The sequence below is a fragment of the Equus asinus genome, chromosome 8 (assembly GCF_041296235.1).
Source record: "Equus asinus isolate D_3611 breed Donkey chromosome 8, EquAss-T2T_v2, whole genome shotgun sequence".
Taxonomy (NCBI): domain Eukaryota; kingdom Metazoa; phylum Chordata; class Mammalia; order Perissodactyla; family Equidae; genus Equus; species Equus asinus.
Genome location: NC_091797.1, coordinates 30,789,099 through 30,850,046, shown reverse-complemented (window position 1 = coordinate 30,850,046; position 60,948 = coordinate 30,789,099). Strand labels below are relative to the sequence as shown.

Below are 60,948 nucleotides of genomic sequence, written 5' to 3'. Positions count from 1 at the left end.
ACTCCCTCCTCCAAAGCAACTCCCAGACCCTAAGGAAAGCAAGAAATAAAACATATGCAAAGTAATTTATCACCAGCGGTCATGTGCTCCCTGCCCCCACTGTCAGCCCAGGACAGCACTGTCACAGCTCTCCTTGGATGATCCAGTCAGGCCAAAGAACAGGTTGTTAGGAAGGGCCCATGAATTCTGAGTCCTTCCACGCTGCTCATACTTGACTTCAGGAGCTTGATGCTGTTCTCACAGAACCGATACGACGGAGTTAGAATAGCATCTGAACGCTGATTTTTCCCACTCCTGAGCTCCTGATTTCCCAGCTGTGGTGCAGGCTAAAGAAAGTTACATATTTCTCAAGACAGCCTATACTAGGCATAAACATTTTCACACACAGTAAAGTGCAAAAAAATCACAAGCAGGTTCCTCCACCATTTTGTGAGCAGATTATCAGAAAGTAGCTCTGCCTTCATTTGTCACATATTTTGCACAAACTGGGAGGAGTAAAAGCCATTGTGCTGAGACCAGGATACAGGAGTTGGCTGAGGAGTTAGGGGTTTTCCCATTTCCCTCCCAACTGAGGGCAAGCCTTGTTCAGGTTAAGGCATGTTGAATTTGAAATGAAAACCCACTCAAGTTGCAATATCCAGAAACAAAATATGAGTTAAAAAAAGAAGCCACACCAATATTAACAAATGAGATTTATTGCCTTGAAGTAGAAAGGGATGTGGTCATGATAGAAAGGCCACTCTGGGTTCTCCCGAATGTAAGCCCAGGGACAGCAGAGCCCCCAGCTGAGAAACCTATAGACACACACACACACACACACACACACACACTGGGGGAGTCCCAGGGACTTCTGCTCTGAGAGATCCTGGGCTGGATGCGGGAAACCTGAGCACCCTCTGCTTGGATGGTTGAAGCTGTTGGCATCAGACTCCGGTCAGGAAGAATCAGCCTGAGGAGAGAGAAGGATGGAGGAAGGCCATCAGAGGGATCCCCAAATGCCCCTACCTGCCTCCAGCACACCCTACAGAAGCTGATCTCTCCTTGTCCCCAAATAAATCATCTCCAAGCACCCTTCCTACAGCTCTGCATAGCACTCCTCTCCCACTCAAACCATTCTTGTGACCTGTAACTATGTGTGTGTCATCAGGACCCCAACTAGGAGGATGTCCCATGGAGCCCAATACAACCCTCCCCACTCACGGGCCTGAGGATCACTATATGTGCTCCCCATGCCACAGGATAATCCTGGCACGTCCACACAGGCACCACTGTATCTGGCTCCCATGGCTTGCCCACCCCTTCCAGATGCCCTGACGTACCACCTGAGCAAGGCCTTCGGAAGTAGATGATGAGGACTAAGCCAACAATGATGCCCAGCACACCCAGGCCAAAGGCCACGCCACACAGCACATTCTCCAGAAGATCTGAGGGCAGGGCATTCTGGGGCACTGCAGAAAAAGGGGAGCAGGTCAGACTGTAGACCCAGTTGGGAAGCCCCCCCCACCCCCCCCCCCCCCCCCCGCCGACTCAGGGGAATGACATGAGTGTCTGGGATGACAAGGGAGAAACTGAGGCATTGAAGATTGAGGTTGGCTCAGAGTGAGAATGGAATACACAAGATCAAGTAGAGAAAGAAGCCCCTCCCATGGGTCCACCCCCCTTTGCTCTGAAAAGGAACCAGGCTTCCAGGAAGAGGGTTCTCACCCCAATAGGCAATTGCCGTGTAGCCATCAATTTCATGAGTCACGATGCAGGAGTAAACGTCATTGGGTGCCGGTGTGAAGTTTAAGTAAGAAAAGGCCTGGAAGCTGAGTCCATCAACGGCTGAGACAAACGTGGGCCCTGCTCCTTCCACAGGGGAGAACTGATGCTGCCAGTTCACCGTCAACGTGGGTGGGAAGAGATTACTGACAGAACAGACCAGCGTGTTGGGCTTGCCAAACTCCAGGGGCTTCAGCGTGTACACCTCAGTGATAGGGATCCCTGGTGGGGGGATTGAGGTGTGAGGGAAAGAAGTGACTAGTTTAGATGGTATCCCTGTGTTTGGAGGGAACATGGCATACAGAAGGGAGGGCAGAGAGAGAGTCAAGGAGGGTGGGCTTTGGGAGGAGAGATGAGGGAGGAGCTGGGCCTCTGAGGACGGTCTTCTTCCAGGCGAGAACCAGACCGGACCTACAGGCAGAGCCAGATCCAGGCCACTGTAGACCCCTCCACCCTGACTTCTTGAAGCACTTCCTATCTAGACCTCACATGGGCACGCTGGCTCCTCATTAAAACACAGGCTTATCATCAGATACTCCCATTCTCCCCTTCCATCTTACTGAGCATAGTGACACAAGCTGTAATATTCAGCAGGCATCACTGGGTCCCTGTTGAATTCATCAAGTTCAATAAATAGTTTTGAATGCCTGCTACGTCCTAGGCACTTGTCTTCTGCCCCACAACAAGAACAGAGTGCAGATGAGGGGTGGCAGAAAAATAAAGGTCGTAGGGGAGAATGAGAAGGCGTTAGAGATGGGGCACTAGTGTGAGGGGGAATAATTTAGTGTATAGATTAATGAGGTTAAGAATGCAGCCCTCTCTCCCCATTCCCCAAAAAACTCCTGACCTCTAGACACTGGGATTTGTCCTTCAAGATTTGGGCCTATTTCCTGGATCATCTCCTGGCAGAAGGTTTTGTCAAAGAAAATGTTGGAACTATCTCCAGCCTTCTGAGCCCAGTCAGTGAATTCCGGCAGGCGAGGCACGCGAACGTTTTGGGAAAAGTCGAAGGAGAAAAGCTGGTCCTCGTCGTAGGTCTCAGAGAGTCCCACGCTGGGACTCCAGTCCTGGCAGTATATTGTGTGTAGGAATGTGTGGTTTTGCAGATCATCCCGCCACACTGGAGTAGGAGCTGCAAAGGAGACAGGGCGGGTTCAGGGAGGTGCAAGCCTCCTCCTCTCTCTTAGCTTAGAAAACAGTGAGACCTGCTTCTGGGAGAAGGGTTAGGGGCGGGGCATAACCCCTCTTGTGTCTGTTATTTAGGCTCTCCCTCCCAATGTGGGTGAAGAGGAAATTACAGGATCTCTCCAAACTTCCCCTGCCCAGAAAAGGCCAACTGTCCAAAGTGGTAAAAAGTAAAAATAGTCTACTGTCTAAAGTGACAGATTCAGAGTCACAATCTTGGTTGTGTGCTTGTGCACTGCACAAAGGCACTCAGCCGTGGAGGTAACTGGAGGCTGAAATCTAGCCTGCACCCTGCTCACCAAGCCATGCATCCTGGCACAAGGCTGCATTCTCCCGGAGGGTATAGTTTAGTCCAATTCACAGAAGGCCACCAGACTGACTTGTGAACGGCCTGGATGGGTTCCCCAGTCTCAGACAGGAGGGTGAAGGAATGGTCATGGTCTCCCCAAGCCATAGATGACACTGCCCCCTCCTATCCCCAGACAACCTGGTAAACTGAAAAAACAGTCTCCAGGCTTCTCTTCAGCCACTTCATCAGCACCAGGCCTCTCTGAAATTGTCTTCCCCTCCCTCAACCCTCTGGCCTTGCAATGACAGGATTGGGGGAGGTGACCTCATAGCTGCAGGAAATAATCCCTATTCTTTGAAACTCCTGGAGGAATCCCCCCGGCCAGCTGGAACCTTCTACCCAACACCCAATACCCAGAACAATAGACCTTTAGAGTAAGAGGGATCTTCCAGATTATTCTTCCATTCTGCCTCGCCCTTTACAGAGAAGGAAACTAAGGACCAATAAAGCTAAGAGACTTTTCAAGAATCACAAGCTGAGTCGATGACAGAGTGCAGAGTAGTCTCCTAGGTAAAAGAGTGGAAATAACATTTGCTTTGTTCAAATCCCAGCTCTACCACTTTCCAACCACATGAACTTGCACAAGTTACTTAAGCCCCCTGTCTCATTTTCTTCCTCTGTAAAATGGATATAATAATCTCTGCTTCAAGAGATGGTCTTAAATGGAATATATAAAGCACTCTGACATTGTTTGCCAACCATCCATAGTTCATCTCTTTCCCAATCCTGCTATTGTTTCCACTATCCCATAATACTTCCCACCACTTGCAAAGCACAGGGCTCTTCTTCAGTGTCCTGGGTTGGCTCCCTAGGCTCTAATCCATCAGGATTGAAGTAAAGGGGAGGAGGTATTGTCATACCTCTAGGGGCCGTCCAGGACTGGGGCAGCAGCCACAGAAAGGGTAACAGTCTTAGCAGCGCAGCTCCCTGGCTCTGATCATGATCCATAGCTTCACGCCACACAGTGGGCTAGGAGCTACCCACCAGCTGACCTAGGTCCCCAAACTCCCTCCCCAGACGGTGTTGTGTCAGCTCACTTCCAATAGTCGCCCTTGTCATTTTGGCTAAACCAATCACAGAAGTGTAGGGTTTAACGTCATCAGTCGCTGGGAAGACACCTGGGGCCAGCAACCTCCTGAAGACCTTGCTCTTTTACCAGGCCAGAGTAGGCTGTGTAAGTGGCTTGGTAGGCAAGGGAGGAGTCTGCCTCCTGCTGGGGATCCCTCTTTAGTATCAGGCTGTCAGCCTCAGCCTGTAACCGGACCAGCGGGCTCTTCGGCGCAGCACCACCCCGTGGCAGAATGCTGCAGTGGGGAAGCTCATCTTCCCACAGCAAACCCCCTGGGCTCTTCAGACCACGCCTCCTCCTCCCTCCCGACTCCCCTCCTCTTCTCAGAGAGGTATTCTCCTTCAGGCATTAGCTTCAATGCGTTTTGCAGAAATATACTGAAATTTTAGAAAGTACTAGGTATTGGGCCCACAGCTAGAAATACAAAGGTGAATAAGGCATATTCCTGCCTTCAAAGAGCTTAAAGTCCAGCAGGAGGGGAGTCAATGAATAAATAATTACATGACAATGTAATATATTCAAATAAGAATGTTTCGGAAATAGTAATTTTATGAGGATGGAGGAATAAGTGGGACATAAGGTTTCTAACAGTCTTGAAGGAAAACCATTTTGACCAGCAGAACGTGAGGGAAGAGAAAAGCATTCCAGCGCAAGGTCAGAGGCACTCAGAGCTCCTTCCTTAGGAGACCTCTGGGTAGCTGGATGTGTATGTTACACAGGCTGCTCGTGTGTCCCTGTTTGGTAATGGGGAGGAGTGAGGGAGGGTCAAGATGAGCTGGAAATTTAGGCAAGAGCCAAATCACGTAGGTCCTGTTATGCCCCAAGGAGGATCTGGCTTTTACTTAGCAGATGACAGAGATATTAAAACTGAGGAGTGACACAATCATTTTAACATTTTAGAAAAACTGTTTTGATATTTCAAACAATGGGAGCTTGGAAATAATTCAGGCAAAACTGCTGGTCAAGAGTCTATAGTATATTACATCAAAATAAAAAATTGCGCCCACACACCTCACACCACCCTCTTACAGCAATATAGCAATAATTTGGGTGAGAAATAAGAGCCTGAATTAAGTCTTCAACGGAAGATATGGAGGAAATCAAATACTGAGATCATTAGGAAGCAGAATCTAAAGGGCTTGGCTACTGATCAGATGCGGGAAGGCGAGATAGAGGGATCGAGGATAACATCAAGGTCTCTATATTGGGTAGTTGGGTGGGTGGTGAGTGATGGACTGAAATGAAATAGAAAAGAATGCCATAGAAGCCAGTTTGATGAAGAAGAGAGCGAGTTCAGTTTTGTGCGTGTTGAATTTGAGATGCCAGTGGAACAACCATGCAGGGAGGTGTGAAGTGCATGGGTATGGGTCTCAGGTATGGGCCGAAAACCTTAATGGACTCATCAGCCCAAATGTTGAAGCAGAGGCAGTGGCTAAGATCACCAAAGCAGACTGTGCAGAGAGAGCAGGAAGAAACACAAGGAGATAAGTCTACATGGATTCAAACCCCAAACCTCATATCAGTTATCATCCAGGATCCAGCCAGGAACATATAGCCACTCTAGATATTTCAGACTGAGAGAATTTACTACAAAGAATCAGTTACAAAGAGGTTCAAAGGGCAATAAGTGCAAAAGGGAAAAAGAGTGGCTGAAGGAGCAGATAGGAAAGAGGAATATCTGGAAATCAGAAGCTGCTATTGCACCTGAACTGGAATCCAGGTCTACAGCTGCTGTTGCCATGGGGGAGACACTGTCATCGCTGGTTCTGGATCTACTGAAAAGGTGTCATCTCCATCAAGGCTGGATCACTGAGAAGGTACTTCCTCTGCCCAGGAGGCAGGAGTCCAGAATCACCCATTCTTGCTGCTGCTACATCTACCAGCAACTGCCACTCTCCTAGAAACTAAAGCTGGAAGCTTCTCGGTTTCTCCTGCTTTCTGATCTCCTGCCAGAGCCTCCTATTGAGAGAATCTAACAGGAAGCCAACTAGTCAGGAAGGCTGGGAAGTACACACCTTGCAGACTCCTAGGCTGAGCAGTCCAGAACACAGTATAGGAGGGTGGACCTGGCACTGGCACTAGATAATAACCAGTACACTGAAATGCACTAATTTGTAAGAAGCGGGTGCCACCAGGAACATTCGGCTAGGAGAAGAACAAGGAAGAAGTAGAATCAGAGAAATAAAGGTGTTCCACGGACAAGGGCAAGATCAACACTATCAAATGCTACTCAGAAGTCAAGGAAGAACTGGAAGTGTCCTTATATTTGGTAATTATAAGATGGTTGACAAATTTATTGAGAGCAGTTTCAGTGTTGCAGTGGGAGTCAACTCCAGATTGTGGTGGGCTGAGGAGTAAGTGGGAGGTGAGGAAGAAACTGTCAGTGTATATGCTGCAAGTTTGATAGAGAAGAAGAAAGAAAGACAGAAGGGGTGGGGGAAGAGGCAGTGAGAAACATCTAATGTGGCAATTAAGTAATCTTAGAAATTAATCTATGTGAATATGGTCCAACAGTGTTTCTGAGTTTCAAAATCCACACTCCCTTCTCAAAATCCAGTAACAGCAGCAATAACAACCCCAAACAAAAAAAAAAACACCCACAACCTCCTGGATATTCTGAAACCCTAGTATGTGTGTGTGTGTGTGTGTGGTGAGGGCAGGAGGAGTGCCAGGGTCGGTGTAGGTTTTGGAAATCACTGTGTTACACTTCAAAAAACAGAACATTTTCCCAGTGTCCCACTCTTTATGGACTAACTCATCAGTAGTTCCTGCGGTGGAAAGATTTGGGCTGTTAGGAAAATAGAAGGCAAGTTTGTGACATCACCAGGACTGTACGGGGAGATACATGACACACAGCCACCTAGGGTGTCGGTAAACTTTTTCCATGAAGCACCAGATAGTAAATGTTGTACGCTTTGTGGGTCACTCAGTCTCTGTCATGAGTACTCAGCTGCAGCATGCAAACAACCACAGGAAACATGTAAATGAAAGCACATGGCTGTGCTCCTAGTTTCCTCCTGGCTTTCCCTCCCACTTCTCAGACATCTCCTTCTCAGTCTCCTTCGTGGACTACTTTCTTTCAGCAAGTCTTTAAATTTGGCGTTCCCTGGAATTTGGTTCTTAACCTTTTTTTATGGACACTGAAATCTAAATTTCATGAGTCACAAAATACAATTCTCCTTTCACTTTTTTCCAACCATTCAAAAATGTAAAAACCACTCTTATTTCTCAGGCCATATGAAAAGACAATGGACTGGATTTTGCTCACAGGCCATAGTTTGCTGAACACTGTCCTACGCGTGTGGTCAGAATTGGGATGGGGGACCCAAAATAAACCCGCCCTCCAAAGCGAGGCCTCATTCCCCCTTGGGGGTGGCAACTGGCTATGAATACATTGTGCCCCAGATACAAGAGATCGTTTGTAAGGAGCTTTGGGGTGAGGGGAACAGGAGGAAGAGGACTGGGTGGGAGGGCTGGGCACAGGTGTAGCAGACACTGCAACTACTCTGGGTGGGAGGAACAAGGCAAAGGGGCCCAAGTTCTCCATAGAGAGTAGGGTGTGGACAAGACCGGCAAGAGGAGAAATGTAGCCACTCAACATCAAGGCCAGGGCAGGTGTGGTTAACTCCTCTCTGGGTATAAATGGTAACAAGTTCAAACACTTGTAACTACCCTTCCCTCTATGTATTCCTTCCTGTCAGGACCCTCTAACAACCTCCATAATAGATTTCTCAATAATAGTCTCTAATCAGTTTGGGGAAGTGATAAACGTGGGCAAGAGAGGAGCAATGCAGCCTGTTCTGCATCCCAGTAACTCACTGTCTATTTTGGTCATTAGATATGAATGTCTATGAAAACAATGGCATAACACCTGAAAATACAGTAGGCCAGGGCTTTCTAACACTCAGCTCTCCAGCCCCTTTCTAAATACTGCCCCATTGTTTTTCCTGGAAGAAGCAAATTTCCTGAAAAAATTGTGGCAACCATCTCTACATTTTCATACTTATCATTTAATCCTTAAAGTGTTCACCCACACTTTTGTGTTGCTAACTCAAATGGACTCTTCGCAGTCTCTGCAACATTTGACACTGTTGGCCATGCCCTCCTTCCTAAAACCGTCTATTTTTTTTGGCATCCTTGATGCCACTCTCTCCTAGTTTTCCCTCCCACTTTTCTGGCATCCTGTTTCCTTTGTGGTCTCCTTTCTTTCAGCTACCCTTTAAGTGTCGGTGTTCCCTGGAGTTTTACCCTTAACCTTGTCTTTTCTTACACTATACACTTGCCCTGGATGGCATTTACTCCCACATGCCTTCAGTTACCACCTATTTGCTGACATCTTCCAAATTTGCCCCTTCAGCTCAGATCTTGCTCTGAGTTCACACCATCCATATACCCAAATGCCTTTAGGCATCTCCACTTGGATGTCATGCAACAGCATTTCTCAAACTGTATTCTACACAAAAGCATCCCTCAAGAAATTTTTAAAAATGCAAACTTGATAGCAGCAATTTTTAATTTTTTAATTTATTTTCAACACAGATATAATAAAACACCAAATGCATTTGCATAATAATTTTTATTATGCAACAATTTATTATATTTAATAAAGCTATTTTGTGTGTAAGCAATAGAAACCAATTTTGGCTGACTTAACTTTTAAAATGGTGATTTATTGGAAAGATACTGAGCTAGTGCATGAAATCAAAAGAAGAGTGGACTAAGCCAGATTCCAGAAGGGGAGCCACACGGCCTTTGGCAGCAGGGGTTGAGTTGTCATTAATATGCTTCACCTTCAAAGCCCTCCAGCCTCTATCTTTCAAGTTTCACATTGCTGGGAGAGACCATCTGACTGGCTCAGCTTGTACTAGGTGTGTACCTCTGGATCAATTAGCTGAGGCCAAGCACAATGTCACCTCTATTCCCAGAGAAGGGACAATCATCATGACCCTAACAATCACTTCAATACAGCTATCTTCAACATACGGCATCCCAGACAAGTGCATGAGAGCATGCGAGGCATAAGCATGAGGTTAAATCTGTGCATTAATGCTCAGAAGCATCACCCAACTATCTGCCATGGTGACGTGTGTCATCCACCTGAAGATCTCTGGTCTGCCACAAGTCTTGCTATAAATTCAAAATATACTTCATGATACGATTTAATGTTGATTTATTAATAAAAATACTTATATTCCACTAACTGATTTCCTTTGGACCTGTGACTTAAAAAGTTTTTTAAAAACCAAAACATTTTACTATGTAAATTTTCAAACATACACAAAAGAATGTAATAAATCCCCATGTAGTCTCATGAGTTTCAACAATTTTCAACATTCTAAAGGTCTCCCATTCTTGTTTCATCTATTCTCCTGTTCCAAACTTTTTTTTTTTTTTTTTTTGCTGGAGTGTTTTAAACAAATTCTGTCACAGTATTTCATCAGGAAATCTAAGGGTATCTATAATAGATAACTTTTAACATAAGTACAACATTATCACCACAACCACAAAAATGTAAACAATTGCTCAACTTCATTTAGCCCAATCTGTGTTCATTTCCCCTCAATTATCTCAAAATGTCTAAGAGAAAAGAAGATTTAAATGAAAAGCAGTGTCTTACAGTTTTCAAACTGTACTTCCATTTTTTAACAAATGGTGAGTTTTCTATTTTGCATTATATCCCATAAACCCATTGACGGTTCAATAAGGAATTCTAACAGGCAGATGAAGTTTAGGAATTACTACCCTGAACGCTCCTCCATCTCAAGATTTACAAAACTAAACTCATCACCTTCCCGTCCCAACATCTTCCAACTCCTGCATTCAAGACCTCAATAAATAACCTGACTGCCCACCCCATTGCCTGAGCAACAAATGTGGGAGTCAATCTTCACAACTTGATGGTCCTCAAATCTTCTCATCTCATGTTGACCAAGTCCTATCAATTCTACCTCTTTAATATCTCCCGGATCTGTCCTCACTTTTCTTCCCATTCCCACTGGTCCAGGCTTTCACTGGTTTGCTTGTTTTTTCCTGGATTACAGCAATTTTCTTATCATTGGTCTGTCTCCAATCTTATCTTCCAGTGCTGCCAAAGGATCTTTTTATAACAAACATTTGATCACATCATAATTTTTCTTTTGGTGAGGAAGATCAGCCCTGAGCTAACACCTGTTGCCGGTCTTCCTCTTTTTGCTTGAGGAAGATTGTCGCTGAGCTAACATCTGTGCCAATCTTCCTCTATTTTGCATGTGGGATGCCACCACAGCATGGCTTGATGAGCAGTGTGTAGGTCCGTGCTCAGGAACTGAACCTGCGAACCCTGGGCTGCTGAAGTGGAGCGCCCAAACTTAACCACTATGCCACGAGGCCAGCCCCACATCATACTTTTATATGAAAAGCTTCAAACAGTTATCTGTAATCTGCTCTCCTTGGCATGATCCTTAATGATCTGGAATCACTTACCCTACCACCATGTGTCTTTTGAGATGAAATCTCACCTCCTTCAGGAAGCCTTGGAACCCAGAGTGGAGGTTAACAGCCTCTTCGGTATGTTCCACAGCACCCTGTGCCTGCCACTACCATCATTTTTACTGTATTATTCTGTGATTTATATATCTGCTTCACAGTCACCTCACCCCACTGCAAGGTCCTTAGGGGATCATGTCCCATTCTTTTACATTCTCAGCATCTACCAAGAAGGCCTACCAAATGACTGCTCATGGGATGCATAAATGGGCTGTTAGTTACTAAGGATGTTGAAACTGAGCCTGGAAGAGCCTCCAAGCATTTGATGAATGATCGACTGTCCTTTCTAACAGATATTTCAACAGTAAATCTTACCAGGCATGGCTATGGTCTACCCTACAAACACCTTCACCCCTACTGCCTCCCCTGTGCACCCCATCACTCTTCACATTCCATTCTGGGCCCTACTCAAGATCCCACCTGTCACTTTCTTCCTACTCTCTGCCACATCCTACTTCAGTGAGCAAACCTAGCCATCCAGCTCCCACATTTACCCTCATTCCCAGCTCAGTATATCCCTTCATATCCATATTCATCGGCCCTTTTAGCTATGTTATCAGGATATAGCAATCCTCTCAACTACTCTACAAGCTCAGAATTTATTATTCCCATTAGGTAACAAGAAAACTGTGGTTCAAAGAGGTTCATTCACTATTTATTTAGCAAATATTTATTGACCACCCTCTATGTGCCTGGCCACATGCTGGGCACCAGACACCTACCATCATCAAACACATAATCTAATGAAAATAGGGAGACATTAAACAAGTAAACATACAAACCTGCAAAAGCAAATTTTCAGGTCCCTCCTACTCTGCATTCTATTCCCAGACTACAGAAACTGCTCTCCAATATCAGTAATGACCCCAATTACCAACCCAATGAGTTTTTCCCTCTTCTTCACTCTCTCACACCTATCTGTAGGATCTCAATTCCTCATTCAGTCAGAACAAGGATTTTTAAACTGCAGTCCACAAGCCATACAATTCAGGGGTCCATGAACTTGGATGGAACAAAAAAGTGTCACTTTTATTTTCAATAACATCTAACTATCTGAAATTTAATTTTATAAATGTAGAAAATAAGTCTTTGTAGTACTAGCAGTACCTGTAATGTCATCAATAGAAAGCATCATCAATTAATATTTTCATATCACGTACAGAGACATCTCAAAATATCTCTCCTTTACAATTATAAGAGTTGTTAGACCTGCCAATAAATTACTTTATTTAATGTATTAGTTAAGAAACACATATTGTATTAATAAGGGAACACAGATTACTAGGTCATCACACATTTCTTTAAATATTTCGATAATTGTATATTTTATTTATGCATTTACAAATATTATTGTCAGTCAAGGTCCAAAGGCTCCACTAAACTGCCAAAGAAGTCCACGGCACAAAAAAGCTTAAAAACTCTTGATTAGTCATTCATTCAACAAACATGAAGTCCTCACCGGAGCCTTCTCTTGTTCTGGCTTCCTCATATTATGTTGTTCTGCTTTTCCTTCTTGTTTGATGCTCTTCCATTGGTTCTGCTTCCTGTTACTACTCCCTGCATGAGCATCTAACCCAAGCTCAATCCCTAACCCACGAGTAAACTGTTTTATACTTCCTCCTTTATAAATCTCACCTACCTACATGACTGATTCAAACATCACCTCAAAGATGACTCCCAAATTTACCTCTCCAATCTTTTATTGTGGTTGCAAACCAACCAGAATAACATACCATCCAGAGGCCGACTGCCTGGCTTCAAATCCCAGCTCTGATCACTTGCGAAAAGTATGACATGGGTAATTTATTTAACATCTCTTGTTTCAGCTGCTTCATTTGAAAAATGGGGGTGATAACAATAGTATCTACTTCTCAGGGTTATAAGGACTAGAAGAGTTAATACATGTTAAACACTTATAACAGGGCCTGACACATTTCAAGAGCTCAATAAATGTTAGCTATCACCAGTCTCATCTCCTTCCAGCCCAACGTTTGTATCTGGCACTTATTAACAGGTATAGTGCTAGCCACTGGGAGTATGAAGATCGAGTTCCTATCTAATGACATAATTCCAATCAAGTCATTGCTCAAAAACTTTCAGTGGCTCCCCATTGGGTCCAAACTTAACAGTATTGAAAATTCCCCATAATATTGCCTCAAATAAATTTACCTTCCAGCCTTTTCTCCTCCTGCTCTACTTGTAGTCTATTCTGGGCAGACTGGACTGCACCGCTCCCTGTGAAAATGACCTGTGCTCTTCTGCTTCTGTCTTTCCTCACACCATTCCAATATCTGAAACATATAATTGATGGCAATAATTTTGTCTTACTATGATTATTTCCCCAATACTATGCATGACGACCCATAATACATATACATTACAATCTTACCTAGTCGCATATTTACTTAAGCATCAATTTCCTTCAACACTTGTTCACTTTGTGGGCACCCCATAGTGGCCAGGTGCTGTGCCAGGAGCTGGGGATATTTTTTTAAAAAATAAAAAGAATACAACACGGTTCTGTTCCCAAGATCGAAGTCCAGTAAAGGAGACAAACACGTAATCACATAAATGCTATTCACTGTGAAAGGTGCAATCGTAAGAGGAAGGGACATCAAGGAATGAGCAGTTAGCTCAATTTGGGAGGCAAGAGAAGGCTTTTCAGATGGCGGTATTTGGGCTTAGATGGATTGCAGGAAAACCTATTCTGTGTAGAGAAAGTCGTAGAGTCATGTGCCATATTAACAACACTACAGTCAAGGATGAACTACATATATAATAGTGGTCCCATAAGATCAGTACCATAAAGCCTAGATGTGTAGTAGGCTACACCACCTTGCTTTGTGTAAGTACACTTCATGACGTTCACACAAGGAAGAAATTACCTAACACCACATTTCGTAGAATGTATCGCTGTCATTAAGTGACACATGACTGTATACGTAAAATACAGGGGCACAAAACAAAATGGTGTGCCTGGGGAACAGTTCAATATGGCTGGAGTATAGCTCCCAAGAAGTGGCTAGACATGAGGCTGGAAAGGTAAGCCAACCTTTCTGTCAAGCACAGGAATTTGGACTTTATCACACAGACAATGAGGAATTTATAAAGGGGTTTAAACAGCAGCATACGCCCAGAGTTGTATTTTAGGAAGCTCACTCCTGGGAGTACTGTGGCAGAGGCAGAGAGGGCAAGTGGAGCAGCACTTTTCAACAGAATTTTCTGAAATGAATTTGTGATGTCTAATATCACAGCCACTAGCCACACGTGCATAATGAGAACTTGAAATGTGGCTTGTGCATCTGAGAAACTAAATTTAAAACTGTATTTAATATGAATTGAAATAGCCACATATGGCTAGTGGCTACTGTACGGGACAGTGCAGCTTTAGAGAGAGGGAAATCAGTTAGGAGGCTGTTGCTATAGCTCAGGTGACAGGACTAGAACCGAGTATGACTTCATGGCCATTTTAGGGCCAAAATAATAAGTCTAGTGGATATAAAGTCGTGAGAAAAAGAAATCAAGAATGGGCTCCCAGAGTGCAGACTTCGTGATTTAATAGTTGCCATTAGCCAGGATAATATAGAGAAAGGTCTAGCGTGCATACAAACTGCATCAATTTTGAACATGTTGAAGTGTCTGAGGACTACCCAAGTGGTAATATTTAGTAGCAAGTTTAGCTCAGGAGAGTTGTCTGAACTAAAGATACAGATTTGAGAGGCTTTGAGCCATGGAGTGAGATTGCCTAGAGAGGATGAACAAAACTAGAAGCAAAATCCTGGTAAACATCAACATGTAAGAAGGGGTTGAAGAAGAGCCGACAAAGGAGACTGGAGAGGAACAGTTGGACAAGTAGGAAAAGAAACAAATGAGCTGGTCACAGAAACCAAGGGCGTAGGGAATTTCAAGAAGGAAGCATGATCAAATGCTCCAGAGGTCAAATAAGGTGAGAACTGAAAAGTGCTTCCTGACTTTGCCAATTAGGAGGTTCTTGGTGACATCTGCCAAACAGTTTCAGTAGTGGAAGAAATGGGCTGAAAAGTGGGATGGGGCAGAGAGAGGAAAATTTAGATGACAATTTCAGGTCTTGACTATGCAAGGGAGCTGAGAGGTAGAGGAGAGTCTACAAGGGGATACAATACCGACAAGGTTATTTTCTGTCTTTCCTTTTTTTTGAGGGCTGGGAAACGCATAGGAGAGAGAATCTTAAAATGTCAATTGATAGAAAATGGAGGATAGCTTCAGAGTAATAGATAAGGTTGACCAGGTCAACAGAAAAGGAAATTTCCTTAAAGTGAAGGGAGGACTTCTCGTACAATGGTAAAGGATACACACATAGCCCAGTTTACAGGAGGGAGATGGAAAGCCAAGAGTTCTCCCGCAAGTTGGCCTTTCTGTTCTGTTGGTGGGAAGTGGGGTTTATCGACTGGGGTGAAAATTTGAACCATACTCTGAGGGTCAGGGGAGAGATTACGGGCTATGAACAAGTAAAAGATCTGCTTTAGGTGGCAACTGAATCACCATACACATCCCTAGATTAGACTTTTATGGGACTGATTCAAGACTGAGAGTAGAGGGCAAACCCTTAGGGAAAAGCAGAAGAGTTTTAACTTAAATGGTCGAGCACGAGATCGGTAAAGAAATAAAAGTGATCAGAAGGCTGGTAAGTTTTGTAGAAGGCAGAGGAGTCCAGGGACTGCCAGGTCTCAATGAAGTCTTGGTAGGGTCACGGAAAATGACAGGTTGAAAAGCCGCCTAAGACAAAGAAGACGAACAAAACGCCCACATCTAACGCCCACATCTACCGTCCGCACCTCATCTCCCGGAGGCAGGCACCGCGAGGGTGATAAACTCCCTCTCCGTCGTCGAACCACACTACACCGGGGGAGGGCCCCCCCGCAAACCCTCACATCTCCAGGTCCAGGCCCCATTCTCCTTAGCTGACAACAGCTCGGTGGCGCGCGTTTCCGCTGGACTCCCGCCAGGACGTCCCAAGCTGCATCTTATACCTGCGGACAACGACCGGAGGCAGGCCTCCCCCGCCGCCCCGCCAGGCCCTGGACAGTGGAGGAAGGGCCGCTGAGGCGGGAGGTCAGCGCGCCGCGCCCGCTTCCGCCCCACCCACAGCGCGCGCTCCCAGGCTCGCCACCGGAGCCGCGGGACAGACCCAGACGCCTGCGCACTGCTGCTGTGCTCGCGGCCTCCGGCGCTCCTTCCCCCTCCCCCAATCCGGTCGCACCCTTGCGCCTGCGCTGTGCACGTTCCCGGGCTGCGGCAGCCATGCTGAACCCGTACGGAGAGGCGAGTGGGGGGGACAGGGTCGACGACAGCGGGATAGGAAGCCGGGCATGTGAAGAAGCAGCGGCATTAGAGCGCGCTGGGTCTCTGGAGATAGGCCTCGGCCACGCGGCCCCCTTGGCCCATGAGCGACCCCCGGGAACCTTTGGAAAAAGGGCCCCCGTGGCGGGGGGGGGGGGGGGGGGGGGGGGGAACGGGACGGTAAAGGGGAGCGGCTGGCACGTGATCTGGGTCAGCCAATCTGAGTGTTGCTGACGTGGCCGCGCGGCCCCGATGTTCTCCCCACCCCCCGATCGGTCAGGAAGGGAGGGGCTGGGGGCTACGCCCCCTCCCCCAACACAGCTTCGGCTTCCGGGGGGGTGACACCCCGGATTACATCCTCCCCCCGCACCAAGCCGAGGGGAAGATTGGAGCCCCCCTGGAAGGTTCCAGGATCCAGGTGAGAAGGGGCCCTTGGGGGCCGGGGGTGTTGTCATTCATTTAAGTGCTTAACCAATGGTGGGGAGTCCGTGAAGGAGATTCTTGGGGTTCATAGAAGAATCCTGAGGGTGGGAGGATTTGTCCTTCAAATAGTTTACAGCCAATGGGAGCTTGGGAGGGGGCGAGCGGGAGAGGGCCCCTGTGATGGGGGAGGGGAATGGCCAACCTCATGCTTCCGTACCAATTGGAGGGCAAAGGGGCGTGGGGGCGGTGTGTTCCCCCACCTCGTTCCATTCGTTCCCTGGGGGTACAGGAGCCCGGAGCCAGGTGAGAAGGGATCCTTCTGGCGGCTGGAGGGAGGGGTGACCTAGTGGGCCGAGGAGTGAGTGTGGCGACTGGAGTTTCTACTCATGGCTGTAAATGCTTAGAGTTGGCAACCTGGGCTATGAACAGAGGTTGTTCCCGGCGCCCACTCCCTTTCTCTCCAGAGATTGGACGGAGCATTGCTGTACTTCCTTTGTGTCCGCGGTAGGAAGCTGGCAGTCATCACATGGCGTGGTGGAGGTTACGCTTCGAGTCGCTCATTGAATTTCTGTGCATTCACGTGGACACGGCCTATGGAGCCTTCTGCACAAACCTTCTTTGCCCCGGTGGGGTCTTAGCTGAGCGTGTGTCCACCCCAGGCTAGGGAGGGCTCACAGGCTGAACGCTTGGGAGCAGAAACCAGGCCCGAGGAGGGTTTTGGGAGGGAGTAGAAATCGTGGTCTGAGACAGGAGGGAGTGAGGCTTCGGACCTGGAGTGATTTCACAGCTCCCAAGGTTTCGGGTTTCTCCAGGGTGGCGTTTTTCGCCTCTTTCATCCCCTCCCCCATTCCTGAACAGTCGTCTCCTTGTGTACTGCGGGGGAGGCAACGGAAAGGGGGGAAGAGTTACTTTTCCAAATTCCTGAGTAGCAGTGGCCTCCCCGGTGACTCATGTGGGGGAAGGGAAGATTGGGAGAGAGCGGGGAGCAGTGATTTTCCGGAACGCAGGGAAATAAGCCAGAATAATGTTTGGCTGCCCTTTCGCTTTCTAAGGCCCAGTATTCTCTCGGCGGCCTGATGTTTCTTCCCTGGCCGACCTCCCCCCGCGATGGGCTTCTGTACAAACTTGCAAGGCCCGGGGTGGAGAAAAGCAGATTGGGGAGGCTGGGCCGCTAGGGGGGAGGGCGATGGGGGGGAGGGGAGAAGGCAAAGTTGCTGTGTCATTGCGCTCCCTGCAGCAGCCACTCGGGCGGGCCCGCATGTACTTTTGGGGCCGAGGCCTGATCCCTAGTGGGGGCTTGGTGGGGGAGAGACTCTGCTTTCCCGCTGCGCAGTTTCCCCCGCAGGGTTTGCCCGACTCGGGTGATTGAGAAGACGGGAGATTGACGGCCATTTTAGACGCAGTAACCGAGGTTAGGGCTCAAAGGCTACCGCGAAGGAGGGAGGGTGACATGGTTGGAGCTCAAGGATCTAGGCCCTCACGAGCCCCTGGCAGGGGGCCTCATATTCGTTGAGTTACATTAATTTCCTTTTTCAGATACGCATAACTACTACTTCCTTGGTAGCCAGAAAAGGGGAAATGGAGGGGGGGAGACTCCCCCCCGCCTAAAGCCCAGGTAGGGGAAATTCTTTCACTCTCCCAGAAGGGGACGGGGGCGGGGGAGCCCCAGAGATGGCTTTAGAGATCCTGATCTTGTTGTGCTCTGGCTCTTTCTTCATACGTAGTTTGTTTCTCTAGTCCAGATAACTAGATTGTGGGGAAGACTTAGTTGACTAGGTTGGGGGAGGGGGCGAAACTGAGCTCCCAAAATGGCTCCTGCCCCTCCTCGGAGGCGGACGGCCCGGGGGGAGGGGAGGAGGGGAGAGTAGGAGGGGGAGGGCTAGTCTGAGCCGCAGCCGCCGCCTCCTCCGCTCGCCCTCCTCCCTGGCGCTGACCGATGGACCAGCCGCTCCGTGGGGAGGACTCCGGACCCTGGTGGGGGGATGGGGGCAGCCTTCCGCCCCCGCGGCGGAGGGACCCTAAGGCGGGGTGCGGGCCTGCCCTCGGGGTGGGGGAGGGCGGTGGGGATAGGTCTGAGCTCGCCAGGAGCGGGGAGGGTGTTCACCCTGCTTCGCCCCTGGCGCGACTTGTTTTTTCCGCTCCGAGCCAGACACCGGAATGAAGTTTGGGGAGGAGGTGGGTTTCATCGTATAGGGTACGTGGGTGCGTTTGGAAATTTTGAGCTGCGGAGCTTTTGTCAAGCAGGCAGATGTTTATATTGCTAACTGGACGTATGAGTGGGAGGGATTGGAGAGGTGCTTGGGGTGCAGGTGTTTGGAATGTGTTCTAGTTTGGTTATCTTGTTGATAGGAAGCCTTTGGGAGTTAACAGATAATAGATTCTGAGAAGTGTTTTGCCTTTGTCTTTCGATTGTTTGACCTGGGGAAGGACGGGGAGGATTTTAAGACTCTGGGAAGCCTGTATTTTTATATTGTGGAGCATAGGAACGTTAGGTTCCTTCTTTGCTACGTTCGGGAGCCTTTAGCTGTTTGCCAGAGTAGCAGGCCGCGGCTTCTAAGATGGCGTCTTCTTCCTCATTTCAGATTCTCGGCTGCAGCGGCCTCACTGCCGAGAACACCAACTCGCCGGGCATCCTGCAGCCACACCCTGGCGGGCCGAGGCTGGCTACGCCCACGCGGCCGCTCCAGTCCTCCTGCCGTTCTGCCCAATGGAGGAGCTACGAATGGCACGACCTGCCCGAGCTTGGCAGTCGCCAGTCGCACCGGGTTTGGACGCCTGGGAAGATTTTGTTGGAAGGGGAGGCGGGGAGAGGGTGCTGCATCCATGCCAACCTCCCTGTTTCCCTGGAGTCGCCGAACCACAGCGCAGCCAATTGGCTCAGAGATGTGGCGGGTTGCCGCTTCCCTATGGGTCTATGCGGCACTCTTCTGCCTAGTGACTGACACCTTGGAAATGAAGCCTATGACGTCATCGCTTCAGCCGGCCAATAGGAAACGCTCCCGCGGAGAGGTGTTCCTCCCCCTTCGACTCTGCTTCTTCACGCGCGTGAGCGAGCGTGCGCGCGCGAAGGGGGTGGAGGAAATCTCGAGCACGGTGGCGCGCATGAGCGGCGAGGCTCCTCCCTCCTGCCTATATATAAAGGGCTGGCGCGGGGCTCGGCGGCGCCATTTCGCGCTGGAGTGGAGTAGCCTCTAGAACGAGCTGGAGGATTCTGCCTACCGATACAGAGCCTTCGAGTCGTCGGGGGCCGCCATTACAATCCACGTCCATCCGCTTGGAAATGGCCTTCGTCTCGGCCTATGACCGGTCCCGGCGGACAGTACAGACCCCATAGAAGCCCCCGAAGCTCCCCTTTTTCGGGCCCCGCCCAATCCTCGGAGTCTATCCACCCCCTCTACTCCGCCCTCAAGAGGATTTCAAAGATGGAGGCGGCGGCTCCATAAACCACTTTTCGTGTTCATCCGCCTCCATCCAAGATCGAAACGGGACCTCGTCCGCCCCGGACGGTCCTGGCAGGAAGAGGGGATCCTTGCAGACCAACAGCGGGCAATATTGACGACGGTGTCTGGGATCGGGGGCCGTCCTAGGGTTTGAAGAGTCCGTCCCCCTTCGCTCGTCCGCCTCAGCTGAGGCCGCCGCCATTTTCTCGCAGTTCGTCTCCCGCGGAGCGCGCCAAGCTGCCGGGAGTTCTCCGAGAGGTAGCGGAGGAGACCGCTTCCGTGCCGGCCCGGCGGGGGGGGTTGTCGCCTGGAGGACCAAGGGCAACGGCCCCCTCACTTCCCGGGTTATGCTGGCCCGGGCGGTAAGGGGAACCGAGGCCACCCGGACTTTCCGCGGCTGAGGGCAGCGCCGGGTCCCCGCGGTCAAGATGCTGCAAAACGTGACACCCCACAACAAGTACGTCCCCGCGAGGCGCGTGCGGGAAGGGGACGTTGGGAGGCTGCGGCGCGCGGGTGTGGGACGTTGGGTTCGGAGAGAGTGCGAAACCGATTCGGGCGCGTCCCTATTGGGTGGCGCGACTGTTGGCTCTCGGGGCTCGCGGGGCGGGCTGAGCAACGGTTTGGGAACGGTGGTAGCGGCGCAGATGCTGCGTATGGAGGGCCTGCAGGTTGTCAGTTCAGACGTTCTTTTTCCCGCCGTGGTCCAGCCGTAACCGAGTTGGGCAGACGGGTGGCGGCAGGAAGTAATGGGCAAGGTCGACATTGATTGAGCAGTGGGTCCTGCAGGTAGTAGTAGGTCTGGTGTCTAGCGACAGTTTGTTACAGGCTTTGAGAGGGGGGTTCGTGACCATATCTAGTGCCTTATAAGGTTGCCATGGTGATGGAGCTTCAGGGATTGGCAACCGGGATTCCCAGAGTGGGGTAGAGGGATCCCTTTCTGAGTCTGTGGGCCCCTTTAGGGTAGGTCAGTGAACAACTCGTGTTTCGGTGACTGGATCGGTTTTGTGTTGGGGCGTGTGTGTTTGGTCGGGGGGATGTGTTTTGGGTGGCATTGAGAGTTTTCGCTCAGGGAGGAGGGTGGAGTTAAGGATCCTCTAGTTTGGTTTTGCGGATGTAAACAATGAGATTTGGGTCTTTAGTCTTGAGCCCTGGGAATCGCCTGGTTCTGAGGAGCATCAGAGAGAACGTAAACTTGAACCCCTGTTGGCCTTTGATGTGCAGAGTTGATGCTACAATGGGAACTGTTACTGGAATCGTATTTTTTGGCGGAGGTTGAGAGGCGTCTATCATTCTTGGGAGGGAACTTGCTGACCTTGACTGTTTGGACGCCTCTATTTTTTTGAGTCCTTTGGAGGGAGGAGACTGAATTTGCGAATAAATTCTGGGGGCTGGCAGGTGGGGTTATTCTAGGCTGGGAAGTCTGACAAATGCTCGCTAGTGTGAATTTTTTTTTGAGTTGATGTGGTTTCCCGTTAGATTTTTGGTCCGTTTTCTGTCTTGGATTTAAGTATCCACAGCTTTGGAGGATGCTGATCTTCTGCCCAGTTGGATTCTTAGGTGTCTCTTTAGCATTGTATGGAATTTTTCTCCTGTTTTGTTCCCTTCCTCTTTTATTCGCTTCCCTCAGGCTCAACCACCATGGCAACCACCAAGCCCCTAGTGGGGAGGAAGCTTGGGCCTTGAGTTTCTTAGCTCCACCCATTTTGCTGAAGTTCCATCCCCATAAGGCTATGGTTCTCAGATGCTGTGCTCTATCAGAAACCATCTTGGGGTTTTTCTGCTTCTCCATTCTGAATGAAAAAATGTTAGAGTCCATCAGATTCCAGAAGGTGGGGGCAGATAGGTACACTAAAAATATGGAAACAAAAAAAAAGTCGGAGAAGGGAGACAAGAACAAAAGCTCCACAGATTGTTTGCATACTGGTTTTGTCTAAGATGCACTTTCGTAGCTTGAGCACCTTTCACCAGGTCCCAAGCGTGGATTTATTGAATACTTAGTGTAAACTGCAGTGCCTCTCGATTTTCGTGAGATTGCCACATCTAATTTTGTTTCCCGTTTTCACAGGCTCCCTGGGGAGGGGAATGCAGGGTTACTGGGGCTGGGCCCGGAGGCAGCAGCTCCAGGGAAAAGGATTCGGAAGCCCTCCCTGTTGTATGAGGGATTCGAGAGCCCCACAATGGCTTCAGTGCCAGCTTTGCAACTGACCCCTGCCAACCCACCACCCCCAGAGGTGTCCAATCCCAAAAAGCCAGGACGAGTTACCAACCAGCTGCAGTACCTGCACAAGGTGGTGATGAAGGCTCTGTGGAAACATCAGTTTGCATGGCCTTTCCGGCAGCCTGTGGATGCTGTCAAACTGGGTCTGCCGGTGAGTAGAGAGATTGGAGTGGGGCAGGTACCGAAATGAAGAAGAATGAGTGTGAGTGGAGGTGGGCTGTCTGGTATAGGTGCTGCGGCCCCTAGGGAGTTCCCGTCTCTCCCCTGTAGGGCAGATAGCTACCATTTTTCTGCATTCTTGGTCCCTTGTGATTGATCCAATCTCTCGCTATCTTGACATCTCTCATTGTGCCCTCCATGTGTCCTTCCTTAACTTTTGTGCCCTGGCTCCATTTTACAGATTCCCACCCCAGGTTGGGAGAGGACCACGGTGGCCAAAATTCTTAGCTTCTTCCTCTCCCTCATGCAGCCCATGGATAGCCAGCCCCAGAGGTAATGTCACAGGATGGGAAACCTTGCAGAGTGGGCGGTGGGGTGGGCGGTTAGAGAAAGGTAGTAGGTGCTTCCCTATGGGTGTTAAGAATCCTGCTCCATTTTTATCTGTCCTGTAGTTTAATTGGGGCCGCAGTTAAGGGGACTATATACTCCTTGAAGGCATAGGGGGTGTGTATGTGTGTGTGCGTGTGTTGGGGGTCAGTAGTTTGCCTGGGAGAACAGGCATTTATCTTGAAGCAGCTCTGATCTAGTTGTTCTTTCTGTAGGATTATCACAAAATTATAAAGCAGCCTATGGACATGGGTACTATTAAGAGGAGACTTGAAAATAACTATTACTGGGCTGCCTCAGAGTGTATGCAGGATTTTAATACCATGTTCACCAACTGTTACATCTACAACAAGGTGAGTTTCTCTGTTCATTAGTAGATGAGGAGAGATAGTGCTTCTATTATTGCTAGATGTTTTGTCCACGTAAAGTTTTTCTTTTTCTATGGAAAGTGTTCTCACAACAGTCAGGATCTGGAAAATCTGAGCTCCAAAGGGTACCGCTGAACACAGCGAGGTGGTTTCAGAGATGCAGAATTAAAGGTTATTTAAGTAGAACAGTTTTCATACTTGGGTGTAGTGGCCCTGTTTCTCAGAGAACTCTCCAGAGACCTGAGTAGAACAAGATCTATTTTTTCTTGTCAGTTCTCATGCTCTTTCTTCTGAACTTTTTTCCTTTGTTGTATTTTGAGGGATAGAGTTGGGAGAAAAAAGGGAAGTTAGCGGCCCAGTGTAGGTAATTATTCAATACCTGATGACACATTTGTCAACAAGGGATGGTGGTGTGATGCTTGGAGTCAGTAATTCCTCTGAGAAAAATGGTTTGTCTGTTTTTTGCTCATGTTTCAACCTGTTTGTGTTTCCTATAGCCCACTGATGATATTGTCCTGATGGCACAAACATTGGAAAAGATCTTTCTACAGAAAGTGGCATCGATGCCACAAGAGGAACAAGAGCTTGTGGTGACCATCCCTAAGAACAGCCACAAGAAGGGGGCCAAATTGGCAGGTAGGAAGAGTGGGAGTTTTGCTCATGGGGACCGAAAGACGGGAGAGATGATTAAGCTAAACTTTTTTTTCTTTTCCCCTAGCGCTCCAGGGCAGTATCACCAGTGCCCATCAGGTGCCTGCTGTCTCTTCTGTGTCTCATACAGCCCTGTATACTCCACCACCTGAGATACCTACCACTGTCCTCAACATTCCCCATCCGTCGGTCATCTCTTCTCCCCTTCTTAAGTCCTTGCACTCCGCTGGACCCCCACTACTTGCTGTCTCTGCAGCTCCCCCGGCACAGCCCCTTGCCAAGGTAGAGATTTATGGATTTCTTTTGGTTAATGGAGAGGGAATGGTCTTGAGGTGGACTCGGTAAAAGGGACCCATCTTGTTTTTCTCCGCAGAAAAAAGGGGTAAAGCGGAAAGCAGATACTACCACCCCTACACCAACAGCCATCCTGGCTCCTGGTTCCCCCGCTAGCCCTCCTGGGGGTCTTGAACCTAAGGCGGCACGGCTTCCCCCTACGCGTAGAGAGAGTGGCCGCCCCATCAAGCCCCCACGCAAAGACTTGCCTGACTCTCAGCAGCAACACCAGAGCTCCAAGAAAGGAAAGCTGTCAGAACAGTTAAAACATTGCAATGGCATTTTGAAGGAGTTACTCTCTAAGAAGCATGCTGCCTATGCCTGGCCTTTCTATAAACCAGTGGATGCTTCTGCTCTTGGCCTACATGACTACCATGACATCATTAAGCACCCCATGGACCTCAGCACTGTCAAGGTACCCACTGCATGGGGCAGATGGGATGCTCAGGCAGTGGTTGGAGCCTAGGGATCAATAAAATAATCACTTAAGGGTACACAGCAATCTTTGGTTATTGGTATTTTAGTTTCACGACAGTGTTTTACCCTATTAGGCTAAAAGTCAAGTACTTGATAAGAGTCCCCATTTTCTGGAGTTTGAAACAGTATTGTGGGTTTTGTCTTTGGGACAGCACTATTAATGTACAGTTAACTTGTGCTTATTGGGAATGTTAAGGAAGTTAGGGGGTAGAAGGATAGTCAGTGGCTATCCACTCTCCTTTTTCACTTAAGAAATGGTTTGTCTTTCTAGACATAGATACTTCTTCAACCCACCCAAATTCCTTTGTCTTCAGTCCTGAACCCCAGGGCATAGATCCTTAAGGTCATCCCCACTGTGCTCTCAAGAGGGCTACTTTTGCAGTGTCTGGGGTTGGCAGGGAAAGGTGAGTCTCCCTACCTGTGCAGCTTCTGATGCTGCCTCCTTCTGCAGCGGAAGATGGAGAATCGTGATTACCGGGATGCACAGGAGTTTGCTGCTGATGTGCGGCTTATGTTCTCCAACTGCTATAAGTACAACCCCCCAGACCACGATGTTGTAGCCATGGCACGAAAATTACAGGTGAGTGTCAGGCTTGGAGTGTGAAAAAAATAAAATGGATTTTGGGAGAGAGATTTTGTCATCTGTGCTGCGCAGCCTTGACATGAGGCTCTCTAGTCTCTCTCACAGTTGTAAATTAGAGTTGTACCATCAGGCAACTGAGTATGATCAGGGCACGATCCATCAGCATGGTTTTCACTCCCCCTCTGTTTCTAGGATGTATTTGAGTTCCGTTATGCCAAGATGCCAGATGAACCGCTGGAACCAGGGCCCTTACCAGTCTCTACTGCCTTGCCCCCTGGCTTGGCCAAATCATCTTCAGAGTCCTCCAGTGAGGAAAGCAGCAGTGAGAGCTCTTCTGAGGAAGAGGAGGATGAAGATGAGGAGGAGGAAGAGGAAGAGGAGGAGAGTGAAAGCTCTGACTCTGAAGAAGAAAGGGCTCATCGCTTGGCTGAATTACAAGAACAGGTATTATTTTATCATTGTTCAGTTTATTGGGTAAGAGATTCACACCATAACTTTTTTTTCTTTCTTGGTCTTTTTATTCTACTTTATTTTCCCATTTTGTGTGATTCTTTTCCTTTTCTAGCTTCGGGCAGTACATGAACAGCTGGCTGCCCTATCCCAAGGCCCAATATCCAAGCCCAAGCGGAAGAGAGAAAAAAAAGAGAAAAAGAAGAAACGGAAGGCAGAGAAGCATCGAGGCCGAGCTGGGGTGGATGAAGATGACAAAGGGCCTCGGGCACCCCGCCCATCTCAGCCCAAGAAGTCCAAGAAAGCAAGTGGCACTGGGAGTGGCAGTGCTGCTGCACTAGGCCCTCCTGGCTTTGGACCTTCTTCTGGCGGAAGTGGCACCAAGTGAGTTCTAACAGGATAGGAGGTAGAGATGAGCTTGGCTGTTTCTATAGCTTCTTCGGGAGAGGATGCTTTCTCCCACCCCTTGTAGAGTTCTTTCTAAAGCAGAGATCAGTGAACTTGTACATAGGCAGGCGACAGATACAGACTTTGAAGACCATAGGGTCTCAGAGCTGCTCAGGTCTTCCAGTGTAGTGTGGAAGCAGCCACAGGCAATATAGAATCATGAATATGGCTATGTTCTAATGAGACTTTATTTACAAAAACAAATGACAGGCCAGATTTGTTCCTTGGCCATAGTTTGCCTATCCTTTTTCTAAACTAATGAGTCCATGCTGTCTTAGTGTTTTCCACGATTAAGGCTGGGTTAGCACTTTAGGGAGCAAAAAGATGGCCCCATGTCAGTGTATCTGTATCTAGTTCTCGAACCCCAAGATAAATGTAAAATGCTTGTATGTGAGAAGCTCCACTTAGATAATACAGTGTCACAGTAGTCCACTTCTAGATCACGCATCTGCCTTAATGGAAAACAAAAGCTCCTCCAGGCAAGAAATCCAGTTACAGAGTTGAACAGTGAAAGCGTGTTGGGAAAAGTCATTGATGTTTCCCCAGCTGACAATTTTCTTTTGCCTTTAGACTTCCCAAAAAGGCCACAAAGACAGCCCCACCTGCCCTGCCTACAGGCTATGATTCAGAGGAGGAAGAGGAAAGTCGGCCCATGAGTTACGATGAGAAGCGGCAGTTGAGCCTGGATATCAACAAGTTGCCTGGAGAGAAGCTGGGTCGGGTTGTGCACATAATACAAGCCAGGGAGCCCTCTTTACGTGACTCAAACCCAGAAGAGATTGAGATTGATTTTGAAACGCTCAAGCCATCGACGCTGAGAGAGCTTGAACGCTACGTCCTTTCCTGCCTACGAAAGAAACCGCGGAAGCCCTACAGTGAGTAAATGAGGTCTATCTGTTCACGCAGCAATCCTCATAGTTCTGAGGACAATTTAGAAGAGGGTCATTGGGGATGCTTACTGCACTCATGTTAGCTCCCAGGATGGTGGAATGCAGTAGTTGCTTCCAAATGTTGAAGAAGGAACTTGGCAACTATAGGGGGCACTAAAACTAGGGTGCTTGCTACAATCTTTGTTTCTTTTTCTAGCCATTAAAAAACCTGTGGGAAAGACAAAAGAGGAACTGGCTTTGGAGAAGAAGCGGGAACTAGAGAAGAGGTTACAAGATGTTAGTGGGCAGCTCAATTCCACCAAAAAGCCCCCCAAGAAAGGTGAGTAACCTATAAGCCACTGCAAATTCACTACATCTTGTCCTCTTAGCTGCATTTTGTTGAGAAATGGAGATCAGACTTACTATCTTTTAACTTCCAACTTTGTTCTGCAGCAAGTGAGAAAACAGAGTCATCATCGGCACAGCAGGTAGCAGTGTCTCGCCTCAGCGCTTCCAGCTCCAGCTCAGATTCCAGCTCCTCCTCTTCATCTTCCTCTTCGTCAGACACCAGTGACTCAGACTCAGGCTAAGGGGCCAGGCCAGATGGGGCAGGAGGCTCCGCAGGACCGGACCCCTAGACCACCCTGCCCCACCCCTTTCCCTCCCTTGCTGTGACACTTCCTCATCTCACCTCCCGTCCCCCCACTGTAGGAGAGCTGGCTCTGCAGGGGGGAGGGGTGCAGGGACATTTACTGAAGGGGGGATATAAATGGACAAAATAATAAGATTGAGTTCTCAACCCCATTGAGAGTGACCTCCTGGGCATAGAGCCGCCATTCAGAATGACGGGGCTGGGCAGGGCTACAGGGTGGGAGTGGGCAAAGGCCCTGATAATGGGGTTACCTGAGGCCATAGCTGCCCTGTGCACTTGTAAGGGCCCTGTTTTGAGATTGTTTGTTCTAATTTATTTTAAGCTAGATAAGGCTGAGGGGGTAGGGCCATGGTCCCCTTGGCCTCCATGGGGAGGGAAGAAGGGAGAGCTCTTTTTTTACGTTGACTTTTTTTTTCTACTCTGTTTTTCCCTTTTCCTTCTGCTCCATTTGGGGCCCCTGGGGGTTTCAGTCATCTCCCCATTTGGTCCCCTGGATTGTCTTTTCTTTGTCTGTTGATTCTAACTTGTAAATAAAGAAAATATTATTCAAGGTTTGAGTTATCTTAATAACGTTTGTTTCTGTAGTGCTTCAAAAGGAACATGATAAGATTTAACTGAGTGAGAATTCTGAGCAAAGTATTCTTGGGGTGAGAGAAAGGAAGAGCGCCATCCTGTAGTTGGATTGTGTCTTTTTAAACAAACTATAGTAGGTGGTGGTTGTACTGAGAAAAGTAAATGTATGTGCCCTTTGTAAAATGGATCCTCCAGAATAACCAGTTCAAGATCTGCTCTGGTTTAGATGGAAAAAGCACACCTGGCTTGTTCATGCCTTAACCAAGAGACCAAGAGTTTTGAATTCAAAATTTGAGGTACGCTCTGAGGTTTTCTGTGGTGCTGGATGTGTGGATTGTTTCCTGAACACACTTAAAACGGTGAAAGGAATGGGAGGTAGCCAACAGCAGGTGAGTTTTGCATTGGGCATCTGCCCTGAGGACGCAGTTGTGTCTACTTTTATAATTTGCTGCTTTGGCCTCAGATTGCTGATTTTATCAGAATGCCAATTCAGAGCATTACAGCAATTCTCTCCAATTCAGATCACAAAAACGACTTTCCGGAAGGCCAACACCTTGTCTTGCTAAGGGGAGGGGGCAGTACAGGGAGCTGGGTGGTGTTGGTTCTGGCATTTGGAGGTTAGAGACTACAAAAGTAAAACAGCTTAATGTGATGGAACATAGGTGGAAACCTGAGTTTTGAAAGAAAATGAGAATTGGGGATGTACATAAAGCTAATGGCTTGTTCTGCCATAAATGTTGCCAGAAACAAGGTGTAGGGTGGAATCAGGTGGAGGTGGTAATGGAGATTCTGAAAGAGCGGTGGATTAGACTCTAGCAGTGATTTCTCAACCTTTGCATGCTTGTTACTCCAGTAGAGCTTTTAAAAACGACAGCAATTTCTGGATTCTGTCCTTAATGAGTTATTTGTAAAGGGGCCTGAGTAACAATTTTCAAAAGCTCGAAGAGATGAGAACGCACAAACAAGGTTGAGAACCACTTATTAATGGTTTTGCAAGGCCCTTAGTTTAAAGGAAAAGAGACCCCTAATTGGGCTTTTTGGCCAACTTAATTGTGGAGCTCAGTGAGGGAATTTGGTCCCCTTTGGTCTCGGGTTCTCTTGAGAGGAGGGATAGGAAAGATTTTGAAAACTCGGGAGTTGTGGGGGTACAATGGAAATTAATTAAGTCTTAAAAGGGTAAATATTGAAGTTGAGATTTCAATTAGATGCATGTCTATGTGTCTGGGACTACATCTCATTTCAGAGGGAATTTTAAGGTTTGAGTGGGATTACTTTTGGGAGGAGGCTACTTAGAGAACCTTAAGATAATCTGGCTGCATCCCCTTTCTGTTCATGTACTTTTTTTTTTTTGAGGAAGATTAGCCCCAAGTCAACTGCTGCCAATCCTCCTCTTTTTGCTGAGGAAGACTGGCCCTGAGCTAACATCCGTGCCCATCTTCCTCTACTCTTTATGTGGGATGCCTGCCACGGCGTGGCTTGCGAAGCAGTGCCATGTCCACACCCAGGATCCAAACCGGTGAACCCTGGTCTGCCAAAGGGGAACAGGCGCACTTAACCACTGAGGCACCAGGCCGGCCCCTGTTGACGTACTTTTAAGACTTTTATTACAGTTGACAAAAATAAAAATTTCAGTTATCAAAAGATAAGTTTCTGATGTACTTTTGGAGGCACCTTAGTGTAATTAACATATGAACTGAACCCAGAACAACCCTGAATGCTGTAAGAGGAGGAGACCTGGCTCATCCCTCTGCAGAACAGGCTGAGACTGGGAACCAGTGGTTCTGGGCCTGTGTCATGCCTCCCGCCCTGCCATGTCAGTTAGTAGGCAGTTTACAGAGGTTCGTGGATTTCCTGACAATCTTTCAGTAAAGAGTCCTTGCCCTGGTCCCTGACCCTTGGGGTTTCAGTTTGTCCTTGGATTTACTCTTTACTTGAATTTACTGGTCCAAACCCCAGCTCTACCCCATCCCATCCTCTTTAGGCATTGTAATAGTTTCAGGAGTCCGATAGAGAGCCATCTTGGTTGGAATTACTGCCCTCCAAAGAAACAAGCATGATCTCCAGCACTGAAAGAACACAGCTGGAGTCCTACATGATTTACTCCCATGGTCTTCCCAGCTCTTGGAATCGTGGGTTCCCCTCCCTCTGCTTTTCTTCCTCTCATGCCATTTGTTTCTCTTTAGTGCTTCTATAGGAAGCTTTTATTCAGTCAACACGTTTTCGTGAGTTCTCTGGATTGCCTTTTTTTCAACAAACGCTATTACTGTTGTGTCAGTAGACCTAGACACTGGCAAACTGCTAAGTCTGGAGGGGTGGAGGTGAAGATACAAAGAAAAGGCCCTGTCCTCGTGAAGCCTCCCCATCAGAAAAGAGTGCAGTTATTGGCTATCACAGTGCAGTGATTGTGCTGATGGGCTCCAAGATAAAGGCATGACTTCGTCTTCCCAGACTCTTCATCTTTATGACACCCAATGTACGGACCCCAGTTGCAGCCCTGCCAACCTTGCTCTTAGGTTCCCTCAGGACTATCCAGATTGGAAAGCCTTGTTACCCTAAAGGACCAGCCTGAGGGGCTCCCAGGCCAAGGACCAGGGCAGGTTGGAGTTAGTCTCTGGGGCTTGCCCAAAATAACCCGAGGGAGGTCTGCCTGAGCCATGAGACAGGGACTGCTAGAGAGCTGGGGAGGGTAAAGGGAATTAATCTGATGTCCCTGTGATCTCACATTTTTGCTTCTTTCCTCTTTCCTGGATCGTCACCCAAGTTCAAGGTGCAAGATTCTACTAGCTGGTCTCCAGCACTGAATAAGACAGCTTGCTGTCACCTTAGTTTATGTGCTGGGAGCAGGGACAGGGACAACATTAGACACCATGCAAAGATCTATAAAGAATTTAGGAGAGGGTTCTGATCTGAGAGATCTCTAACCGGAGATCTGTTCAGACAGATGAGAGAAAGATGAGCAGTGTTTGTATGAGGGAGGAGGGGAAGTGAACATTGCCTGCAGAAGAACCAGTGATGGTAACGGCCTGAATGCAGGTGGTGCTGAAGCAGCAAGATGAAAGTGAGTGCTTCCAGAGACCGCCAGAGAGGCAGGCAGAGCTAGATCAAGGAGGGCATGTAGGCCACAAGAATTTGAATTTTATCCTGAAGACTATATGCCAAGATAAAAACAACCTGTAAACTCATTCGGTCCTCATCATAGTCCTATGAGGTAAATTGTCTTTATCTCCAGTTAACAGATGAAGAAATGAGGTAGAAAAAGGTTAAGGAACTTGCCCAAGGTCCTAACAGCCAGTGAGTGCTGGAGGTGGGCTTTGAACCCAGCAGTCTGGCTCCAGGAACTATTACACCAAAATTCCCATTCTGTGGGCTAATGGGGAGCTAGGAGACACACATGCTTGGAAGAAGTTGCAGTAAGGAGAATCATGTTGGGTTTGTGGGGCATTGAGAATGGATGCAGAGTGATAATTGAGAGAGCAGCTACAGTGGTCAGTCCCAGCCAATGAGGACGGCGGTCTGGGATGGACAGGCAGCAACACAGATGAAGAGATGTGGAGAGATTTGAAAACTGTGTAGGAGATAGATAGAATACATGGGACTAGCCCCCGAAAATTCTTATCTCCACATACCAAAGGAAGAGCAGAGTTGTTTATATCTCTCTATCCGTCAGAGTCCCTGAGCTTTCCAGTAGTGGAAGTGGAAGTTTGATAGTTTGGGGACTAAAGGCGTGCCATCTGGCTGGCGGTTTAGAATGAAACTCCAACAAGGCTTGCCTAAGAGGCGGGAGTTCTGAGGCGCTCATTGATAGCCACAGAGGGTCTTTGGCGCCACCTGGTGAGCATGTTACCCATGACTTCCTCCTGAATCTCAGTTCTAAATATTTTTGCTCCCAGCCTCCCATCTTTAGGTTTTCTTTCCTTTCCTGTAATTCTGTTCTTGAAACATGAGCCTTCACTTTCATGACCAGAGGTCTTCATCTTCCTTTACCTCTGAAGCGTCTCCTGCGGCTTCCCCCAGCCTCCTTGACACCACTCTTCCTAGCTCTCATCGTTTTGGGACAGCCCCTCTTAGCTTCTCTGAAGTCTCTGCCTCAGCCTTCTGTGAGATGTTGTCACTCATGTTACCTTCCTTGGTCCGCTTCTCCTTATTTGCACAGTATTTATAAGCAATTTTACCCATTCCTCTGGAGGCAACTCCCATCCATAAAATGTTTCTGTCCAGACCTTGCTCCAAAGTTCCAAGTCTGTTTTTCAACTGCCTAATGGCAATGTCCCATAGACTTCTGGCGCTCAATACATGTCCATAAAAGATCCTATCTCTTTTCCCAAACATGTCCCTCCGTGGGTTATCTGTTTATGTGTCAAGCGCTCATACAGAACTCTCTAATGTGCCAGACATTAATGAACCCCTTTACAAGTAAGTCCTCGTAATAACTCCACGAGGTAGTTAGATACTCATCACCCTTTTATAGACGAGGAAGCTGAGGCCCAGAGCCAGTATCATTAATGTATCATCACACTCCCAGTCACCTGAGCCAGAGCCGGGACATCTGCCCGGAGTCGTCCCCGTCACTATCCACACCTCCTTCCCCTCTGTTCAGCCACCGAAGCCCACTGAGCCTTCCCCTATCACTGCTCTCCTATCGTGCCCCCTCAGGCTGGACTGTCACAACTCTCTTACTAGTCTTCTATCTACAGTCTTAATTCCATCTAACCCATCCCCCATACGGTAGCTGCCAGAAAGTTCCTTTAGAAAATAAATCTGATCATGTTGCTTATTACCCTTAAGGTTTAAACCCCTTTGCAAGGCCTACCAGGCCTGGATCCAGCCTTTGTTACCGCTACAAAGTTATACCCCTCATTCACCCTTCCTTGAACTCTGTGCTCGACTCAGAGCAGAAAATAGGCCTTCCCAGATTCTCCCATGCTGCTCGTTCCCACTGGTTCTGGCCACATGCTGTTCTCTCTGCCTAGAATCTCCTCTCCCCCATCAAGAAATCCTACACAATCTCCAAGAACAATTGTTATCTCCACTATAAAGACTTTTCTGACCGTCCTTGTGTCTCCCATGACACATGCACACACACCTCCCAAGGGACCTCAGCGAGCTTCTCTCTATGTACCAGGCCCTCTCCATTCCACCACTCCCCTGTCTCCAGAGTCCAGCGGGAGTGCCTAGCATTGAGTTAAAGTGGCCTCTCTGTTGTGGCTGTTCTGCTCACCAGCCTTTGAGGACTCTCCCAGTGAACAATTAGACTGACAACTTCCATTATCAGTTCACACATAACTTCCTTCCTCCTTAATTTTGCCCCCTTGTGCATGTCTCCCGCGGCTCCTTTGTGAGGTAAGGACTGTGTCTTGTTCTTTCTATCCTTAACCTTCCCAGTGCCTGGGGAAACAGTTTAAATATAAGCATAAATGATGGTTAAGACACCTCTTGGCGTTTGCACCCACCCGGGTACCCCAGCACAGATCCCAGAAGGAGGCTCGTCAGCCCTGCCCTAGGGCTGGCAGGCCCAGAGCTGAGGTTTGGACAAGGTGTCTCATCAAGGTGTGGGAAATGCAGAGTAAACCAACTGTCTCAGGTTTGCCAGGGGCTGAAGAGTTTTCCCGGACATGGGACTTTTAGCAATAAAACTGGGAAAGTCCTGGGCAAATTGGGATGAGTGGTCACCTTGTGAATGGGAGATGTTACCTCTTCGGCCATGTAGGGAGATGGTGAAAGCTAACGTACACTAGGCTTTATTATTGTCCAGGCCCTCCCTATGCTTGTCACTTTATACACTTCATCTAGTGATTCTTGCAACATTCAACTCCTGATCATTAGATTCTATTATGCCCACTTAATAGAAGAGAAAACAGAGGCTCAGAGAAGTGTATTAACCTGAACTGAATCAACGCTTCCAGAGTCCATGTCTTTCCGCTATACCACGTTGTCTCAGGGTCCACCCACCACCTTCTTCCCTCATGCCCTGCCCACTCCTCACCATGCCAGTAGACTCCCTCCTTGGGGTACCAGGCTTGTCACCTCCAGTGAGGCCTCACCTCAACCCAAGGTGGCCTAGGTAAGAATTGCTCCTTGTGCAAGTCAGATGAACCCATCATCCTTCCCAAACTTCAAGCGTTTTTGTGTCCTTGTATGGCAAATAGATGTTTATACATAATAAAGTATTTCTCACGTGTGTTTGCCAAATGAGGACATTGCTAATCTTGTCAGGTAAGCTAATGTTTCATTTAAGGTTGGAGGAGAAAAGGGATTTATTCTCCAGCAGTAAGAACTTTTGCCGGGAGGGCCGGGCCCGTGGCCGAGTGGTTGAGTTCACGCGCTCTGCTTCGGTGGCACGGGGTTTCGACAGTTCAGATCCTGGGTGCGGACATGGCACCACTCATCAAGCCATGCTGAGGCGGCGTCGCACATAGCAGAACTAGAAGGACCAACTAGAATATACAACTATGCACTGCGGGGCTTTGGGGAGAAGAAGAAGAAAAAAAAAGGTTGGCAACAGATGTTAGCTCAGGTGCCGATCTTAAAAAATAAAAAAAAGAGTTTTTGCCAGGTGTTCGTTTGAAAAAAGAATGTTACTAAAGTGCTCTTGTATCAGTTGCAACTGTCAGACCTCAGAGAGTCAGTTGCTGTTATAATTTCTGAGACGATGAGAATGTAATACTGGCTACTCGATGAACACTTTCCTTTCTGCCCTGGCAATGTTGTATTGGAACTGGCTTCCCCAGAAAGGCAGGCTGTAGAGACACCGCGAGTTCCTCCAGAAATGGCTATTACCTATCTCCCTGTCTCCTTGCCTCGTTTTCGTTTCCCATCCAGAGTTGCTGCAAAAAAGGAGACAGTTTCACAGTTTCTCTCATCCTTTTTCTTCTCCCTCTACAAAAAAAAAAAAAAAAAAAGCAGTTTGCTAAGTTTGCTTGTATGCTTTTAACTCTAAGTATACCCAGGGAAATGAAAGGTAACAAGTTCCTCACAGACTCATAGTTGTAAAAGGCCAGGAAGTCCAACGTCTCCGTCAGAGCGAACCTTAGTGCTCTTTGATGGGAACCCAGGTCTGTGGTCACCTCAGCGCATTGTTCGCTGTTCTGGATTTGAGAAAGAACAAGCTGGATCCCCCACTCCCTCCCGTTCCTGTTTCAGGTTTCTGGTCGTGCCTGCCACCTTCCAGAGGGGACTCTCCTTACTTGGCCCCCACTTTCCAGGGGTCTGGTCAGTGACCTGGTGCTGAGACTGGTCATGAACCTTTGCTTAGACTTCCCCTTAAAATTTTGCATCTGTTCTGGACCTAATTCCAGCCACAGTGACCCAAACCACTGATTTGCTGTTCTGGACGCCATCTCCCGCCCCTCAGGCTGATCCCCAGTATTATGTTCTTCCGTCACTACCTTTGGCCTCACAAACAGACCCTGCAGAGCCCCACAGTGACTTAGCTAATGATTTGGCCAGGAGGAAAAAATCAAGTGAAGGAAATAATGATGAGCAAAAGAAGGAGCAGTTTGGGGTTGAGAGGCTGTTTCAGAGAGCAGTTCTGTGAGTGGGAGTGGTGGGGAAGGCTTGCTTCAGAGTAAGGTGGAAAACAATCCAGAAAGAATGCTGTTTCTGCAGAGGCTGGGGAAGCGGAGAGAGAAGGAAAAAGTCAGGGAAATGGAATTGACACTAAGCCCTTGCTATGGGCCAGGCGTTTTGATGGGCATTTTCATAGTTATCTCTTTCAGTCACAGAACATCCCTATCACATATGTATTATTATTCCTGTTTTAGAGATGAAGAGACTCTAACTTAATGTGCATAAGATCATAGAGCTAGTGGGACAGGATAAGGCTCATTGCAAAGTTTATATTCTTTTTTCTATGCCAAAAGTTTCTAGTTATATTCTAGATAAAAAAGGAATTCAGAAGTGAAATTTAGAAAAAACATCCAGATATTGTTAATTCCATCAACCTGAACTGAAGACTAAGGCTGGAGATCCATATACACACGTGCACGCATGCACACACACACACCTCTATCTATCTATCTAGCATCTATCTTTGTCTTTTTAAATGTAGCTTCTGCCCAAGATTCCACCATGCTGGAGAAAATTAATTTTTCTTCACCAAGCCGATTAAATTGAGCTTAGCTGAAGAGCTATTAGGAAGTGCGAAGACACAAAGAAGAAATGAAACGACCTCGCCCCGCAAGTATAGGTGAGGGAATTCCCAATGATGGCCTTTGCTGTGTGAAGAGGAACAAGACTGGGTGGAAGGTTTTTTTTGGTTTTTGTTTTTTGTCTTTGAGGAAGATCAGTCCTGAGCTAACATCTGCTGCCAATCCTCCTCTTTTTGCTGAGGAAGACTGGCCCTGAGCTAACATCCGTGCCCATCTTCCTCTACCTTATGTGTGGGACACCTGCCACAGCATGGCCTGCCGAGCGGTGCCACATCTGCACCCCGGATCCGGCCCGCGAACTCCAGGCCGCCAAAGCGGGACGTGCACACTTAACTGCTGCACCACCGGGCTGGCCCCAGGGTGGAAGATATTCACTTTGGACTGAGTAATGTCTGAATGGTGACTGTTTATACATACTGTCCCTCCTAACCATCCCTTCAGGCTTGGCTTAGAGACTGGGACCTTTATGAAGGAAGAGGGCTATGGGAACAAGGGTGTCGGAGGTGGATGGTGAAGGAGATGGCTGTGACCAGGTGGACAGGTCCAGGAAAGGAAAGGCGGGGAGGAGGCGACACCAAGGTTTGCACCGATCATGTAGGGAGGAGAAGAAAAGGATGACAAAAATTATAGACCAGGAATAAAAATTACAAGAACTTTCTAAGATTTTGGAAACCTAATACCTTCTCCATTTTTGCTATTTTTACAGTCTTATCTGTTTTCTGATTGGGATTGACAATAAAATCTCAAACATGGGAGAATGTACAAAATTACAAACCATCTTAATATTTTTATAGTTGAACTTATTCTGGGTGTTCCTGAGATGACTATAGGCAGTGTTGCAGTAACTTGTGACTACAGAACATTTTTTTTTTTTAAAGATTGGCACCTTGAGCTAACAACTTGCCAATCTTCCTTTTTTTTTTTTTTTAAAGATTGGCACCTGAGCTAACAACTGTTGCCTATCTTCTTTTTTCTTTTTCTTTTTTTTTCTTTCTGCTTTTTCTCCCCAAGTCCCCCCAGTACATAGTTGTATATTTTAGTTGTGGGTCCCCCTAATTGTAACACATGGGACGCTGCCTCAACTGGCCTGATGAGTGGTGCCGTGTCCACGCCCAGGATCCAAACCAGCAAAACCCTGGGCCACCGTAGCAGAGCTCGGGAACTTAACCACTTGGCCACGGGGCCGGCCCCAGAACATTTTTTTCAAAGGATAAGCTATTGGCGAAGCAATTGTAGGACTCCCAAGATAAAATGAGGCTGCACTTTGAACTTGGGGATGAAAAAGTTGCTGGAAGACATGGCTAAATTTTATGTGTGTTTAATAACCATGTAATGGAGCCAAAAATCAAAGGCATTGCGTCATGCTTATTTTATTTTAATTAAAACAAAAGAATAAAGTATTAAAATTATTTTATATTTAAATTATAAAATAACTATTATAGAAGAGTAAATATTCAATAGGTAACATACATCAACTCATAGATTCAGGAATCTAGTAATCTCTCATTTAATTTCCTGGTATTTTCAACTGTGGCATAGCACTATAAATAAACACACACACTTTTTATCAAGAAAATTCCAAACATACAGACAAGGTGGAAAAAGTACAAAGAATACTTGAATACCCATAACGTAGATTCAACAATTGTCAAGATTTTGCCATATTTGTTTCAAGTGTGTATGTGTGTGTATGTATCTGAATCCATTTCAAAATAAAGACAGCATGGCAGTTCATCCCTAGATTCTTTTGCATAAAGATGTCTTGTAACATAACCACAGTCCCATAACCAATCCTGAACAAACTGAAAATAATTTCCTAATATCGCTGATTACCCAGTCTGTATTCAGATTTTCGCATTTGTCTCAGAAGTGTTTTTATATCTGTTTTCTTCCAAAGGTATTGCCAAGAATCACCCACTAAATTTGATTGTGATATTTAGTCTCTTTTAATCTCCCCCTCCCACTTTTTTTACATTGTCTTTTTAAAGAGACCAAGCCAGCTGTCTTGTAGAATTCTAAATGTATGTGGTTATTTCTTCATGGTTTCATTTGACTTATTCCTCTTTCCAATGTAACTAGAACTTTGAACTGTTAACTAGAACTTTGATCTGAAGGCTTGATTAGATTCAGATTAAAGATTTCCTGACAATAATTCTTCGTAGTTGATGCTCCATACTTCACTTTCATCTCCTCAGGAAGCATATGGCTACTGTCTTGTTGTCCCGTTTTTGGTGCGACCAAGGTTGATCACTGAGTCGAGGTGGTGACAGCCAGATCTCTCTCCTCTATAAAGATATCTTCTCCCCTTTGGTCAACAGCAAACAGCCTATGGGCATGATATTTTGGCATGATGTGACTCTCCAGTTCCCCATCATCTATTTCCTAATGGTTTTAACATCTACCATGTCTTCCTTAAATCAATGATCACATTAAGGTTGCAAAATGCTGATTTTGTAATTCTGTTATTTCTTCTACATTTATTAGCCAGCAGTCATCTGAAAGGAATGACTTTTCTCATCAATGGAACTATAGTTCCTCTGAAAAGTGAGGATGTATGCTTGTTTTCTTTTCTTTCTTTTTTTTTTTACCTGAGGAAGAGTTGCCCTGAGTTAACATCTGTTGCCAATCCTCCTCTTTTGCCTGAGGAAGATTTGCCCTGAGCTAACCCCTGTGCCAGTCTTCCTCTACTTTGTATGTGGGTCACTGCCACAGCATGGCCGCCAATGAGTAGTGTAGGAACCAAACCCAAGCCGCCAAAGCAGAATGCACCAAACTTAACCACTAGGCCACAGGGCTAGCCCCTATGCTTGTTTTCTTAAGTACCAATTTTCTGTGTTAGAATTAGATTGTCACATCCAGCGGTGATAGAAAAGTATTGTTGTTGTTGCTTGTTTGTTTTACTTTTGTTTCATAATTATTAGGGACTCATGGATTTTTATATATTTAGTGTGTTTCAGTTGATTATAATAACTTTTTTGATGCTCAAATTGTCCCAAATTTGGCCAATGGGAGCCCCTTCAAGCTGGCTGCTCTTCTCTTTTGAGATGACTCTATGGTCTTTGAGCACTTCTTTGTTTTCTGAAACAAGCTTGCTTTGTATTTTCCCTAACCCAGACCTGAAATGAGTCACTTCTCCAAAAAGCTCTTTTTCCTTTTACTGGGTAATGGAATTTAGAAACTACAACCTGTGCACTGGGGATGCTCATTGCTACTGACGTAACGTTGCTTCCAGTTGCTAGAGCAAGGGGATATATATATATATTTATAAATCATTAGTCTAAATCGACATTTCTAATTCAAATTTAATATTAGTGTTTTTAATTCAGCTACTTTTTTCTTCCTTTTTATACACTAAAAATCTTGGTTCCTAATTACATTACATCGGTAATTATTGATTTGCTTTATCTTATAATTTACATAATATAGTTTCAAAATAATAATACAATATTGCTATTGATGATAAAATGACTAATAATGTTCAGTTTTTAGTAGTTCTTTTTATTCGTAGAATATATTCCAGTGAGAATATACAGTACTGTCTTCCAATGTCAATTAAAATAATTCTTTTCTCTGTATGGTTCAGTTGTTTCTGTTTGGTTTAGATTTTAGGGTTTTTGTTTAATTTTTATAAAAGTTGTAAAGCATTTATATGTTTCAAATGTCAATATTCACTACTATTCCTGTTGCCTCAAACTCATTCCCTAAATTCTAGTCTCCTTTCCCCCATTTTTAACAATTTCGTTTTTAACAATTTAACAATTTATCCTTCCAGTGTGGCTTTTTGGAAATCTGTATTTCCCCTCTTTCTTACTGTAAATGTAGCACATACTATACACATTCTTTTGTATCTTGCATTTTCCCCTGCATCCTAGAGTTCCCTCCGCATCAGCTCAGAGCGCCCCCTCACTCCTTCTAACAGCTTTATGCTGTTCCCTGTGTGGCTGTACCACAACTTTTTCAACTATTCCACCTTACTGGGCATGTTGCCAATCTTTTTGATGTTACCAAAAATGATATATCATTCTTAAAAGAGAGATTACTCTATAATAAAAGCTACATACGTATGTTTGGCGTTTATTTACCCATATTAAAATATGTTTTAGAAGAAAAATATCCTTTGATTGATTCATTTTTAGTTAAGTTAGGACCATTCAGGTTTCATAGAACAATGCAGGAAATGCCAAGTGTGATTCATGATGTGTGCAGACTAATAGATTTGACAAATGTAAGGTGTTTAGTATGTGGCACATTGGAAGTGCTCAATAAATGAAAGAGAATAATGACAATAAAAGCAATAGTTAATAACAGCAGAAAGTTTTTGTTTGTTTTTCTTTATTTGGGCATGTCATCAAGGAATTTGAGAGCAGAGTGACTACAGTTCACTCTTTCGTCAGTCAGTTGTTTCAACATTTATTAACCACCACGTTCCAGACATTGTGGTAAGAACTTGGCCTGAGGGAAGGAATGAGGGGCAACTGGGAATCCAACCAGGGCTCAGGAGTGATGTTGGGGCTCAAGGGATGAGGCAGCAGAAAGTTTTCAGGGGGAAGAAACACCGGGGAGTTCTCTCTTTGGGAGATTCGAGGACTGTTCAGATTTGGAGCCTCTGCTTGAGGTGGAGTCAAACCACAAGAGGGGCCAAATCATGGTTAGTGGTAATGACTGAAGACTTGGTGAAGAGAGAAGTGAGGAAGTGACTCAGCTTAACTACAGGAGATCAGGAAGTCTTTCCAGGAGGTTAAAGGAGGAAAGGCAGCCTGAGGGGAGGGGCCACACTCCAGGAGAGGCATCCCTCTGTAAAGGTAAGAGGGTAAAGTGACAGAGAGGCCTGGGGGTAGGAGGGAGGGAGGGAGGAGGTAGGTAGGAGGTTTGTGTAGCAAAGCTGATCAGGGAAGCCTCTGAATTTTTACCACAATGAGTTGTGAATGGATGACCAGCTGGAGGCATTGATGTTAAGATCTTGAGGAGGGGGATTCCAAGGCAATATAGGGTGGCTGTAGCTTAAAGAAAGAAGGAAAAGTGGAAGGAGGTGAGATTGAAGAGACACACAAGGCCAGTAAGAGCCTTAGCCAGTAAGGAATTTAGATTCTATTCTAAGTGAGAAAGGTCTGAACAAGGGGAGCAACATGAATGTTGCTGGTGGAAGAAGTAAAATCTCTTTAGTAATTTGCCAAACTGGTCATTCTTCAGCTCACCCCATTTCCTACTACACAGAAGCCTCAACAGAAGTTAACTTCTGTTGAAGGACACCAATGACCTCTTCATTATGGAGTAAATCTAGACAAGAGTGGAATTCCCATGAACCTCTCCTCTCCTCTCCTGGAGCCCTGCAGAACTGCTGCTGGTTGGTTGTATGTGCAAAGGCAGGTGGAGTAAACATACACTGAGAATTTTGTGTGACTTCAGCGTTGACTATTTTCAGGGAGCTATTAGCAATAAGGTTAAAAGGGTAGATTGAGGACAGTTTGAGAAATATCTTCACCCTGCAGGTAATGGAGCCCCTACAGGAATTTAAAGTTGGAGGAAGGGAAGAGAAAACATCCTACAAGCTTCCAGAGAGAAAAAACAACAAACCACAACTGAGTTTCAGGACTCTGAATACCTTTTGGCTTCTCAATTATAACACTGAAAGCTAAGAGACTATGAAGAAATGCTTTAAAAATTCTGACGAAAATTATTTCCAACCTTGAATTTTATACCCAACTGAGCTATCATTCAAGTGTGAGGGTAGAATAAATACATTTTCTGACATACAAAGCATAAAAGTTTGCCTCATGTGCACTCTTTCTCAGGAAGCCAAAAGAGGATGTGCCTCAGGGCCAGCCCAGTGGCATAGTGGGTAAGTTCAAGTGCTCCACTTCAGCAGCCCTGGGTTTGTGAATTCTGATCATGGGGACAGACCTACACACCACTCATCAAGCCATGCTGTGGCAGTGTCCCAGATACAAAATAGTGGAAGAATGGTACAGATGTTAGCACAGGGCCAATCTTCCTCACCAAAAAAAAAAAGAGGATGTGCCTCTCTAAAATAAGGCAGTAACCACAACACTGGATATAATTACTAGATATAAGAAACAGAAGATCCAACACAGAGGACAGGTAAATCCTGACAAAGATGGTGAAAGGCGATCTCAGGATGACAGCTGTGTCACTGAGGGCAACTAGTTAAGACTGGAGCAGACAGAAGATCCCAGAAGAGTTTTATCCGATGATAAATTTGACAGAATATCTGCTGTGTCTGACTGTATTGTGAGAATGAATTTTGTATTAATGAATTTCTGGTTCATTAATGTTAGGTACAAATAAAAGCAAACAAAGGGAAAAAAGGACAATTATTAACTCCAGGGAACACAAAAAGTTGCCTTGGAAAGGAAGAGCAAGCATCGTTTACTCTGTAGTTTGGCTGTGAGCAGCATTCACGTGATCATGATAATATAAACACTGAACATCAAGCTAGCCTAAGTGACAATACAAAATCCTTTTGATACAAAAGTATCAAAGGAAGGGAACGTGGGAAGAGGAATGTGCATAAAGTGAGGATGAAAAAAATATCTAAACCTCCTCTCCCATAGCAGGAAGTAAAGAATACAGCCTAAAGCTGAAAGATCAAGATGTAGCCACACAAACGTGTTATTTAGAGACGGGAGGGAGGTCAATACCAATAAAATTGGTTAAAACAGTTGAAAGTTACTGCCTCTAGGGCTGAGGACATGGTAGGAGAGAGGGCTGGAGCCTGGAATTTTTTAAGCAAATCTTGTAGGAGTATTTGACTCTTTATGTGTATAACATAACTTTGTTAAAAATTAAAAGAGAGCGAGAGGATTGGAAGACGGGATCTGGAGGCAGCCCACGAAGAAGACTTTCAGAGAGAGTGACTGGGAGGAGCTCGTGGGGATGGGCGAGGCTGGGGTACAGGACAGAGAGGGGATTTGATGTTCTCATTATACAGGAGAGATGACATGTTTATTGTGTGTAGGGGGGACCCCGCAAAGAAGGGAGTTTGACAATACAGAAGAGGAGGTGACTATTGAACTCTGTCCTAAAAGAGAATGGAGTCAGATCAAGAATGCAGGAGGACAATTTTTTTTGTAATGATAGACGATATTGAGACTAGAAGAAACAAATGTGAGTATGAAGGCAGACACATAAATCTAAGAGATTTGGAATTGTTCCTAGAAGTTCCACTTCCAGGGTAATGTATGCATAGTGAACAAAGCACACTTCTAGTCAAAAGAAGACACTTTTAATGACTTTATTAAACCTTAGGACAGAGATCAGAGAAATGCCTTTCCAAGCTTGCAAGTGAAAACTTTTAAGCAAAAGATCAGCAGAAAGCAGGGCGCTACGGGGACAGACAAATCTCATGGTGTCTTCTGAGAACCAACCCATTCTTCTTTCTCTGAGAACAACCTGACCCCTCACCTCAGGGGTGGGTGCTTGGCAGCCATGATTACATTATGGGACATGTACATTGTCCCACAGTCACAGAACATTGGTCTGGGATGGACATCTGCCCCAAGTTTGGCCAGTCATTTATTTTTCCAAGAATTTAAAATTGTGATTGGCAGTCTCTGTGGGTGGCTAGAGCTGAGGTGATAGTCAAACTCAGGAGCTGTATGGTGGACACACGAGCTGAAAAGGACAGTCAGTCCCAGAGAGAAAAATACGGCAAACATGCAGAGGGACCTAGAGAACACAGACCATATAGCCCAGAGAGAGAGCGAGAGAGGCTGCTCTAGGTTCTGCTGGCTTTTCAGCTCTGAGTTCTGCTCCCTCTGAGGCCTGGCTAAAACCTACTCTTGTGTTCTGGGTAAAGACCACTCCTGTGTCTTTATTGTAAATATCCTCTCCTTTTGTCTGTGACCATTTTAAGAGGGTTTCCATTACTGGCAAACAAAAACCTTGACTAGACGGTCCTCCCTCATTTCCAGCAGAGTCTTCTGGCCATTGATTTCTCCCAACTTACTCTCTCCTGGGAAGTCCACAGAGACCCCATAATATCTTGGTGTCTTTCTTTTCCAGGACCAAATGCTCACAATACAAACTCCAATCTTGCCCCTACTTACTTGTGTCTTGCTCAAATTCTATGCCCTAAAAGAGCCAGGTTCTCTGGAAAGCCTTCCTAGACCCCCTCAGACCTTCCAGATCCCTTCTTCCAATGAGTCCTAATAGCACAGATTATGTCAGTGGGTCCCAGTTACCAGACTGGGTCCAGGATGGCTGCGTCAGCATCATCTGGAGCGTGTTAAAAATTACAGACTCCCTGTCACCACTCCCCCGACCCCCAAGATTCTGATTCAGTAGATCTGGGTGAAGCACGCCTGTACTTTTTTAAAACTCCCAAGTGATTCTTATGTGCATCTCTGATTGAAAACTACTAATCTGTACACCACTCATTTGGTACTTGATATAAACTATTTTGTACGGTTACTTGTCTCTTTGTGTGTTTTTAAAATTTTGTTCACAGTAAACTAAAATCTTCCAGGCCACGTATTCAGAGAGCACTCAGATGGATCTCTCAGACCTCCCCTCTCACCAGACGGCTTGCAGATCTATTCTGCTACCCTCCTACCTAATACATTTGACCCCAGGTTGAGGGAGGTTTTGTCTAAGCCTTGGACCACTCTTTGTCATGCACGAGACTCTAAGGAATGTAGATAAAAGAGATGATGGCATAGATCACAGCTGGACACCAATGACCTCTTCATTACGGAGCAAATCTAGACAAGAGTGGAATTCCCATGAACCTCTCCTCTCCTCTCCTCTCCTGGAGCCCTGCAGAAAACTGCTGTTGGTTGAGGGGAGTTGCAACTAAGAGGGTACTCTGTATCCCTTTCAGGGAAAATCTGATTTCAGGAGGCAAATCTCATGAATTCCTTGTGAAATGGCCCATGCACAAGTAACACACAGTGGGCACCAAATTGCTGAGTCAAATGGAGCAAGCCATAGCTGGACTGGCCTGAGGATGACTGCCAATCCCAAGTACCAGGTGGTCACTCTTAGTGGTCATCACCCAGGATCCCCTCTTCGAGATTCCAGCATCCCTCACACCCTGGGAGAATTGGCCAAGACCTGGCAAAAAGGATACAGTGAAAAACACTTAAAGAAGTTACTGCTGTTAGCCAGAACTTTGAGTAGAGCAAGAAAACATGAGTGTCTGTGTTAGGAGTGTGAAGGGGAGATGGTTGGTTTCCCCACCCCAAGTCCTGCCATGAGTACTGGGGCCACAAAGGGACAGAGGTTAATCCCATTCAAAGTTAGCACAGTGGGGATGTACTTAGCAGACTGTGGCACTGAACATGCAAAGGCTGTCAGAAACTTGCGAGGAATCCTTAGGGTGTCTCCCACTATCCGTTTCTCTCAGAATCGTCATTACCTAAAGGAGCAAAAACCGTATGACCCAGGCTGTTCAAGCTCACAATTCTGGGATCCAATCTCTGACTGCCCACATCCCCCAAACCTTACCCCTCACCTCACCTCTGCTCTTCTATTCCCTGCCCACTGCTTGTCTATAGTATCACCTTCCCTGACCCCATTCCTCCCCACAGAATCTCTTATTCTCCACCCCGATCCTGGTCAGACTCACCTACTTTCCTTCCCCAGACACCCAGGGCCTCTGCGCCTGGGGGCACCGGACAAGCATGTGCTTATGATGAGGAGGATGGTGCCCACGAGGAAGCTCACCAGGCCAATGGCCAGGCCAAGGACACAGATCAGAGTCTCTGTGATGTCTGGCGGCAGGATAGGCACCTGAGGCTCTGCGGGGGAAAGGAAGAGTGTGGGGTAGAGCAAAGGTTCTAGAGTAAAGGAAGCACAGGTCTGGGAAGGGTGGGCTGGGGAGGGGACTCCATACCCCAGTGCCTGAGGAGCGGCTCTGCCAGGCCCCAGTGCTCCACCTTGCAGTCATAGAAGTCATCAGCTGAGGGAACGAAGGTCAGGTAGTGGAACTTGCGGAACATGTGGTCAGGCTGGGAATAAAAGCTGGTCTGGGCCACCCCCTCGGTGATTGTTTGACCATTACGCAGCCAGGTGATGTTGATCACAGGGGGGAAGATGTTTTCCACAATGCAGATGAGGACGTTGGGCTGGCCCAGCTCCACTCGAGACTTGGGGAGTATGGTCACTCTTGGAGGCACTAGGAGGAATGAGGCCCTGAATCCCAGAGGCTCATCCCATATTTAGCCATCTGCAGGCAGGAGATGCTCTGGGAGGGCAGCCAAGGGCTCCTGTACCTGACAGGCCCCTGAACGGGGAGACTAGGTGGGAGGGGTCATCGCTCAAGAAGGAAGAGGGTACTGAAGGGGTCTGAGAAGATCTAGGACTTCCTGGGAAAGAAAAGGTCTGCGCACAACAGTCACAGATTCTGAGTGCGGAGAGAGGCCTGTGAGGTGGGAAGGAGGCTTCTCTGGACCTCCTCGTCTGACCTGGGAGGAGCGGGGCAGAGGAAGGGCCGGGTACCATTGATGGCTCTGGTGCGGTTGGAGCGTTCCACCAAGACGTCCAGATGGACTCTGATCATCGCGATGCTGGCCAGGCCATTCTGCGGGTCAAAGCGGGTGAGGTCGCCAAACTCAGGCAGACGCCAGGCAGCCTCCCTCTTCTTCAGCTCCACAGAGAACAGCTGCTCCCCATCAAACTCATGGGAGAACTGACCCGAGGCGCCATAGGACTGGTAGAAGGCTGGTCCATAGGAGGCCATGTGGTCGGCTGCATTGGGTGAGTTCAGGGCCAGGGAGAGAGAAGAAACTGTATCAATCTCAAGCATGACTTGTGTTGTGTTGAGTCTCTAAGTCTGTGCTCTATCCTGGGTTTTGTCGAGGGCAGAGTCCTTTCCGACTTGAGCTGGTCCTTGGTGAGTGGAATCGTTTGCTGGGGGACGGAAGGGAAAGGATGGAGGGAAATAGGCACATGCCCAGCACACTGGCTGCACAGAGACATGGGTGCAGCCTGCATTCCAGGTTGGGAAGAGGAGAGGCTGCCAAAAATCATGTTGGGGATTCCCAACATTAAATCTTGGCTATGATCCTCTGCTCTAGCTGTGCAATCAGGCCCTGTGTGTGAGATGAGGGTGTGTGGGGGTGCGACAAGCAGGAAATGATTAAGGATAGGAGCATAAGTGGAGATCTGGGCACAGACGTGCAGTGTAGGGGGGTTGTGAGGGGAAAGGGGCTATGGCTGGCAGGAGTAAGAATTAAGATTTATGACACAGAGACCAAAAAAGGCAGCCCAGGGTATTGCAGAGAGCAGCAGAAAAGGAGCCAGAAGTTCGTGTCCCAACTCCTCCATCTCACAGCATTATGACTGAACATGTCTTTTCCCAGAACTGAGGCTCAGTTTTGTGGAAATTAAGGATTAGGTTTTAATTGGTAAGATTCTTTTAGAATTCTATGAAATTATTTGTTCAACAGTCATTGAGAGACTACTGTGTGCCCAGCACAATGCCAGAGCAAGAGGAAATAAAGAAGAACCAGCTGTGGACCCCACGACACAAGTCCCTCGTGTCCAGTGCGGGATAAAGACAGATAAACAGTTGACTGCTGACCTGGTGATGTATACTGCAACAGAACCCGACTTGAACGGGCACACTCCAAGCCAGGATGTGGTAGAGAAATCAGGGTGCTGGGCAGTAGCATGGAGGTTTGGGTCTCAGAAAGGAAGACAGAATTGGGCAGGAACCTGAACCTGAGCCTGACACTGACACCTCTGGACTAAGCTGCACCTGTATCTTAGGTCCAGAATGGACACGACAGAGTGAGAGGGATCGGGGTCTCTTAGTAAAAGGAGTTGCCCGTAAACCAGAGGGGGGAGGAACAATTCATGCTCTGTACTGTCTTGCGCGTAAGCCGATGCGCTACATCTCCTCTCCTCACCCAGTCGCCCTCAGCACTCACCCTTGATGGCCTCAGCTTCCTGGGGGCTCAGGAGGGTCATCAAGGTGTGAAGTCCCAGGACCAGCCCCCCACTGAAGACCATTGCCCTCTGGTGCTTTAAAATAAGTCTCGGTTTGTCGGTGTCGGGGGTAAAGGAAGAAGGCGGAGGTAAAGAGGAAGAAAACAGATTCTAGGATGGGGAGACCCCTGCTGCATTCAGCCAATCAGAGAAATTCTTTGAGTTAATGTAGCTGTTGCTGGGTAAAGAAGTAGAGTAACGAGCCTGGGTGAGAAGATGGACGAATGCATCGGGCCCACGAGCACCTGGGACACTTGGTCCACGGGGGAGTCAAAAGAAAGTCTCTGTTTGGGGGGATGGGAGGGGCTTAGATCAACTGTGACTACATCCGCCAAGAGGCGACCCTCCGAAGGCGGAGAAAAGGCTGTTGGAGCACCGCACAGCTGAGCTGAGACAAATCCTCTATCTGATCCGTCTTGTAGAGAATCCTACACTCCCTATAAGTTTCTGTGGACAAATTTGGAGTTAAAAAAATACAATAAATTTTACTGAGAAATTTGAAAAGGGAAACATTCGCTATGCAGTAGAATAAAAATCCTTGAAACCTTTAAATTACTTTAGAAAATATTACTTTATTTCATTGTGTGAGAAAAATGCATAATTGTTGGAGATGTTTAGTGGTTGGAGATGTTTAGTGGTTTGGATGTAGGGAGCCGCAATGGGTTGTTCTGAGGAGCACAGAGGGTGCGGGGTAACCTCCAGCTGTCCCTACAGGTTCCCTGGACACCCTTCTCCACGGTGTCTGGGGGCTGCCCAGTGCGGACGCATCACCCTTGCCTTTGGCTTCTGGTTGGACTCAACCAACAGGAGGCATTGGCAGAATTAGTCTAATATAAAATATACGTATAAGGATAACTGTCTATCCAGGTGAAGAGAAGTCTATTCAAATATCTAAAGGCCATTGTAAAAGATCATGAAAATAAATTATTTTCAATTTGAAAGGGATCTAAGAAATCCTCTTGTTCTGTGGTTCCAAATGTGGCTATACAGGAGAATCATCTGGGGAACTTATAAAAAATACAAATTCCTGGGTTCCATCCCAACCTGAGTTGGATTAGCCTTTCCAAGGGGAGCCAGGGGCGCTGTGTGTTTGCATGCTCCCTAGGTGATTCTTGGGCAGCCAGCCTGTGGACTGCCTTCTGGCAAAAACTGCTCTGATGCTCTTTCCTCGAAGAATAAGGGATTCCTGCATTGAGTGGAGCAGATCATGGCTTGTGACTGCAATTAACCAAATTACAACTGCTAATGAATTTGGGTGGCACAGTTTATGGGGAACCCTAACCTTAGTTCTTTTTGTTTCCATTCCCCAGCCTCGCACATATTGGGTGCTTGATAGATATTTTTGCACGAATGAATGGGCACAGCTTGGGTTCTGCCCTGGTTAGGTCCCTCCCACTTTCTCCTTTGGATTGGGAGCTGGAACCATGGGACAATGGGATAGTAGATTGATGAATCATGGAAAGTTCATGATAAAGAATGTTGCTTCTTTGTTTAGTAGCAATTAAGTGTTTTTTATTTCAAAATATATGGGGATTTTTTAACGTATTGGGTTTTTTTGTTATTAACTTCTAATTTAATTGCATTATAATCCAAGAATCTTGTGAGTATGATGCATCTTAGAAATTTATCGAGACCTGCTTTATGGTTTGGAATGTGGTCCATATTTGTAAATGTTTCACATGGGCTCTAATTGTTGGATGCAGAATTTTATACATGTTTCTTAGATCAAGCATGTTAATTTTGTCATTCTAATCTATCAGCAGTCAGTTGTGACTACTGTCCCGTCTCCTCCCCACTCCAGCAGGGGTTTCAGCCTTGATTTTCTCCCCAACCCTCAACAGCTGCATGAGCACTCAGGATCTCTCACTGTTTCTGCAGCATGGGGCAGGCAATGGTTGTTCAAGGCCAACAATGGAGAGAGGCAGGAACAGACCACCTCTAATGAACCTTCTCCCAGCAAGCAACCCAGCCCACTAGTTCAAAACACCTTTCAGTCTCACTAGGCATTCCCCACTATTTTCCCTCTATGGTTCCTCCAGGGTTGGTTTGTAGGAGTGGAAACCAATAACACACGCTAGTTTATCGTGGCAGGAAGCAGGTCTCTCCATTATTTTCTTGTAATATTTATATAAGAACCTCTGTCCCTCCTAGATAGAAAAGTCAAGGGATCATGGTTTATTGGTTCTTTCTTACGCAATCTCCCCTCTCCTCCAACTGTTAGCACAGTATTAAATAAATGCTTGTCAAATAAACAAATAGATGATAACAAATAAAAGTAAGTACCAGTGGTTCTACAGAGAGACATTCCAATACTGGGAACAAATACAGGCTCAACAAAAAACTGAGTAAAGTTGACTATAACATAAATTTTAAAGTTTGAATATGACATAAATTCAGTTACTCTAAATTGTCTAAAACACTGAGTTTGAGGTAAAGGTAGTTGATTCTATCATGTGCTCTGGGGCATAAGTCGAGGTAGTATTAAGAGATATTATTCATTAAATATTTGTGGGACACCTACTGTGTCCCGGGCACTGTGTCCTGCAGTGGGAACACAGAGAGGAGCAGGGCGTGGCCCCTTCCTTCTAGGATGGTGCTGTCCAATACAGTGGCCACCACCACATGTGGCTATTGGGCGCTTGCAATATGGCCAGTCTGAATTACGATATACTATAAGGATAAAAACACTGGATTTCAAAGACTTTGTAAACATATATATATAATTTATACATTTATAAACATATAACATAAATGTTTAAATATATGATATATAAATAAATATAATCTCAATAATTTTTATACTGATTAATGTTTAATTGACAATATTTTGCCTGTTAGTTTTTAAATATATTATCAAATTAATTTCACCTAATTCTTACTGCTTTTTTAATGTGGCTCCTAGAAAACTTGACATTGAATATGTAACTCTCACTCTATTTCTATTGGACACGGCTGCTCTGGTTGTTCTTGGTTTGCTACCAGTTGGCCATTCACTCTTAGATTCTTCCGTTTAAGCAGCCTACTTGCCGGGGTCCGTGCGTCCTTTCCTGTTACCCCTAGAGCTTCCACTAGGGGGCGATGTTATCTCTCAATGTTTCAATTCTGGACCTTAGATCTATTTTGTGTGTGTGTATATATGTATTTAACTATTCAATCTATTTTGCTTCAGGCACTGTGCTAGACTCTGGGACCACACTATGATTTCTGCCATCAACGATCTTTCAATCTATTATGGAATGCTGTACACAGACCTAAGTAAGATGTGAAAACAGGAAAAAGAAAGCCCATTATATTAATGTGCAATATGGATGCTTACATGATCTTCGACTTTCTGGGGTGATCCTTTCTTGGTAATTAATTAAATAGCTCCAACCCACATAACTGCAGGAATTCAAGTGATCCGGTTCTCTCCCGAGAATTTCCTGGACAAAGAAGTGATACAGGTGTGTGCTTGAGTACGCCAGGTGGTCCATGTCATCTCTTGCTCCAGGCACACTGTTTCAGTCATTTTGAGGCAGCTCTCTACCATAGCAGATTTCTTACCGGTCATCACTTTCTCAGGCTCTGAACTTCTGTCGTGTTGCTGGAAGCTGCTTGCTTCCCCTGGAACGTTCCCCTCCCATTTCCTGACTTCTCTAAATCCCAGAGCCCCAACCTCTACCTCCTGGGAAGAAACTGAAAATTTTAAGCTAAAATCACTCTTCCTGTATATCTGCAGTTTGAAATTTATGCATTATATGTAAAAAAAAAAATTAAAAAGTAACATTTAAAAAATATATAACTGGTCTCATTACACTCTAGAGCAACAATTTCACGTAATCATAGGAAAACCCCCAGAGTGGCCATTTAAAGGTATAGATGCAGCTCTTCTTGTTTAAAAGACATGTTTTTGAGAAGATTCGTCTCTCTTTTGGGAAAGGCCAAGTCTTTTACGGTTTCTGCTCCTCCCCCTTCTCCTTTTTGTGTGGAGTGACATCCTGGAACAGAGGGTAAACTTACGAAACATTATGGCTGTGGGAAGCTGTGTTTGGGTGGCTTTTTTCTCTTTTCTGATGGTTTTCTGCTTCTAGTATCACCTTGGCCATTGGCCTCTGCCCTCTCTCCTTCATTTGCCAAAGTTTCTGTGGCTGGTCTAATTTGTGATCGATTCTTCTTGGCAAAGGCAACAGAGCTCAGCCGTTTGCCCTGCTGATGGGCCCCAGCACTGCTCAGCTCTTGCTGCATATCCGTTAGATCTTGATGTGGCTGCCACCTGATCCTGGGCCTGTGTGGTCAGGACAGTAGCCCTTGAACCCAGGCCAATCCTGCCCTCTCCATGGCCACCCTGAAAATCAGTTTACTGAACATCAACTTTCTAAAAATCAACTCACCACCAAATGGCCAACCAATCAGAAATTAACTCACCAAATCATCAATTTTCCAATTTTACCCATTTACCAAAAGCTTGATTCTTTAACTCTGTAAAGTTTTTGTCACTTTATGTTGAATCAAATGGTTTTACAGCTTTTGAAGGTTTTTAAAAAATTTTAGCTAATTTAGTTTTCCTTTTTGTCTGCATTGTAGATTTTAAAGTAATGTTCAGTTTGCCAAATCTTAAGAAAACAAGAAGATGATAACGGCGGAAGAGTTTTTTAATCTCTCCAAGAGTCCTCACAAAACCAGAGGGAGCGATGGGGTAGCAAAGGAAAGTACCCAGAGACGACGTCTTTAACAAACTAGAGACGAGGCAGCCCCTGAAACTCTAGAATAGGAGTGGGTAGGTCCAAACAACCTCACACGATTCTGTAGGTTCTAGCGCTGTGTGGAGGTAGTAGGGGGATGAAAAGGAGAGTTTTGATGTTTTGAGGTTCTCAGGACCACAGAAATGGCCAATGAATACTCACCTCCTAAAGGAGATGGTCCCAGACTAAATGCATAGTCAGCAAAAAACTCTAAGAACCGAGCCTTTTGGAATTTCAGAAACCCCTCTTTCTCTTACCAGTGTCCGACTTTCAAGACCATGACTTTGCTAGAGCTGTCAGTATTCTGTTTCGGAATATTGTTTCTATTTGATCTTCTGTGATAAAAATCCTATTTTTCCCTAAGACAATGAGTATCTCTGGGTGAATAGGCATAAGATCACATCCAAAGAAGAGTGAAAAAGAAAACATTGACCTTTAGTAAATTAATATTTTTATAATAAAATATCCCCATATGCTGCACAGAGACACATAACTTCTGCCTACCTCTACTAACTCTGGATATTTCATTAATAATGAAAAAGCATACGAATATGTTTTCTTAAATCAAAGGTCAATTTTCTCCTTGAGATTAATTACATCTCTAGAACATGAAAGCAGCACTGTGTATTTGAAATAGTAATCTTTTATAGTTTTAGCTCTTACATTTAGACTTTGATCCATTTTGAGTTAATTTTTGTAAAGGGTGTTAGATAAGAATCCAACTGCAGGGCCGGCCCGGTGGCACAGCAGTTAAGTTCGCACGTTCTGCTTCTCGGCAGCCTGGGGTTTGCTGGTTCAGATCCCGAGTGCAGACATGACACTGCTTGGCACACCATGCTGTGGTAGGCATCCCACACAGAAAGTAGAGGAAGATGGGCATGGATGTGAGCTCAGGGCCAGTCTCAGCAAAAAGAGGAGGACTGGCAGTAGTTAGCTCAGGGCTAATCTTTCTCAAAAAAAAAATAATAATAATAATCCAACTGCATTCTTTTGCATGTGAATATCCAGTTTTCCTAGCACCATTTGTTGAAAAGACTGTCCCACTTTCTCCCACTGAATTGTCCTGGCACTCTTGTTGAAAATCATTTGACCCTATAGGCAAGAGTTTATTTTGGGGTTCTCTATTTTATTCCATTGGTCTATACGTCTGTCTTTATGCCAGTACCACACTGTTTCAATTACTGTAGCTTTGAAGTAAATTTTGGAACAAGACTCTCAACTTTTTTCTTCCTTTTCAAGATTGTTTTGGCAATTTGAGGTCCCTTGAGATTCTATATGAATTTTAGGATGGATATTTCTATTTCTGCAAAAAAAAATCATTAGGATTTTGATAGGAATTGCATTGAATCTGTAGATTCTTTTGGATTTTATTGACATTTTAATAACACTGTCTTCCAATCCATAAACATGGAATGTCTTTCCGTTATTTATGTCTTTAATTTCTTTCAGCAATGTTTTTTAGTTTTCAGTGCATATAGTGTTCACAATCTTGGTTAAGTTAAATCCTAAGAATTTTATTCTTTTCGATGCTCTTACATATGGAGTTATTTTCTTACTTTCTTTTTTGGATTGTTCATTGTTATTGTATAGAAACATAATTGATTTTTGTGTGTTGATTGTGTATCTTGCTATTCTGCTGAATTCATTTATTTATTCTAACAGGTTTTTTGGTGTGTTCTTCAGGGTTTTCCACTTATAAGATTATGCATCTTTGAATAGATATAATTGTACTTCTTCCTTTCCAATTTGGATGTCTTTTCTTGTTGTTGCCTAATTGCTCTGGCTAGAATTTCTAATACTATTTTGAATAGGAGTGGCAAAAGCAGGTAACCTTGTCTTGTTCCTGAAATTACAGGAAAAATTTCCTGTCTTTTACCATTGATTATGCTGTTAGCTGTGGGTTTTTTATATATGGCTTTTATTATGTTGAGGTAATTTCCTTCTACTCCTTGTTTGTTGAGTGTTTTTACCATAAAAGGGTGTCAGATTTTGTCAAATGCTTTTTCTGCATCTATCGAGATGATCATTTGGGTTTTTTCATTTACTTTGTTAATGTAATGTATGACATGGATCAATTTTCACATGTTGAATCATGGTTGCATACCAGGAATGAATCGCACTAGGTGTACAACTCTTTTAATATGCTGCTGGATTCACTTGCTAGTATTCTGATGAGGAATTTTGCATCAATATTCCTAGGGATGTTGGTCTGTAGTTTTCTTTTCTTGTGATGTCTTTGTCCGGCTTTGGTATCAGGGCAACAGTAGCTTCATAGGATGAGTCAGGATGTGTTCCCTCCTCTTCAATTCTTTAGAAGAGTTTGAGGAGGTTGGGTGTTAGTTCTTTAATGTTTAGTTATTTGAAGCCATCAGCTCCAGGGCTTTTCTTTATCAGAAGGTTCTTGATTACTGATTCAATCTCCTTACTGGTTATAAATCTACTCAGATTTTCTATTTCTTGTTGATTCAGTCTTGGTAGGTTTTTTTTTTCGAGGAATTTGTCCGTTGCATCTAGGTTGTCCAATTCATTGGTCATTCAATTGTTCATAGTACTCTCTTTTACTCTGTTTTATTTCTGTGGAATTGGCAGTAATGTCCTCAATTAATTTCTGATATTAGTAATTTGAATCTTCCTTGTTTTTTTCTTAGCAAACACATATAATGGTTACTCAATTTTGTTAATCTTTTTGAAGAAACAACTTTTGCTTTTGTTTATTTTCAGTATATTTTTCTATTCTCTATTTTATTTATCTCTGTTCTAATCTTTAGTGTTTACGTCCACGTGCTGGCTTTGTGTTAGTTTGTTCTGCTTTTGCTAGTTCCTCAGGTTGTAAAGTAGGTAATTGATTTGAAGTCTTCCTTCTTTTTTTTCAATTATTTTATTGAGGTCATACTGGTTTATAACATTGTGTAATTTCAGGTGTACATTATTATGTATCAGTTTCTGTATAGACTGCATCGTGCTCACCACCAATAGTCTAAGTTTTATCTGTCACCATATATATATGCCTCTTTACCCCTGTTGCCCATCCCCCACCCCTTCCCCTCTGGTAACCACCTAGCTTCTCTTTATTCATGTGTTTATTTCTCTTCCACATATGAGTGAAATCATACAGTGTTTGTCTTTCTCTGTCTGGCTTATTTCGTTTAACATAATACCCGCAAGTTCCATCCATGTTGTTGCAAATGGGACGATTTTGTCTTTTTTTTATAGTTAAGTAGTATTCCCTTGTGTATATATACCACATCTTCTTTATCCATTCATCAGTTGGTGAGCACTTGGGTTGCTTTCACATCTTGGCTATTGTGAATAATGCTACAATGAACATGGGATGTATAAATTTCTTTGAGTTGTTGATTTTATGTTCTTTGGATAAATGCTCAGTAGTGGGATAGCTGAATCATTATGGTATTTCTATTTGTTATTTTTTGAGAAATCTCCATACTGTTTTCCATAGTGACTGCACCAGTTTGCATTTCCACCAGCAGTGTATGAGGGTTCCCTTTTCTCCACATCCTCTCCAACATTTGTTACTTTCTGTCTTGGTAATTATAGCCATTCTGACAGGTGTAAGGTGATATTTCATTGTAGTTTTGATTTGCATTTCCATAATAATTAGTGATGTGGAACATCTTTTCATGTGCCTGTTGTCCACCTGCATATCTTCTTTGGAAAAATACCTATTGATATCCTCTGCCTGTTTTTTGATTGGGTCACTTATTTTTTTGTTGTTCAATTGTATGAGTTCTTTACATATTTTGGAAATTAACCTCTTTTTGGATATACAATTTGCAAATAATTTTTCCCAGTTGGTGGGATGTCTTTTCGTTTTGTTCACGGTTTCCTTTGCCTTGCAGAAGATTTTAGTCTGATGCAGTCCCATTTGTTGATTTTTCTTGTTTCCCTTGCCTGAGTAGACATGGTATTTGAAAAGATGCTGCTAAGACCAATGTCAAAGAGTGTACTGCCTATGTTTTCTTCTGGGAGTTCTATGGTTTCAGATCTTACATTCAAGTCTTTAATCCACTTTGAGTTAATTTTTGTGTATGGGTTAAGATAATGGTCTACATTCATTCTTTTGCATGTGGTGGTCCAGTTTTCCCAACACCATTTGTTGAAGAGACTTTCCTTTCTCCATTGAATGTTCTTGGCTCCTTTGTCAAAGGTTAGCTGTCCAGAGATGTGTGTTTTTATTTCTTGGCTTTCAATTCTGTTCCATTGATCAGTGTGTCTATTTTTGTGACAGTACCATGCTGTTTTGATTACTGTAGCTTTGTAGTATATTTTGAAGTCAGAGATTATGATTCCTCCAGCTTTGTTCTTTTTTCTCAGGATTGCTTTGGCTATTCAGTGTCTTTTGTTGTTACGTATAAATTTTAGTATTCTTTGTTCTATTTCCATGAAGAATGTCTTTGGGATTCTGATTGGGATTGCACTGAACCTGTAGATTACTTTAGGTAATATGGACATTTTACCTATGTTTAGTCTCCAATCCATGAGCATGGAATATCTTTCTACTTCTTTGTGTCTTCTTCAATAAAGTCTGATAGTTTTCATTGTATAGGTCTTTTACCTCCTTGGTTAAATTTATTCCTAGATATTTTATTCTTTTTGTTGCGATTGTAATGAGATTGTATTCTTTTTTTTTTTTTTAAAGATTTTTTATTTTTTTCCTTTTTCTTCCCAAAGCCCCCCGGTACATAGCTGTATATTCTTCGTTGTGGGTCCTTCTAGTTGTGGCATGTGGGACGCTGCCTCAGCGTGGTTTGATGAGCAGTGCCATGTCCGCGCCCAGGATTCAAACCAACGAAACACTGGGCCGCCTGCAGCAGAGCACACGAACTTAACCACTCAGCCACGGGGCCAGCCCCTTGAGATTGTATTCTTGACTTATCTCTCTGCTAGTTTGATTTTAGTGAGTAGAAATGCAGCTGATTTTCGTAAGTTGATTTTGTACACTGAAACTTTGCTGTAGTTGTTGATTATTTCTAACAGTTTTCTGGTGGATTCTTCAGGGTTTTCTATATATAGAATCATGTCTTCCACAAACAGCAAGAGCTTTACTGCTTCCTTTCCAATTTGGATACCTTTTGTTTCTTTTTCTTGCCTAATTTCTCTGGCCAAAACTTTCAGCACTATGTTGAATAGAAGTGGTGAGAGTGGACACTCTTATCTTGTTCCTGTTCTCAGAGGAATGGCTTTCAGTTTTTCAGCATTAGGCATGATATTGGCTGTGGATTTGTCATATACGGCCTTTATTATGTTAAGATATTTTCCTTCTATACCCATTTTATTGAGAGTTTTTATCATAAATGCACGTTGGATCTTGTCAAATGCTTTCTCTGCATCTATTGAGATGATCATGTGATTTTTATTCCTCATTTTGTTAATGTGGTCTATTATGTTGATTGATTTGCAGATGTTGAACCATCCCTGCATCCCTGGTATAAATCCAACTTGATCATAGTGTATGATCCTTTTAATGTATTGGTGTATTCGGTTTGCAAATATTCTGTCGAGGATTTTTGCATCTACGTTCATCAGAGATATTGGCCTATAATTTTTCCTTCCTTGTGTTGTCCTTGTCTGGTTTTGGTATCAGGGTGATGTTAGCCTCATAGAATGAGTTTGGAAGCATTCTATCTCCTTCAATTTTTTGGAATAGTTTGAGAAGGATAGGTACTAAATCTTCCTTGAATATTTGGTAGAATTCTCCAGAGATACCACCTTGTCCTGGACTTCTGTTTTTTGGGAAGTTTTTCATTACTGTTTCAATTTCTTTATTTGTGATTGATCTATTCAGAGTGTCTATTTCCTCTTGATTCAGTTTTGGGAGGTTGTATGCTTCTAAGCATTCATCCATTTCTTCCAGTTTATGCAATTTGTTGGCATATAGTTTCTCATATTATTCTCTTATAAACCTTTGTATTTCTGTAGTATTCGTTCTAATTTATCCTCTTTCATTTCTAATTTTATTTATTTGAGCCTTGTCTCTTTTTTTTCTTAGTGAGTTTGGCTAAGGGTTTGTCAATTTTGTTTATCTTCTCAAAGAACCAGCTCTGGGGTCCACCCCTTGGCCAAGTGGTTGGTTTCGCTTACTCTGCTTTGGCTGCCTGGGATTCACTGGTTTGGATCCTGGGCACAGAGCTGCGCACCACTCATCAAGCATGGGGCATCACTGTTGGACAGCGATGGCAAGATGAGGGAAGCATGAGACGGGCTATAGTTCTAGCCCTTAACCACATTTTTATTGAGGGTTATTCTCCAACCTTTCCAGAACTTGATCAGAGTACTCTTAGGGTAGGTTGAGATTTGTAGGAAGAATGAGATGAGAATGTGTAAGTATGTGGAAGGGATAAGGGTAAAGCACTCTGTCCAGAACAAATGTTCATAAAAGCCTGCTGGGGGAGGAGCTGGAGTCATGGGGGATGTGGGAAGAGTGGATAGGGCAGAGTCTAATTCCTCTCATACTCTTCCAACTCCATACAGATTCTCCAACCGCAAACAGCAGAAGAAAAGAGCCTGAGAGGACAGACTCTGGGTTAACGGGGCCCAGGGAGGAAGAGCTTGGTTGAGACAACCCCTAGTGAGCATGAGGTGAGGCAGGAGATGGGTTTAAAGAAACCAGACTCAGGGAGGTGACATCCTTTCAGCTCTGACACTTTCAAACGAGCTTTCCTGACTGGAGCTCCCCCTTCACCACACCCACTACCCCAGGGCTTTACAGCTGCACTCCCAAGTCCATCCTGTCACATCACCTGGACGGTTGCAGAAAACGACTGTGGATTTGAGTCTTTGTGTATTTACTCTTTTGTCATTTTTATCCCCCAGGTAAATAAAACCACTAGGAAAAATGGGAGGTGGGAAGATTTAGTCAGCAAATAGCCAACAAACGACCATTAAGGTCTGGTACAAATGGTAACTCCTCTTGAGGTTTTCCAGCAGCCTGTGGGCTGCCTGCTCCATCGCTCTTATGATGTCTTTAGAATTTTTCACATGTTAAAACATCACATACTGAAAAGGGGGAGGGAACTGACAGGTATTGAGCAGTACCAGACACAATGCTACATATTTTAAACATGTTAACTTCACACATGTTAACTTATCCAGTTCTCACAGCATTTCTTCAAGGTAAATGGCATTGTTACTATTTTACATTTCCAGAACTGGAAACTTAGAGAGGTTCTCCTGCTCAAGATCACATGGCTAATGAGTACCAGAGCTGGGACTTGAGCCATACCTGTAACATATTCTTGTCTTACAACATATCGCCTCCATTATGTACCCCTGTAATTTTTTTTTTTAATATTCTGTTCTGAACAAGAGCTGACTTCACTTAGATCAATAGTTTTCAAAGTGTGTTTTGGTAACTCAGAGTTGCTTCAAGGGTTCCACAAACAGTATAAAATTGCTCATATACAAAAAAGTCAAGATTTTAAGTTGCCCAAAGAACCTACTCATCACTTATGTCTACTTTGCAGGTAAAATTCCACTTAAAAGAAGATACATGTCGCCCCAAAAAAGTTTCAAAATTATTTCCCTAGACTGACAAATGTCCCCTGATTGATAAATGAGAAGGAGAAACAAGGACTAATCAGTTAAGATTACAAGAAACAGATTCAGAACTGGGGCAGTCGGGTGGGGTGAGGCAAACAGCTGGCAGAATGAGGAAGATTTCTGGACTGAAAGCGGGCTGTGGGTTCAGGGTCTTGGGGCACAAGGCACCAGGAAAGGGGGCAGGTCAGGATATCTGAGCCAAGGAGACGGACCCTGCCTTAGCAATGACACGGTGGACAAAAGGCTTTTATGGTGGCCCCTGAGGCTAGCCCCACCCCTCCTCCTGTCCTCTGCCACCAGTTGTGCAGATTCTGGTGAGCGGTGAGGTAGGTCAGA

At 45.4% G+C, this 60,948-nt stretch overlaps 3 protein-coding genes across 18 annotated transcripts; 1 reads left to right on the top strand and 2 right to left on the bottom strand.

The window, feature by feature from the left end:
• Positions 1-679: 679 nt before the first annotated feature.
• Positions 680-16,085, bottom strand: LOC106834610 (HLA class II histocompatibility antigen, DM alpha chain). 4 transcript variants are annotated; one of them, XM_014846355.3, is made up of 6 exons: positions 15,704-16,085; positions 13,059-13,180; positions 2,609-2,893; positions 1,705-1,983; positions 1,320-1,448; positions 680-949 (listed from the first exon to the last, which is right to left on the bottom strand). In XM_014846355.3, the coding sequence occupies exons 1-6, from the start codon at positions 15,706-15,708 to the stop codon at positions 945-947; spliced, it is 825 nt and encodes a 274-aa protein (XP_014701841.2). In that variant the 5' UTR covers positions 15,709-16,085; the 3' UTR covers positions 680-944. The 4 variants fall into 4 exon arrangements, with proteins under 4 accessions (XP_014701841.2, XP_014701842.2, XP_014701843.2 ...); XM_014846356.3 differs by having other exon boundaries at positions 1,323-1,448; XM_014846357.3 differs by lacking the exons at positions 13,059-13,180; positions 15,704-16,085 and adding an exon at positions 4,156-4,334.
• Positions 16,086-16,155: 70 nt separating this feature from the next.
• BRD2 (bromodomain containing 2) lies at positions 16,156-28,215 on the top strand. 13 transcript variants are annotated; one of them, XM_070515131.1, is made up of 15 exons: positions 16,170-16,626; positions 18,168-18,246; positions 19,214-20,528; positions 22,137-22,440; positions 22,690-22,781; positions 23,051-23,188; positions 23,701-23,839; positions 23,922-24,136; positions 24,228-24,602; positions 25,116-25,244; positions 25,440-25,691; positions 25,813-26,081; positions 26,715-27,019; positions 27,231-27,353; positions 27,467-28,215. In XM_070515131.1, exons 6-15 carry the CDS (start codon positions 23,078-23,080, stop codon positions 27,601-27,603), a joined length of 2,055 nt encoding a protein of 684 aa, XP_070371232.1. In that variant the 5' UTR covers positions 16,170-16,626; positions 18,168-18,246; positions 19,214-20,528; positions 22,137-22,440; positions 22,690-22,781; positions 23,051-23,077; the 3' UTR covers positions 27,604-28,215. The 13 variants fall into 13 exon arrangements, with proteins under 13 accessions (XP_014701834.2, XP_070371230.1, XP_070371232.1 ...); XM_070515129.1 differs by lacking the exon at positions 18,168-18,246 and having other exon boundaries at positions 16,157-16,626; XM_070515132.1 differs by lacking the exons at positions 16,170-16,626; positions 18,168-18,246 and adding an exon at positions 16,735-16,934.
• Positions 28,216-43,623: 15,408 nt separating this feature from the next.
• On the bottom strand, positions 43,624-48,473 carry LOC106834638 (HLA class II histocompatibility antigen, DO alpha chain). The gene is made up of 5 exons (XM_014846390.3): positions 48,277-48,473; positions 46,844-47,092; positions 46,239-46,520; positions 45,972-46,143; positions 43,624-45,761 (listed from the first exon to the last, which is right to left on the bottom strand). The coding sequence occupies exons 1-5, from the start codon at positions 48,356-48,358 to the stop codon at positions 45,758-45,760; spliced, it is 789 nt and encodes a 262-aa protein (XP_014701876.3). The 5' UTR covers positions 48,359-48,473; the 3' UTR covers positions 43,624-45,757.
• Between the last annotated feature and the right edge of the window lie 12,475 nt (positions 48,474-60,948).

Bases quoted from the DNA above. Each gene is read 5' to 3' on its own strand.
- BRD2 (XM_014846348.3), top strand. From the start codon at position 20,500: ATGCTGCAAAACGTGACACCCCACAACAA. The intron at 23,189-23,700 runs GTGAGTTTCTCT...TGTTTCCTATAG, and splicing joins ACTGTTACATCTACAACAAG to CCCACTGATGATATTGTCCT. The intron at 25,245-25,439 runs GTGAGTGTCAGG...CTCTGTTTCTAG, and splicing joins CCATGGCACGAAAATTACAG to GATGTATTTGAGTTCCGTTA.
- LOC106834610 (XM_014846355.3), bottom strand. The intron at 2,894-13,058 runs GTAAATTTATTT...TCTCCTTTGCAG, and splicing joins GGAGGAGAAAAGGCTGGAAG to CTCCTACTCCAGTGTGGCGG. The intron at 1,984-2,608 runs GTCAGGAGTTTT...TCCCCCCACCAG, and splicing joins ACAAATCCCAGTGTCTAGAG to GGATCCCTATCACTGAGGTG.
- LOC106834638 (XM_014846390.3), bottom strand. From the start codon at position 48,358: ATGGTCTTCAGTGGGGGGCTGGTCCTGGGACTTCACACCTTGATGACC. The intron at 46,521-46,843 runs GTACCCGGCCCT...CATTCCTCCTAG, and splicing joins CCGCACCAGAGCCATCAATG to TGCCTCCAAGAGTGACCATA. The intron at 46,144-46,238 runs GTATGGAGTCCC...TTTCCCCCGCAG, and splicing joins GCCGCTCCTCAGGCACTGGG to AGCCTCAGGTGCCTATCCTG.